This window comes from Canis lupus, chromosome 12 (assembly GCF_003254725.2).
Source record: "Canis lupus dingo isolate Sandy chromosome 12, ASM325472v2, whole genome shotgun sequence".
NCBI classification, from domain to species: Eukaryota; Metazoa; Chordata; class Mammalia; order Carnivora; family Canidae; genus Canis; species Canis lupus.
Window position 1 is genome coordinate 57,146,661 of NC_064254.1, and position 72,089 is coordinate 57,218,749.

The 72,089-nt window shown below is 38.8% G+C and overlaps 1 long non-coding RNA gene across 1 annotated transcript; it reads right to left on the reverse strand.

Moving 5' to 3' along the window:
* Positions 1-3,672: 3,672 nt before the first annotated feature.
* Positions 3,673-51,257, reverse strand: LOC112658668 (uncharacterized). Its single transcript, XR_004804460.2, has 5 exons — positions 51,121-51,257; positions 48,042-48,123; positions 22,247-22,398; positions 19,609-19,662; positions 3,673-3,948 (listed from the first exon to the last, which is right to left on the reverse strand). It is a non-coding gene; the product is annotated as an uncharacterized LOC112658668 (long non-coding RNA).
* Between the last annotated feature and the right edge of the window lie 20,832 nt (positions 51,258-72,089).

Here is a 72,089-nt window from a genome sequence, read left to right on the forward strand (position 1 = left end):
AGTTAAAAGATGGGTAGAGGGACGCCTGGGTGGCTCAGCAGTTGAGCGTCTGCCTTTGGCTAGGACATGATCCCGGAGTCCCTGGATGGAGTCCCACATTGGGCTTGCTTGTAGGGAGCCTACTTCTCCCCCTGCCTGTGATCTCTGCCTCTCTCTCTCTCTAGGTCTCTCATAAATAAATAAATAAATAAGATCTTAAAAAAGAAAAAAAAAGATGGGCAGAGTTACATCAATTATACTCAAAGAATAACTCCATAACGTGATAGAAACAATCACACCTAAAGGTCAATGGAATTGAGATTTCTTTACCTAGAAAAAAAGAGAACACTCAGGAAGAAGGCTAATGACTAATTATCTTCAGGAATATGCAGAGTATTAAGGAAGAATACAGATATATTCTTCTTTTCAAATAAAGAAAAGATAAAGAGCAAATAGACTGAAATTTCAAGAAGAGAAATTTAATTAGAAATAAGATATAATGTCTTGATGCTAAGATAATGAAATACTGTAATGGATTAAATAAAAATGTATTTTGAAAACTCTCTCTTAGTTAAGGCTTCGATCCATCTGGGAACTGAGAAGTAAACCAGACAAACTCAGTTCAACAAAATAATCATGTAAAATACAGATCATCCACAAATAAATTCTCCTTCTAATAGGATCTCTTTTATTTTATATTAATGATATTTACAGGCCTATTTTTCCCTCTCATATTACATGTATTACTGTTATTTATGTGTGACTGAGGACACAAAATTTCACCTTAAATGTTTACCTTCCTGCTTGTCATGTAAGTGGAGACTCCTCTGATATGGATCAGAATTTTTATTTAGATTACCATTAATTGTAGACTGCTCCCCAAAATTCCCACTGAAAGTTCTCTGTAAGTTAAAAGAGCTATGACCAATCAGATTTTTCCATTAAGTTTGTATCACAAGATTCAAATGGCCTAAGCTGGCAGTGATATTGCAAAGTAGCAGTTCTCAAATTTTTCCACCAATAAATTCTTGTATCAGTCAATGTCCAGTCAATAAAACAGAAACCAGTCTAGGTATTTCAAACATCAGGATTTTATTTATTTTTTTTTTAATTTTTTATTTATTTATGATAGTCACACACAGAGACAGAGAGAGAAGCAGAGACACAGGCAGAGGGAGAAGCAGGCTCCATGCACCGGGAACCCGATGTGGGATTCGATCCCGGGTCTCCGGGATCGCGCCCTGGGCCAAAGGCAGGCGCCAAACCGCTGCGCCACCCAGGGATCCCAAACATCAGGATTTTAATACAGGGTGTGGATCACAAACAAATTAGAAGAACTGGGAGAACAAGAAGAATATGAGAAGTAACTAAAGAAGAACAAGGCATGAGAAAGTTTTTACTTAAACATTAGGGAGCTGCTACCATCTCTGAGATGATGGCCATTGGCCCACATCACTGCTAAGTTGCAGGCATGGCTTCTGCAACTGGCACTGCTGTTGGCATCACATTGCTGCCACAGGACAAGAAATCAAGAATCTGAACTCCTGGGCACTTGGGTGGCTCAGTGGTTGAACCTCTGCCTTTGGCTCAGGTGGTGATCCAGGGGTCCCGGGATCAAGTCCAACAATGGGCTCCCCACAGGGAGCCTGCTTCTTCCTCTGCCTGTGTCTCTGCCTCACTCTCTGTGTCTCTCATGAATAAATAAAATGTTTAAAAAAAAAAAAAAAAGAATCTGAACTCCTACAGAGGCAGCTGAAATTAATGCTGTTGCTGTTGAAGCTCATAGCCATTCTTAATCACTCCCAGTAACCAACAACTGCTCCTGCTAGAAAGTCATGGAAAGGAAAAAGAGCCTTTCTCTTCCCTTCAACCATTCAGTGAGGAAGTGCAATCCCACTGGCAAGAATCTAATAGCAAGCTACCTCAGAGGAACTGGGAACAATCTGTTTGTAGACTTCCAACCCCAGCAGCACAAAGGACAGTATAAAATGGTGAGTGTGGATATAAGAGTGTGCTAATGCCTAACACAGTGTCTATCATCTACCTTGTGCCCTATGGATATTTATCAAATAAGCAATTGATAGGGGGAAGGGATGGTCAAACATTGATAGCTCACTTGGCAATTTCTTCGTCTCTTGGTCATATTCTTTTGATTTCCCGCCAAACATTTTGAGATTGCTTATTTTTTTTTAATATTTTTTTCTTATTTATTTATGATAGTCACACACAGAGAGAGAGAGAGAGAGAGGCAGAGACATAGGCAGAGGGAGAAGCAGGCTCCATGCACCAGGAGCCCGACGTGGGATTCGATCCCAGGTCTCCAGGATCGCGCCCTGGGCCAAAGGCAGGCGCCAAACCACTGCGCCACCCAGGGATCCCGAGATTGCTTATTATAAAAGAATCTGTACATCAGACAATTAAAATGAAGATAACATAGTAAGATTCACTTAATATGGGAATCAAGAGGACAGTTTTAGAAAAAAGCTGGGTTACAATTAATCAAGATTTTAAATTGTTTTTTGAAGCCAAGTAGGTTTGCCAGATAAAATACAAGACATCCAGTCAAATTTTAATATTACATAGGACATCTTTAAATTTAAAAAATATGCTTAGGGTTGGGGATCCCAGGGTGACTCAATGGTTAAATGCCTGCCTTTGGCCCAGGGTGTAATCCTGGAGTCCCGGGATCAAGTCCCACGTTGGGCTCCCTGTGTGGGGCCTGCTTCTCCCTCTGCCTGTGTCTCTGCCTTTCTCTCTCTCTCTCTCTCTGTGTCTCATGAATAAATAAATAAAATATAAAAAAATATATGCATTATCTGAAATTAAAATGCAATTCTCTGTTAAAATTAAAATTAACTATTTGTATTTTTATCTGCTATATTTAGCCACATCGTGCCAAAGAACACCGGATCCTTTCTTTATTCTATCTCTCGTTATTTAACATCACATCATGAGACAATATGCAGAACATATAGTAAAACCTATTTAACATCAAAGTCTTCTATATTACTAAATTAAATTTTCTTACTTGACTATAATGCCTTAATGTTTGGATTCTCTCCCAAGGAAGAAGAAAAAATAACATGATGATTCACTTTTAGAGGTATTTTATATTTTACAAATATTTCACAGATTTTCTCATTTTTAAAGCATTACAATCTCATGAGATCAGCCCAACTATTCTTATGTTTCAAATTAAAAAAAAAAAAAAATGGGGCTCAGGCACTTCAAGTAGTTTGTCCAAAGTCACAGGATTAGCATACATGCAGCCACTTGAACGCCCTCACCTTTACTCCCATGAACCTTCTAAAGCCCAATATCTCCAAAAACACTAAAACAAAAGTGTGGTTCATGTAAAGATGAAGGGTGAGCCTATTGGAAAAAGAAATCCAGAGGACAATATGCACATTAAAGGGAAGAAAGGGAATTTGACCTGCCTTGCATTAGTAAGCAACAGCAGTAGGCTTCAGTGCTTCATCACTGGCACACCTTCAAGCCTAGGCCTTTTTCAGAGCCAGCAAGCATTGCTCTGCATGTTGAGGACACAAAGATAGATAAGCTGTTGTCTGTGAGATTTCAAATTTACGGTCTTAGAGGAAGATAATGCTCATTGATGGAAAGTTGAATTACTCAACCCTTCTACCACATGTTGCTAAAGAGACGTGAACTGGACATTGTTTTCTTTCGTTTTTTAAGATTTTATTTATTTATTTGACAGAGACAGAGAGTGTGCACACAAGCAGGGGCTGTGGGGCAGACAGAAAAGCAGACCCCCCCCCAACCCCGCCGGCGCTGAGCAGGGAGTCAGATGTGGGACTCCATCCCAGGCCCCCAGGATTGCGACCTGAGCCAAAGCCAGATGCTTAACCAACTGAGCCACCCAGATGCCCTTGAACATTGTTGACTGGTGCTACATTCAGGCTTCCTGAGGGATCCTGCCTGTATGATTTCATCCATCATCGCAATATCCTGCGGATAGAAGTGAAAACATTGTTTATGATAAAATATATATGTACATTTATATGTATACACACACATACATATGGATGTATATGCAGGCATATAAAAGCTCCTTTATTACTCAAATATTTCAGAAACAAGATCAATACCCACTTTACAGACCAACTGTAATGAGGGATTTTGTGCATGTGACTATTGCAATTTGGACAGTGAAATTCCACTCGTGGTCCGTCCGATTAGTTTTGTGATGAATCTCTACTGTATTTCAGATACTGCTGTTCAGAATCAGAGCTCTCATGGGGACCTCCAGAGGTCATCTCCTCTATTCTACTAGCCTCAGGCAAAGTTACTTCCAATAATCCAAGACAGAGTTCTCTTCCCCGTTCCTAAGAATTACCACGCATAGCAATTTGGTCTACCTCCTCCACGGAAGTTCTCATTTTAATACAAATTATTTTGAAAAAAAAAATTGCTTTGGAAATCCAGATTTCTTTCAAAGGCGTAAAAGCGTTCACCACGTCCAATCATTCGAAAGAAACTACCGGTCTGCAAGTTTGAGCTACCGTTTCAGACTCCTGCTTAACTGAAATCTATTCTAGAACAAATGATCGTGGCCAAGTGTATCTGATAAAGTTGCCCTGTTGCAGTTCAATAAGGGTTACTCGTTTCAGGTTAGCTTTCTTCGGAAGGCTTATCCGTGATTAAACCCACTGTGTTTTCCCCTTTGATAAACTCCCCTCTGTATAATCATTTTGTGTTCACCCGAGTTTATTAGGATAAATGATTGATTTAAAATTTTATAAGGTACTTACATGTCGGTCACATCTTCTTGTTGATCTAAATCAGTATTTTTTTGCTCATTTCCTAGGTAGATTGCATCTGGTCTGTGGGTAAACACCGAGGAGTTGCCCCCTCTTCCCAGGCTTTATAATGAGAATATTCTATCCCATCAGGTGCATGCACCCTGCTGTCATTTGCAGCCTGACCTGCAGGTCAGGGGTGATGTGAGCTGGCTCAGGGATGCATACAAATCACATCCTCTTGTCTGTCTGTTTTGTTGACTGGTTCTCCTCAGGGTCGTGGCTATCTTAAGTAGCAGCCTGAAGGATAAAGTGTGCCCTGTCTGAGCCGTAAAACTTTGACTGTGGACCAATTGCATCTGACATACAGCAGCATGAGGTTTGGTTTAGCCTTTGGATTCGGAACAAATCACTGGCTATCAATGGCTGATAGTGACATGCAGTTTACCGAATCTCTCCTTCTTGCTGACAGCTCTACATTGGGGAAGGAATGGATTGTTTTTAAGTCAGGGAGTTTATGTTTCCAAATGTAAAGTGTGTTCCACGTGAATTTTTTTTTTACCATGAAAATAACATGACGAAACTATACATTTTTTTTAAAGGAACTGCTTCATTTCGATACTCTGATTTCAACACAACATGTCGAGGCTGCAAGAGGGCATGTTTATGATAGAATTCATAGGAACATAGGAGGCTGTTAAATGTTTTCAATGCGATTTTGACGTAGATGAAAGTTCTAACTTCTCTACTTTCAGTGAAATGACTCTTTAATCACCGAATGTATCCACTGAAAGACAAGTTGAATGCCTTTCCTATGTCACTCCCCCTAACACCAAAACTTATTCATATCAGATTATTAGATGTTTTCTCTAGTCTGTGCTAATATTTGTGGCATGTTTCAATTTTGAGAAACTTGAGTGCTTCTCCCTCCTATATAAAGACATCATACCAGTTGCACGGATGGACACAGAAAAATAAATAAGATAAGATTGAGGCCCTTGGGGATCCCTGGGTGGCTCAGCAGTTTGGTGCCTGCCTTCAGCCCAGGGTGTGATCCAGGAGTTCCAGGATCAAGTCCCACATCAAGTTCTCCGCAGGAGGCCCTCTGTCTCTCACTCTCTCTGTCTCTCAGGAGTAAATAAAAAAAATCTTAAAAAAAAAAAATTGAGGCCCTCAAAAAGCTTATAATCTAACAAGAGGAATAAAACATAAAACAAAGCAAACTGTAATAAGTACTATCAAACAATAGAAAAATTTATGGGAGTTTAGAAGAGAGTATTCACTTCCAGCTAGACTTTAAGGAATGGCAACATTTCAAAGATAGAAAGGGGGGCTAAGCAAGGAAGGGCATTCCAGGAGAGAACAAGGTAAACCCTTAGGAATGTAGCTTAGAACAAAGGGAAGGTAAGGATGTCAAGTATTAGAAGAGGTGTGGACTCTGTGCCCCAGGAAAAATAATGCACTGATAATTGGGAGGATGTTTTATAACCAGGAGAAATTAGAGGTTAAAAGCCTAAGTAAGAGACAACAACAATGGGCTGAAGAGAAGGTAATAAGTTCCCACCTAGGGTCATTGCAGCCATAATGAAAAAGAGAAAATGATTTCCAAGAGATATCTCAGAGATGAAATAAATGTGATTCTTATTTAGAAAAGGGAAGTAAAACTTCCCTGAAGTACACTCCTCCACACACATGTAGGCATAGAGAATCTTTTGGTGTCTTTCCAGGACTTCAACAGCTCACTGAGCAAAGATCTATTATTGGGCTTATGACACTGTTAACTTTACCATCATATCATCTAGACTAAGCTTTATCTCCAGGATGGTATATGCTTGATAAATGATTATTGATTAAATAGATGTATGACTACACCATTTTAGTGTTTTGTTTCTGGGTTACTGGAGAATTATGACATCATTGATAAAATAAAAAACACACAGGAAGGGGAACAGGTTTGTCAAGGGCTATGAGTTCACCTCTCTTCTCACGTCAGAATCCCAGAAACAGAGTCATCATGAGAACTCAAAGCAGCTTTTGAGTCTAGTTTTTGGATTATTTGCAAAATCAATTATGCATTAAAGTATGTATTGTATGTGTGTATGTAATGTAACTTACGTATGTATTCTAGTAGCATCTAGCTACTAGAGATATCTAGCTCAATTTCTATGTCCGTTGGCATTGTAACTTCACTATTGACATTTACAATGAAATTAAATTATAGTAGCAATTATAATTGAAGAGTGAGTTGAGATTAAAACATGCAACCAAGGTTCTAAAAATTTAGGTTTCAATAGCAAAAGTGAAGGAAAACCATTCAGCCTCAAAGGTTCTAGATTTAGTTTTTATAGACGCAGACCAGATTAAAACAAGTTGGTTCTCAACCTTCCATGTCATCTAATTTTCCAATATTATATATTTTACTTTTTTAAAGATTTTGATTTATTTATTCATGAGCGACACAGAGAAAGAGAGGCAGAGACACAGGCAGAGGGAGAAGCAGGCTCTATGTAGGAAGCCTGACGTGGGACTCAATCCCAGGACTCCGGGGTCCCACCCTGAGCCAAAGGCAGATACTCAACTGCTGAGCCACCCAGGCATCCCTAATATTATGTATTTTCAGTCAACTACTCCCAAATTGTTTTTTTGTGTGTGTGCTATATATCAGGATACATTTTTAAAAAATATATGAAGAATGCTTACGAGAGGAAACAATTGATACTTTGTATTCAGGACAGGTTCATTAAGTATGTTAAGTCCAATTTGTATCTTTACAGTTTTATCAGCTCTGGTATCAGAGTTCTACTAAATGGACTTATAAAGTCGCGTGAGTAATGCTAAGGATAAGCAATGCTATATTTTTCATGGTCTGGAAGTACTATAGCTGTGTTCACTCTGGAGCCATATGTCAATTCTGAGAAAGGAGAGAGAGAGTAGAGGGAGAGAGAGAGAGAGAGAGAGAGATCAGTGTTATGTTACAAGATGATCTGTAAGAATGAATTCATGGGGTACATTGTCTTCTGGCTTCCCATTGGAAATCACAGGCAAAAGATAGGGAGGGTTGATTGAAATAGCTTCCCTATGGGGTACTGTGGGCTTTCTGTCGGCACCTGTCCCTCTTTGCCCTGGGTTCTAGTAAATTATTTTCCCCCCTCAGGCTTAGGGGTGAGAATGAAGCCTAGTGTTTCTAGTCCTAGGACATTCTAGTCCTTGAATATTTAGTCCTAGCTGCTACCGATTATAAACAGTGTTTCTTTATAAACTCTCTCTTCATTGGCACAACTGGGTGGTTCAGTGGTTGAGTATCCGCCTTCAGCTCAGGATGTGATCCTGGTCTGGGGATCGAGTCCAGCAACAGGCTCCCTGTGAGGAGCTTGCTTCTTCCTCTGTGCATGTCTCTGTGTGTCTCATGGATAAATAAATAAAATCTTTAAAAAAAAAAAAAAAAAGCCTGTCTCTTCAGTAAACTCTTTTTGAATTATCTCCATTTAACTTACCCCATTCCTACCAAGACATTAATCTATAGAATAATCATTAGAGATTGAATGTATTGATTTTTAAGAGCTTCTACAATTTTATTCATATTTAAATTTCACACATATTGAAAGTTTTTTTTTTTTTGGTTTTAACCTATGAGTAAAACTGTTTTAAAAAAATGCCCCTTTTCAGTTCATCTTGAGGATAAAGGGAATCATTAGAAGAACCCCAAAGGAATTTGTGCCATCTGAGGTCCCATATTTGACTGTTAATCCCCTAATTGTTTAGGGAAAAAAATGCACCGATACTGAAAATATAGCAAAGTTGAGAATAGACAATCAAATTGTAAGATATGATATTCTTAAATATAATTCAATATCATATAGAAAGTGACTTAATTTCTTGTCTTTGTGGATATCTCTCAATTTGAGGATGATCCAGACTGTGGTACTCACTCCTTTTCTCTATTTCATTCATTCCTTTTGATATCTCAACCAGTCTCCTGACTTTAAATATTATCTGAACTCTTACTTCTGGATGGCATGGAATAAGTAGCAGAAGACTAGAATTCCACAAGAACAACTATGAAACCAAAGAAAAGAAATCGATAATCATCTGTTTAACACTCACAGATTACTGCTGAGACAATAAGAACTGAAGGTGCTAAAACTTGGAAGAGGTAAGAACTTCCTAGAAGTGAACTGACTTCCTTAGCCATTTACTTTGGCCCACTTGTCAATTCTGAACAAATAAGAGGCTTAGAATTAAGCCTTTGTATGCATAGGGGGCCATTTCTAGGGGAAAGGGAAATTAGTGAAGATTTGGCAGAGACTTGAGGAACTTCATGCACAGGCACTGCTCCAGTCACTTGGGTGTCTTTGATGTTCAAGATATTTTTCAAATTCTAGTGCTGAATGGGGCAAGAGACCCAATACTTAAGCAGAAAACTTTTAAAGAGCATAGCAGAGCTTTCAGCAGCCTCACAAGGCAAAGATTAGAGTTTGAGACCTGCCAGTGGGGAGTAAGGGGTGGGCTAGAGATAGATTGAGTCTTACTTGAGCTGTCAAACAGCCTGCCCAGTCACCATGCTATTAGCCTAAGGAAGGGTGAAGGTAATCCTCTCTGGAGGATATGACAATATCTGCAGCTACCCTAATGTATGTGTTTTCAAAAAATGTACAATATCTAGCATCCAACCAAATATTGCTAGAAATGTCAAAAGAAAGTAGCACATCATTTAAAAGAGAGAGAGAGAGAAATAAAAGGCAGCCATTAGAAACCAGCTCTTACAGGATCTAGATAATGAAGTTAGGTGGAAAACGATTTTTAAATAAATAAATACCATCTCTACCGATCATTGTTAAATTTATATCATCAGCCTGGATATCTCTCTTGGGCTCCAGACTTATATAGAGAACTATCTACTTCACATCTTCAGTTAAATGGCTAATACATATTTCAAACCTAACATGTACAAAATAAAACTTGTGATTCTATCACTCAAAACTTATTTCTTCCCTAGTCATTCCCATTTCAGTAAATAGCAGCTCCATCTTTCCAGTTGTCCAAACCCAAAACTGAAGTCATTCTTAAATCTCTTGCTTTCACACCCCATATCAAATACATCAGAACATTCTATTTGCTTTCTTCCAGAATATATCTATAATCCTATCATGTTTTGCTGCTTCCATTGCTATTGGTCTGAGCTGCAATCATCCCTTGCTTATATAATGCAATAGCCCCCTTCTCATCTTTTGAATCTGCTCTTGCCCTTAATGGACTCTTCATATTACAGAAGCTAGAATAACTCACTTGACACAGAAGTCAAATTATGTAATTCCTCTGCTCATAAACCTCCAATGATTTCCTATATAAATGAGAAGGAGCCCCATTGTGCTATAGTAACAAACAACCCCCAAATCTCAGTACCTTAGAACAACAAAGGCTTATCTCTTATTCATAGGACCTGCTTATTATAGGTGAGATGAACACTCAACTTCTTATCACTTCATCTTAGATATCCCAGGACTAGGTTATTATAGGAACCACCTATAACATCATCTGGCACAGCTCAGAGGAAAAGAAAAGGAAGATGAGACACATAAGTCAGACAGAGTAACAATGTCATTGCTGCTCACGTTTCATTGGCTAAAGCCAGTCACTTGTCAATCCAAAATCTAAATGGTCTGCAATCCTCTGCATTGTCCTCTTCCTACATCGCATTAGCTTCTCTTATGTTATCTTACTACTCTTGCCCTCAATCACACTGCTCCAGTCACAGTAGTCTATCTGATGTCCCTCAAACATACTGCATGAACTCCTGACTTATAATTTGCTGTGCCTTCTGCTTGGCACCATCTTATTCCAAAAATCCCTTCCCCAGCCCTTTCAAGTCTTTGTTCAAAGTTGCCTTCTCACAAGCCTTTCCTTACTATTCTAGTGTACATTTCAGTTTTTCATATCCACCCCCATTACTCTCTATCCCCTTTCTCTTCCTTATTTTTCTCTAAAGGATTTATCATTATGAAATGCTATAAAATTTACTTCCTTATAATGTGTCTCCCCTCAATAGAATATAAGCCTCATGAAGGCAGGGATTTTTTTTTTTCAACTAATTTATTTCCAGTACCTACAGGAATGCCTGGTACATAATGGATGCTAAATAAATATTTGTTGCATAAATATAATACACCATCTTATTTTTATAGGACTTTAAAATGTACAAATCCTTCTGATATACATCTTCTCATTTAATATTTACAACCACCTACAGAAGTACTAGCATGCAAATATATATATATATTTTAAAAACTTGCTTTAATACAATACCAAATGTGTAACTTGGGCAAGTGTAGTTTGAAGTACCCAGTGATAATCACCAAGTTTAATATAATGAAAAATGGGTAAGAGAGATGGCTCAAATCATCTACTGAAATGTAAACATTTTACTGCCTGCACATTTCTAATAAGAATTGATGTGGTGTGTCATCTGTAATTTAATCACCAGCATTACATCTTGATAGTAAACGAGGATCACTAGACTATTCCCTATAAAGTTAGATTACTACACATACAAAATATACACTGAATTTGGATAGTATTTCAGGTGTGACACGAGATGATAAATGGAAAGAATTCAAACTTAACATAGCACTCTTATAGCTGATGCTATCATGCCTCTAAATTTTAGTGCTTACAGTACCATATCACCTGTCCAGTCCAACCTCACCCTGAATATCTGGTCACAGGAGCAAATTAAGCCCTGAGTTTTATTTCTGGATTTAAAATTATTTCATTTACTTGATGTATCATTTTCATTGTATTGAGGAATTTTATCAGGATTTATGATATAATAACAGTAAAAATAATTGGTCTAAGCAACAGCACTATAAGAAATGCATCACTTATTTATAACTATAGATTGGAATACTTCAGTTTTAAAATATCTCAAATGAAATTTGTTTTGATTTTTTCAAAAAAGAAGTTTTTAAATACATTTTATAAGTATATTGTGGGTAAAGGCTCTTTGTTGATTCCTTTGACTCCCTGTACACAACAGAGTAACAGAATCCATATAAATGCAGAAACTGGACAAAAAAATGAACATTACACACACACCACATATTTACCAGGCTATTATGATCTTCTGAGGAGTTAATGATTTGTTTCATTGTTTTACTGTTACACAAAGCTTATTTTTGAGCTATAAAAACTAGACTGCAATATATATGACATTAAACAGTTGGTGTAAGAGGGGTCAGTGGTTTAGAGTCTATATAGGCCACAACTTTGCATGCAAATGAATAAATAAGAAATTAAGCAAAATATTCCTTCTCGAATCAAGTGGAAAATTAAATGATTATAAGAAAATACTGCACAATAAAGGCTTCCCCTAGGTTCTTTTACATCTGGAATTCTACTGCTGTAGTAAGGGTTATGTGAGCATCAGGACCACGGACAGCATCTTGGGTTCCATATGAATGGATGTTTCTATAATAGAAATTAATAATGGATTCTTAAAAATCCACTATAAGCAATGTTATTTGATGTTTGTCCTATTACCAATAAATTAAAAATCAATTATTATTAAAATCTTTCACAAATTCAGAGGACCTTGAAGTACTAACAGTTTCTTGAAGGGATGTCAAACCACATTTTCCATGTTTCCATATGTAAGAGTGATCAAATAACCACTTTTAGAGAAAGATTATTTGATTCTCAACAAAAGGAAAATCTGAGTCATCAAGTGTTTGTTAATTTGGTTTTGGAGGGAGGGGTGAAAACATCATTTCCTCTGCTTCCTTCACCATCATTTCTTTGTAGTCACACAAAGATATTCATATACATAAAATGATTTTAGATTACTTCTCAAATTGTGCATCTATTACACTTTTTCTTGCATTGATCTTATGATGCAGTCTTCTGATCTTGGTTCAAATAAAAAAAAAAAAAAGTGAACTTGTTCTGAACTTACAGAATCAGGCATTCTAATCACAGGTCCCGGATAGAGAAGCTGATGTTTGATAATCTTCACGGCAGAGCTGGTGGTGTTTGCTTGAGAGCAAGTTAGCATTAATGTATTTGTCCTCACACTTAATTCAAAGCATCTTACACAGACACCATTAATGGTATTTTGCTAGCACTTTCAAATGACTTCTAATGTAATTTAAATCAATTCAATTTAACAGCCATTTATTGTGCAAAGATCTGCACTTTGTGTGTTTTAGGTGATACAAAAGGTTGGTCCCTATCTTAAAGAATATTTTGGTCCATCGAGGAAAATGGACATAGGCATCACTCACATTACATAATGGAGATTATAAAAAGTGCTATAAGGGAGGCTCAGCATAGTTCTAGGGGAGCACAAAGGAAATGGATGGACTCTGATGGGGATTAAAAAAACAGGAAAAGTTTTAAGAAACTAAAGATTTGAAGGAAAAATAAGATTCGAATAGCCAAAGATATTGAGGTTAGGAAAATGAGTTAGAAGAAACAGATTCTACATTTGAAATATGGAATGAAGTTGCAGAAACAACAATATACAGAATGTGGCAGACACTGTAAGTCACCTTGTGTAGGGCACACTGGGTGGGAACATGACCAACCTGGAAGCTACACCTAGAGAGATAAATTGGGCCAGACCAGGGAAAACTTTGAACATTCAATTAAAGTTTGAGTCTTATTCTTTAAACAATGTAATTGGTGGTGGGTTTTGAAGGACATTTTGATAAAAATAAGCGTAGTATAGCATGATGGATGAATTGGGGAAGCAAGAGAGAATTTTGATGTGGAAGCTGAAAGAGAAGTTTTAAAAGTGCCTGTGATTTTGTAGAAGATTGTAGAGGGCAGCACTGCAATTTTCAGATGTAAGGAATGCCAGAAGAAAGGGTATAGACAGGAAGATGATGACTTCAATTTCAGACTTTGTCAGTTTCAAATTGCAGCCTAACATCTAACACCTCTGCAAAAACAACTAGTAGGCATTATAAAATAATTATTTCCAGGGGAAAAGAATTTGTCATGAATATTTTTAGATAAATGTTTGTTTCTAAAAAAAAAAAACAAAAAAACAAACAAGTCTACACCATTTTTGGAACTTATCTACAGAATTTACCAATTAAAAATAATTATCAGTAGTAGATACCTTGGTAGAAGCTTTTTTAAAAAACTGCTTTTTTTCTTTTCAGAAAAGTAATACAAGCTCTATTGTAAAATATTTGGAAATTCATATTAAAAAATAAACAAAAAATTACACTTCATGCCACATCTCAGAGACAATGACTGCTGACTGACCTTTTGGTTTGTGTGTTCAAATCTTCGTCCATGGGTAAATACATGTGTGTGAATGCACATGTACATGTATTTTAAATAAAAATAGGATCATAGAATTTTGTGATCTGCTTTATTCACTTAACACATTATGGGTACTTTTCCATGTCATTAAATAATGTTTTATAGCATATTTTAAAAAATTAACTGAATTTTTAAGGGAAGTTTTAGATCTAGAGAGAAGTTGGGCAGAAAGAACAGAGTTCTCATATACCCCCAGTTCCTCCATATATTTAGTTTCCCCTATCATTATCTTGCATTAATGTGGTACATTTTAATAATTGATGGGCCAATATTGATATATTATCAACTTAAGTCTGTAGTTTACCCTAAGGTTCATTCTTTGTGTTCTATGGATTTTGACAAATGCATAATGTTATGTATCCACTATTACAGTCTTATACAGAATAGTATCACTGTCCTTAAAGTCTCCTGTGTTCCACCTATTTAACCTTCTCTTCTCTCCCCTAAATGCTTTCTTCACTATACCTATAGTTTTGCCTTTTTTAAATTTTTTTTAATTTTTTATTTATTTATGATAGTCACAGAGACAGAGAGAGAGAGAGAGGCAGAGACATAGGCAGAGGGAGAAGCAGGCTCCATGCAGGGAGCCTGATGTGGGACTCGATCCTGGGTCTCCAGGATCACGCCCGGGGCCAAAGGCAAGCGCCAAACTGCTGCACCACCCAGGGATCCCTGGTTTTGCCTTTTCCAGAATGTCAGGTAGTTAAAAGTATTTAGGCTTTTCAGAGTGGTTTCTTCCACGTAACAATAGGTATTTAAACTTACTCCACATCTTCTCATGGGTTGATAGTTTGTTTCTTTTTATCACTGAATAATACTCCATTGCATGGATGTACCACTGTTTATTTATTCCCCTCTTTAAACACATCTTGGTTAATTCCAATTTTTGGCAATTATTAAATAAAGCTGCTACGAACATTTGTATATAACTTTTTGTGTGGATGCAAGTTTTCAATTCATTTGGGTAAATACCTAGAAGTACGATTGCAATACCCTATGATAAGACCATGTTTAGCTTTGTAGGAAACTGCCAAACTGTCTTCCATAGTTGCTGTATCATTCTGTAGTCCTACCAGCAATAAATGAGAGTTCCTGTAGCTTTACATCCTCATCAGCACTTGGAATTGTCAGTGTTTTGGATTTTAAGCATTCTAAAAGGAATGTGGTTGGATTTCATTGTTGTTTTAATTTGTATTTTCCTGATAACATATGATGTGGAGCATCTTTTCATATGCTTATTTGCCAGCTGTATATCTTATTTGATGAGAGTGCATGTTCAAATTCTTTGTGTAGTTTTTAATTGGGTTGTTTGTTCTCATATTGTTAAGTTTTAATAGTTCTTTGTATAATTCGGATACAAGTCCTTTATCAGATATGTGTTTTACAAATATTGCCTCCCAGTCTATGTCTTGCCTTCTCATTCTCTTAACATTGCCTTTCACACGACAGAGGTTTTTAGTGTTAATGAAATCCAACTCATCGATTTTTTTCTTCCATGGAATGTGCCTTTGGTATTCTATCTGAAAACTTATTGCCAAACTCAAGGTCACCTAGATTTCCTCCTAGAGGCTTATTTTTAATGGTTCCACGATATTCCAGAACTAACATCAATCCTCTATTTTTGGTCATATAAATGATTTCCAATCTTCCACTGTTACAGATAACACTGTGATAAATATCTCTTTAGTTATGTTTTTGGGTGCATTCATAATTATTTCTGTAAAATTAATTCCTAAAAGTAGAACTGCCAAGTGTGGCAGAAACCAAAGTTGGCTCATCCACATCTAATCCAACCTCTTTCCTGACTGCTTTTGTATACTTCAAAAGCTGAAAAGCTGTAACTTACTTTCCTGGAACCCAAGTCAGCTAGAATTCTAGATGTCATCCAGATTTTGCTATGGGTTCTTGAATTCAGAACTAGTAGAGAAAACAGGCTTGAGGCATTCACTAGTAAATCACTAGTAACAGAGTAGAAGTGACAAGGTTCTAGAACTAACTCTAAGTGCAGCATCTTCCCACTTTGACATATCAGGTCAGTGGCTTGCCTTTGGTGACCAGTTCTACAGCGTGTCTTGAGAATTATTTCTGGAAACCCAACCTCGAGTCTCTTTTATTGTCACCAATTTAATTGTCTAATAATCTGCTGATTAGAATAAAAGTTTAGCAAGGGGGCAAGTAATCAAGGAAATACTAATCAAAATAAATGATACCAATTTCCACCTGGTAGAGATCTAATTAATACTAACACCTTATATTAGCTGGGGTATAAAAGGATGGATAAACTCAAGAACACATGCTACAATATTCTCTTGTTACATACATTACATTAAAGCATACATTAAAAGACTTAAAGAATCTTTTACCCAAGAATTCCATTTATGGACATTTGAATCCTTTAAAAATTAAAGATATGCACAAATACATTTGTTCAGGGTTGTTGATTATGGTAATATTTATAGTTAAAAAGTACAACTAACAAAAATGATCAAAAATGTGCTAACAATGCATTGGATATTCTTGGTTGTTTATTGAGCAGTCATCCTATCCTTCTAATGTACAAAGTAGAACCCCAGTTTGATTCAGTAGCAGCCAGGAGCTTCTGTGAGGATGAGCTCTCTCTAGTCAAGATTTGTGAAGCCTGTCAGAATGATGCTATTTCTATTGAGTGATTTTTAAATGAGCATGTGACAAGTTTCTGGCCAATGAAACATGAGAGCAAGTATTCCTCTGGCAGTTTCCCTGGCTCTTATATAAACCATTAGTCAGAGATTTTCTGTTTTCTTCTAGTTGGCATTGATGTATCTACATGCAATGCTTGGAACCATGCCAATGTCTTGGAACCATGAAAGCATCCAGCTTAGCCCAATAAGCCCATATGCTGGGAAAGAATCTAAGAGCAGGGAAATGGAAAGAACTTTGATGCTGTTGTTGAGTTGTTGGATTAATCCATTTTGAAAGAAGTCCACAAGTCCCCTTGGTATGTGAAATAAGAAGTATCTTTATTATTAAGGCTACTTTTAATTGGCTTTTCTGCTTTACCTAGAGTCAAAAGTAAACCAACTGAAACAAATGTTTACATAAGTTGTAGTATAACCATTAAAAAAGATAAAAAATTATTTAACAATATTGTTAACAAATCTTTTAAAAGCTCCTTTGAAGCATATTAAGGAATCTCTACAATTTCATCCCTGTATTTATAGATGAGAAAAATGAGATTGAGGTAAGATAGGGATTTGCTTGGGTTCAGACCACTAGTAAATGGTAGATAGAGGATTTGACCTCTGGTAGAATGTCCTCAACCATCCATTCATAACCTCTGGGCATCACTGTCTTGCACTCTACCATATATCACTAAAAATCGGTGTGGTATGATCCTGTCTTCATTTTACAGATATTACACTTATATAGATGCACCTATAGGCACAGAGTAAAGGACTGGAAGTAAACACACTGAAATTTGAAAAATAGTCATCTATGAATGTTTCTCATGTGATTCTTTGAGATTTGCTTTATTTTTCCAGGAGTTCTATAATATACAGATATAAGTTTTCTATTAAATAACAAGTCATATGAAATGTTACCTAAAAAATGTGAATGTCAGATGGAAGTTTCATATTTAAGAGAAAAAGACATTTTGAATAACATTTCATAACTTTGAAATGATAGGTTTTAAAAAGTATTACATAAAAAAATAAAAATTATTACATAAAACCTAAAATGAGACTCAAGACTTGCTAAAAAGGTATTTACAAACTGAGAATAATTACATATTATCTGGAAATTGGAGAGTTTGGGAAAATACATTATAACTTTCTATATATTGAAATACTTATTTTTATTGAGATATATTTGACATACAACATGGTGTAAGTTTATGGTATGTGATGTATTGTTCTGATACATTTATATATTGTAGTATGATTATTAGAGGTTAACACCTCTTTCATTTCCCATAATTATCATTTCTTGTTTGTGGTAAGAACATTTAAGATCTAGTTTCCTAGCAACTTTGAAGTAGATAATATAGTATTCTTGACTATAATCAAAATGCTGTCCATTAGATCTCCAGAATGTATCTTTCAACATCAGTTTTGTCCCCTTTGACCAAGATATCCCCAATTTCCCCCCAAAATACCCTCTCAGCCCCTGGTGACTACCATTCTACCTCTGTTTCTATGAGTTTAGGTTTTTTAGATTCTACATACAAGTGATATCATGGGGTATCATGGGGTATTTGTCTTTCTCTGTCTGACTTACCTCACTCAGCATAATGTCTTCAACATCTGCCCATTTTGTCACAAAGGACAAGATTTCCTTCTTTCTCATAGCTTAATAATATCCCATTGTACATATATACCACATCTTCTCTGTCCATTCATCAATCGATGGACACTTACGTTGTTTCCATATCTTGGCTATTGTTAATAATACTGTAGTAAACATGAGATGGCAGATATCTTTTCAGGATGGTGATTTTGTTTCCCTTCAATATGTAGCCAGAAGTGGAATTGCTAGATCACATGGTAATTCTATTTTCAATTTTTTGAGGAACTTCTATACTGTTCCTCACACTAGCTACACCAATTTACAATACTCTCCACAGCACATAAGGGTTCTCTTTTCTCCACATGCTCATCAACACTTCTTTCTTTTTTCTTAATAGTCATTCTAACAGGTTTCTGTGATGTAATAGTCCGTGAGTTTTGTGTATAATACCAAAAGTACGTGCAATAAAAGCAAAAATCAACAAGTGGGACTACATCAAAAATACATATTTATACCATAATTTTTATAGGCTTGTTTCTCCTTGCTGAAGAATCTTCAGAAAAACTCTGATGTGCTTATCTCGATGACTGCAAACTTAATTTGGGCAAGTTTGGGAATAATAGTCACCCCCTGATTTACAGTGATGCCTAGTTTTCATAACAAAATGTCTACTTTAAAAATTATACTTCCATAACCATTATAATAGCCAACACTTGGATGGTGTTTACTTTGTGATAAATACTATTCTAACGTTTTCACTGTATTAATTCATTAACACTCTCAACAATTGTCAGATAGGTACTATTATTATCCCCACTTTACAGGAAACTGAGGCACAGGGAGGTTCAGTAACTTGACTAATATCCCTAACCTAGCAAACCAAAGACCAGGTTTGGCATCCAGGCAGTCTGGATCCATACTTCCTGATTATCACGACTGCATATTGCTCTCTCTTTAATTAAATGGACTTCTTTGATTTCAGAACTCAAATGGCTAGTCTCCATCATCATCTAGGTTCATTTAGCAACCTCTAACTAAGTAGCCTTTTTTTTTTTGTTTTAAATAGCACTGTCAACCAAAGACTGAAAATACGAAGTGTGGAGGAAACCTGTTAGTTAACTTCAGATTTACCAGAAGTGCTATCAAGAGGTCAAATTAGATACTAAAAATTCATTGTCCCTAGCATATTAAAGTGCTTTCTTAAAACAAGTGTGGATTTTTATTTACAAGGCATGTGCAAAGCGTCTATTTTAAAAAGCAGTACTGTATTACTTACGTATATCACTTCTTTCAGAAATCAGTGTATCTCAGAGACCAGCCACGATTGGGTCTGAGGAATGAAATACATACATATATTAGAAGTACTCATAATATAGATTTAATATGCACATTATATATGCATATTTATATATTTTTTCTTAGTCTCCCTCAATTAAAAATATGTGCATAATATTTTTTTTTTGCACAGTGGGATTAGCACACATTGAAAAACACAAAGAGCTGCAATTTGAATGTCGCTTTTTCTGTGCTGGATTAGCCTCTCAGCTCTTTAACCCAAGCTGTAAATTTAGATGTCTTTGTTCAGTCTGCTTTTTGGTTCAGCACACACGGACTGGCCGAGCCAAGGCTGCGGAAGGCGCTTTCTCCGCCCCTCTGAGAGCTGCAGGAGTGATTCCGTATGCTCCAAGCCAGAGGTAATGTAATGTCCAGAGCTTTATTCACTGAGTCAGTCAACCATCCTTTCAGCCTTTGACTTTCTGGCCGCTGCTAATCTGTAGACCTCACAGAAGTCTCTAGACAAGGGAGATGTCGAACATGTGCTCCAGCAGCAGCAAAGAGACCCGCCGTGCGGGCAGCCAGGCAAGGACCCGGGCTTCTCATTTACACCGGCCGTGCTCCTGGGGTGCAGGACCAGCTCAACTGCACAATGGACTATAAAAGTCAGAAGGAACCCCGATTCCATTAAAAACTGCAAATAAAAACACCTGTTATAACTTTTCCTTAATGCTGCAAACAAGCAATTGTCCCACAGTACAAATATTTTCCAATCCCTAATAAACGTAACCTTCTTTCTTCTCTTTTGCTCAAGGGGAGGAGAAGCTTATGCACATACAACCACTTCAAAGAATTGCCTCTATTCTTTTTTTCTTTTTTTAGCCGGCTTCAGAGTGTTAAATCGTTCAATTTAAGGCACGAGTACAATGTAGGTGATGATCTTACTGCACTCTTTTCCCCAGATTTATTTACTGTCCAAAAGGTGTATAACAATGTGTGCATTCATTATCCTTCAGAAACATAGAGAATTCCAAAAGCAATTCTTTGACCCTTTTTATTCCCTTTGATACTAATGAGGCTTTTTAACAATATGCCCTAAAACATTATCTTCAAAAAATATATTTAATATATTGCAATAATTTTATATGGTGACAGATAGTAACTACACTTATGTGGTGAACATTTTATAATGTATATAATCGTTAAATCTCTATGCTATAAACAGAAACATACAATATTATATGTCACCGGTGTTTCAATTAAAAGTAAAAATTTTATATATATAAAATTTAAGCCACTATATTCAGTATATAATTATTTATCCCCAAAATATAATTATTTGAGGGAAAAAAATTACTATTGCTTGAGTATCCCAGTCTAGAACATAGAATCTTGAGTCAGAAAAGCAGTCTGATTCAACAAATGTCTGTTTGGCACTAATGATGAAAAAGGGGAAAAAAGAATGACACAGCCTCTGCCTTCATTAACTCACAGTCTCACTGGTAAGATAAGACACAGATAACAATGTGAGACAAAAGGGCAATCAAAGCCAGGCTTAAAATAGGAAGGCTATTGTGGCAATTTCTGTAAGTAAATATGATAATCTGTAAAATGAATGGAGAAAAGTAAGCCTGCAAACTGAATATACTAGGAAAATCTGCTTTCCAGCTATATATCATGTGGATGTTCACACTATGTGAAGGGAGCAGTGTGGGGATTAACTCATGACGATCTTTTGCCAACAAGGGAGCCTCTAGAACAGGTCTCATGATAGAATTTTCTACGATGATGGAAATGTTCAATATCTGTTGTGCTGCACTGTCTCATACGGGTAGCCATAGCCACCTGTGGCTACTGAGCACCTGAAATGTGGCAGTTATAACTGAGGAACTGGATTTTAATTTTTTTTTATTTTAATTAATTTTCTGATTTAAATGACCACATTCAGCTAGTGGTTGTCACATCAGACAGTGCAGTTCCACAAGATGTGTTCGGTATCTTTTGAGCAAGAAGTTGCACCGCTGCCCTAGTGCTAGAAAGTCGACAGCACTGGAAATGGCCCTGCTAGGGCACAACTCTAGTATTTCTCAGAAAATAGTCTAAAACTTGCTCGCTATCAAGTGCCTACGGAGCATATTCTCTGACCCTTGTCTCTGGGCCTCTAATGTAGGATGGTAAATGTTCATTTTCTATTTTTCAGTTGGGGGGGATGGTAAAGCACACTAATAATTAAAATTTTCCAAGGGTACTAATGATTTCATCATGAAAGAAAATAAGGCTTTTTGTGTGTAAACCACATCAAGAGGATGAGAATAGGAAATGTGGTGACAATCAGCTACACATGAGGGATCCCTGGGTGGCTCAGTGGTTTAGCGCCTGCCTTCGGCCCAGGGTGTGATCCTGGAGTCCCGGGATTGAGTCCCACTTTGGGTTCCCTGCATGGAGCCTGCTTCTTCCTTTGCCTGTGTCTCTGTCTTTCTCTGTGTCTCTCATGAATAAATAAATAAAAATCTTTAAAAAAAAAATCTGCTACACATGAGAAAATGTTTTCATGCAAACCTATGCTGAACGTTTCTGCCACAACAATATAGACATCTTCAAATAAAAGGATTGATTATAACATTGCAGATAATCCTTACTAGGGCCTGGGCATTAATGGCAAATCACCAGCAAAGATATTGCTTCCTACTCAGGGCCCCTGAAGTAATCAGAGCAGGGTTCGCCACAGGTCTTCACGTTCATTGTTGCAGGTGTTGTAGGTAAAGTAGAGGAACACGACGACTCTTGAAGGCTGGGAGAAAGACAAAGTGATGTGAATCCGTGGCCTCCCTTTGAAATGCTTCCCTAGAAGCCTGTCCTAATGAGCCAAGCACCGAGAGTGGCCGCCTGGCCGGCTCCTGCACGCACAGCAGATATTGTTAATGAATGGTGTCGTGTTTTCCTGGTGACCGGCTCAACACGACGCCCCACAAGCAGTCTACTGGGATCGGCGCTAGAGCTGAAACCTATTTTCTGACTCCTGTGCTGCTGTGCATACCTTGGTCTTTCTGAAGTGTGTCATAAAAGTACGAAACAAGTAGCAAGGTCTCATTATGTGTTAAATTGTGGGTGAAAAGCTCCCTGGAGAATCTCTACACTTTATCAAAAACCTTCAAAAGCAAAGTTTTGTTGTTGTTTTCTACAAATTGTTTCTAAGAAGGTACCCCATCTAAGCTCCCGGAACAGCAAGAATTATGACTTGGATCAAGGAATCTGTAACCAGTGGGGGGGAAAAAACCTATCAAGTGAGGTTTTTAGAAAATACAGGTTCTTAGCAAAACAGAAATGTTCTTTCTCTTAAGTCTCTGGTGCCTGTAAGCTTGGGGGAACTTCAAGGTACCGTTACTATAACAATTTTTTTACAGTAGAAATTATAATTGAAATTTGCTACTACAAGGATAACTAAAACTCAATCATTTTACACTCTCCCATACATGCCTGAGGATACTTGGGTGTAAATAGATTTCTTGGAAGCAGTCACTGACTATGGTTAAATTACATCTTACCAAGTAAATTCATTGGTTTTTTAATTACTCTGCTGATGTCCACATGCTGTCTCCCCTATCTCATACTGAAATGATATCGATTCGATTCCTAACTCTGCTATGCCAAGGAGAAAAAAGTAGAGACTAGATTTTATTTTGGTTTCTACTTTAGAAGCAAGAGCCAGTTATTAGAAGCACACGTATATGGGGCACCTGGGTGGCCCTGTGGCTGAGCATCTCCCTTTGGCTCAGGTTGTAATCCCAGGGTTCAACTGGAATCGAGTCCCACATCAGGCTCCCCTCCCCGCAGGGAGCTTGCTTCTCCCTCTGCCTATGTCTCTGCCTCTCTCTGTATCTCTCTGAATAAATAAACAAAATCTTTTAAAATAATTCAGGTATATGGTTATTTTTTTAAATCTGTGCCATAAATTGTCACCATTTGATATTTGCTTTAAGTGGCTCCCTTTGTGTACAAGCATCGGAGTAAGAGTCTCATCATCACTGCCCTCTACAGAATCTTCACAAGAACAAGAAGTGCATCTCCAGAGGTGACAGTGGAAATGAAATGGCCATAAGTAGAAGTTCCCATGTGCAAAACGATATTAGGGAATAGAACTGAGGGGAAAGGGAGCTGTCCTCATGTGATATGGAATAATTTAAAATTTTGCAGCAATTTAAGCACAATTAAGAGAGTCGATTTTCCTTAAAATAAAAAGTAATTTTATCTCAGGTTGACAGCAATGAGAATAAAGTGCTATTTTCTTTTGGAGTTCACCCCATAACTACTATTCCCTTGCTTGTCAGGAGCCCATTGAAATTGTTTCTGATCATCTCTGCTGAGGACTTCATTTCCGTTTGGTGGCCTAGTTAGTCACAATGTTGTAGCATGCTGGCAAAGCAAAATGGGGAATTGGAGGCAACTAATCACATAATTAAAGCCAAAAACCTCAGGTAATTCAGGTCAACGAGGGTTCTGGGTGTCAATTATCCAGACAGTCATTTCAATCCTTCATTTCAATAGAGTGACCCTAATTCTTTAATTACCCTTAATTAATAATAGTGCCAGATCTATTAGTTACAACCTTTTAATTTGCTTCTATATGTTATATATCATTCTAACTATTCAAGTTCCAGTTTTTTGAAAGCCAAATTCTTGAATACTTACCACCATGATTTCACATAATTGAACAATAAATAATTTTATGTCAACTAATTGCCTGTTTATTGCCTGAGCCTGATGCATAATGAAGCAGAGTCTCCTAGAAAGAACTACAGCCAGCTCAATACTCAGGGGTCAAGTTGTCGTTGCACAGCCATTAACAAGTTGGGTTCAAAACCAAGTTTTTTCTTTCTCATTATAGCATGAAAGTTCCTTCACAGGCTGGCCCTGATCTACCCACACACCCTGTCTCCTACCAGTCACTGTCCCCGAGAATCTGAAGCCTCACAAGTCCCTCCCACGAAGCTTCTCACTATTTTCTAAACAACTCATGCTCCTGGCTAACTCTGTGCTTGAGCATGTGTCTTCCCAGCAACTTGGACAGTTCTCCTCACCATTGACTTGTACTGGTGTTTTGACATTTCTGTGCTTCTCCTTTTTTCTTTTTCTTTTTTTTCCCAAAGATTTTATTTATTTGAGAGAGAGAGAGAAAGAGCAGGAGCAGGAGGAGAGGCAGAAGGAGAGGGTAGAGGCTAACTCCCTGCTGAGCAGAGAGCTTGATGTGGGGCTCCATCCCAGGACCCCAAGACCAAGACCTGAGGCAAAGGCAGACACTTAACCAACTGAGCCACCCAGGAGCCTCTGAATCTCCCTTTTCCTGTACCCTTAGCACTTTATCTGTGTCTCTCTTATTTCCCTTACCACACTTACTGTTGTAGTGCTTAGGTCTCTCCCCTCTGCTCACCAGGAGTCCTTTCAAGGACATCAAGCTGTGGCAAACTTTGGGGAAACATTTAGTGAGGAAGAGTAGGATGAAAAGATTCTCTAAGGACCATGGAATACAGTTCCTTAAGGACTAGTGAGGCATTTGGGGGTTCTCAGATTTGCCTAATGCAGAACATAGGCTATCCATAGAGTCGCTGGCCTTTGTGGTGCAGAGATTTCCTTCAACTTCCCAGTTGGAGCTTGACTGCAAAACTTTCTGGCAGCCTGTAACTTCCATGCATAGGCACAGTAAATGGAAAAATGACACTAAGGAATTTATACATGTTTACAATGAGTATTATTTAAGCAGAAGGGGGAGGAGGCAAGATGTGAGCTCTAAAAAATAAAATTTGAGGTTGACCCCAAATTCCTTTGTCTGATGTAGACCAAATGCTTTGTGCCAAAGGTGACAAAACAATTTCTGACCTTCTTCAGTGCCTAGTAAAAATCTAGAGCCCTGGGTACTAGGATCCTTCTCCACTTCAATTCTGCTGTAAGGCATATATAAGCTTCTGCTTTTCTACATTTTTTATAGAATTTACTTAAAAGGGTGATAACGGGAAATATATAACACACTAATGATGTTTTTGTGATTTTGTTGTGATATGAGTTCTGTGTATGCATGACACAGATGGCTCTATTTTCTATGGCACCAAGATATGTGGACTGTATCAGAAGGTACTTTGAATGAAGGTAAATTTCATTGTAATGTAAATTAAAGAAATTAAAGAAATGTAGTATGAACTAATTCAAGATAATAATATAAGGAGTGCTATTCCTTATTTCCTGCTACATGGAACTAAGGAATGCATGTAATTATGTGGGACACTTCCAGAGCTGAATAATGATTCATTTAACTAGGATTTCACTGATGACAATTGAAAAGGAACTGCAAAAGTATAAAGATTGCATGAGAAGTTTGGGTACTATTGTAATTAATATATTACTTCCTCTCTATATTTGTGATTCAGTTTTCATTTATTATTTTCTCTTTTCTTCGTGCTTCCTTTCAGTAAGACAAGTTCTAAAATCCTAAGTGGTGTATGAGCTATTACATAATTGTCCTTTTATGGCCTGCATAGACACTGCACTCTAGTACATTCTTTTGTGAAGTAATTTGGGTTACCTTGGATGTGAAAGACCATTCCATTGTAGCACATTCCACTGTGCAGCCAAAGGCCCAAAAAAAAAAAAATACAGAGTCCTGGAATGGTCTCTGCAGCAAATTAAACTTCAACCATCCTTCATGAAATGTTGAAAGTTTCCAGCCAACTAGAGGATTTTGGCAAAGATCAGCATGACTTGATTGGAAAAAATAGTGTAAAATGTTATTTAGGCTGTTACAGAGTTAGGGTTTTTCTGATGTGACAAATGTAGTATTTCATTGATGTTTCAGGCATCTCTCTAACTCCAACACCTAGTAGCTTAACACCACAACAGTATATCATTTCTCATCATTCTGTGGGTGGATTGGATGGTTCTTCTGTTTTGGCTGGGCTCATGAGTGTAGTTAAAGCTGATCTGAGTTGGGTATCCCAAAGTGGCCTCACCCCCATGTCTAAGGGTTATGCTAACCAGAACTCTGTCACCTTCTGATCTTTCATTCCAGGGGTTCTACACAGCCTGACGGTCTCAGGGTCCTGAGGAGGTGAGGCTGAATTTTCAAAATATCTCTAGAACCCTTGCAATTGTAACTTCTGCTACATTGTATCCATCAAATCCAGTCAAGGGCAGCCCAGATTCAACAGTGTGGAGAAATAGACTCTACATCTCAACAGTAGGAGAAGCAGCATTACATTGCAGAGCAACAGGGACACAGGGTGGCATGATTCATTATAGGCCATTATTATAACAATCTACTATGACAGGAATTTCAAAAAGGAAATGGATCTTTATTGTATTAGGTAAGAATAGTGCTTCCTCTGCCTATCTAAAAAGAAATGTCAGTTTGGATTTCAAAAAGAACTAATATGAAATAGGAGACTAAATGTTACATACATGATTTTGCCTGCCATTTTCTGAAATTCATATTTAAACCACGTTACTTAAAGATTGCTCCTGATGTGCTGGGGTTGGTCCTACCTACACTGAGGAGAACACAAGATGGTATGAAGTGATGCTTTATCCCATGAGTTACAGAAAGCTGTCTCACCAAAGAAAAATACTCAGAAGGCACCTTAGGTCATGACAGAAGATGTGACATCTGGAGATGTTTTATCATAAAGTAACAACTCAAAATTCAATGTTTTAATGATTTTTCCTGTATAGCATTTATATATAATGTTTAAGGGGATGGAATTTTAACGAATTGCAATAGAATGTCTAGTGAGGAGCCTTAAAATGATAAATGAGAGTTGCCATTTTCGTGCCTACCTCCTATGTCAACAATGACATGTAGCATGAGTTGACAATAATCCTTAAGAGAGCCAATTGACTAAATTTCTGCGATAAGTGTCTTCCAGAAATGACCAGGCTTTATCTAAGTTAAAAGTAACTGACCAATCTTCTGTACGTAGTACAGAAACACATAGTAACATGTATCGGAAAAGATCAATTAAAATGAAACCATATCTCCAAAATCTTCTAAATTATATGCTTTTCTAATATAGCATGCGATACTTCAGCAATATTGTATTTCACATGGACTCATGTAGTTTCACATGGACTATCTAAAATAGGCTAATACATTAGTCTATTAATTTTAAAGCATTAAATATAGTTTTATATAGACTTTCCAACTTTGAAAAATAGAAAACAACCTAATTCTAGTTAATCATAGGAAATATCCTTTAACTCTGGTGACATCAAAGGAAAGAGGTCGCTAATGACTAGCATTTAGATTTGTATTTGATTTGCCTTGTTTTCCAATTTTCTTTATGTCAAATGTTAAATACTTGTAAATGCCAAATCATCAACTAGAATAAAAATTTCACTTTTCAGTCATTCATATATTCAATAAACCAGTCTTCACTGGGTACCAGTCTTGCAGGACACTGTGTTCAGAAAGCACACGAGGAGACGATGATGAACGTGGTACCACCATGCCAGAGTTTGGCACTGGGCAACTCACAGCTGCATGATGTTTAGACTGTGCGCTAACATTTTTTCATCATTACTACCAAAGTTCAACTGAGAAATCTAACTATGTGGAGTTGTAAAACTGAATTCAGTTGCTATTTTCCTCTTATAACCTCACACTCTCAAAACCCAATTTCTTATGCTTGTTTCTCTCATTTTCTTTCCCAAAAGTTACATCTTAGAGGAAAGTTCAGGTCTGAAATCTGGTCGTCACCATTCAGACTACTGACCTGCTGTGCCACTTTTTTAAACAACCGATGCAGAACTCATGGAGCAAGTTTGGGGATTGTGGATCATGTTCTGTGATGAAAAGCTTAAAGTCTAGTTCCAAAAAGAAAAGCAGTTTTATGCATACACATTTGATGTTACTGGCCACCACTCCATTCTGTCATCCCCGAAATGTCACCATGATGCTCACGCCGAGGAGTGGTGGGGGCTGGCGCAGTAGACCACCCAGAATCCCTTTACACCACCCAGAATCCCTTTACAAGGCTCTTGTTTTGTTTGTTTGTTTTTCTAAGGCCAAGGATAAAATCTAGGTCCATAGAACAACAATTTTATCTCTGCTAGGTTAAATAGCCTATACAGGGAAAATATGCCTCAAAACCATGATTTAAATAACTGAATGAGACAGCCAACATCAAAAAAAATTTTTATATCATTTAATAAGGGCTTGGCAATTGTTTTGAACTAGGTGAAACCGAGTTTAGGAAGCATGAGTGCTATACAAAGACTAAGTAGGGAGCAACACGAATTGATGTTAGAGACACCGAAAGACTTATTTAACCAAAGAATATTAAAATGTTTACCAAAAAAGGGAAGAGATATTGTTACCAAGGTCACTAGGCATAGGATGCTATCCCTCTTTTGTGTACTCTAAAGAGTTGGAAGCACCACAGAGATTCTTTCAGGATGTGAGGCTAAGGAAAGTGAAACTCCTGCTGGTCTGAAATAAGGCAAAGCCAAAGAGAAGCCGGAGCAGGACACCAGACTGTAGGAGAAGCACAGAGAGTGATAAAGGAGAGATCCCAACGATAAACATCCATATTTCACTATTTCGTCTAGAGCCAGCCCTCTGTGCCCAAAGGATGTGTCTTTCCCTCTGCAAACCTGACGTTCTCTTCAACTCTTGAAGTCTGGAGTCCCGGCTCCACTTCTATGACTCCAGTGGCTCTCCATCTGCTTTGTCATAGAAGCTCATTTTTAGCCTTCTTCCGATTGGCAGTAGCAGGAATCATAGTTTGTCATTCAATCCACAACTCTTCTAGCTAGTTCCATGTCAGGGCACTGAATCAGGTTTCTCTGTGTTCATTTGCTTTGATTCTTTAGCTCCAGCCCAGTTGGTCTCCCCTATGCCTGTGAACACATCATATTCATTCCTTTGACCAGGCCTCTGCTCAGTTTTGTCTCCCTTGATCCCAATGCAGCCTTCTCTTTAAAGTCTAGATCAAGAACCATCTGTCCCATAAAGCCTCCTCCAACTATCCCAGTCTATTATGCTTTCCCTCCCTACTCTGAGCTCAGCGCTTTCGAAGTCAAACCATTAACTCTTAAATTGCTTCACAACTACTAGTCTTATCTTCTATTATTGTAATTTCTGAGGCATGGGGCCATGACTTGGACTCTTTTCAATATTTCTACCATACCTTAATATAGGCTTACACATAATAAAGCTATTTATTAAGCATGTATTGTTTGATAGAGTGACTTTTATCCTCTATTCCTGTTTCCAACTCAGTTCCAAATTTCTCTTTAAAGAACCTTTTGTGATCAGAGCAATGGAGTTTAGAATTAGATGTCTTGCTTTCCAGCTACATAAACAGCTAATCATAAACTCTAATAATAACAGAATGTAGCCCTGAAAGCTTTCATATTATTACCTAAATAAATGTTTACAATGTACATACATACCTATGCGCTCCAAAGGGTTAATGCTCAATGAGGGTTTTTTTATAGTTCATTAATTGTTATATTGCATGCTTTTATCCAAATTGTTAGTGCCCTGCTTAGTCAACTGAAACATATTGCTTTGATATCAAAGCTGCAATCCAGACCTTTATTTCTGGTGTATGTTCTATTCAGAAATGCAAGTCCTTCTGCACAGGACAGCAAGAATTGTCTTAGAGACCTTTGCAATTCACTATGCCACATGCTCAAGATCGAAACGACAAATTTAGTCCAAAGACTAACATATATAACAAACTTCGCAATAAAACACACGAGCCAGAGGGCCTACAGTTAGGAATCAGGGTTCTATTATTTCCTTGGTTGTGGATCTGATTTCGATTTTGGATAAGCATCACATCCCCATTCACAAATACTAATACTTTGAAGAAAGAAGAAGCTACTGAGGAAAATAGGAAGGGAGGGGGAATTAATTAGAACAACCAGGTTATTGTCGATCTAGGATAAATCATGTTTCAGTAAACTGAGTTTTTAGTCTGAAAAAACTCAGACATCTTATGTGGCATGTTATGGTAAGACTTAATCATAAACTGATGAGCATTATGGTAAGAATATGGTTCAGAGGGTAAAGTTTTTTCTTCAAGTTATATAATAAAAGAAAACGTGGATTCATTTAACTTAACTTCTAGTATGTACCTCCTTACCTTTAGAAATACTACCCATCCAAATGCCCTTTTTTTTCTACTCACAGTTTGGGTCTATAAAGAAAACTCAGGCCATACAAGGATGGCTCAGCTAATCTGACCAGTTTCTAGTTAACTTATTATTATTATTTTATTTGGTAAGATTCCCAACTGTATCTCTAATTAGGTATCACACAACTATTCTAGAATGGTCATTAAGCAAGTCAGAAAATAAGTATGTTGTAGAATCACTGATGTTGTCCTATTATATATAGAAAACCTCAAAGTTTTCCTTACAAACCCAAATTCTTTAATAACCATCTACAAGAGGTCAAAGCTTATTCAAACATTCAATTATTCATTAGGCACGCTGCCTAATTTTTTGAAAATCTGCCCTAATTTCTTTAAGTCCTGGGAAGCAGTGCAGGTGGACTTAGCAAGTAAGTAAGTAAACAGACCCACAAACACTGAGAACAAGTTCCACAGAACGCTTGGGAAACAGAAGGTGAGACTTGAGTGGAATTTGAAAAATAACCAAAGCCAGAGAAGAAGTCAAAGGACATAAAAGAGTGAGATCTTCCAAAAACTGAGAATGACCTGTCTGGGGGGACTTTGATCCCCCCACCCCCAAAGAGAAGAGACCAATGGCTTAGGAAAAGATTAGGGGTAGAGGAATTGCAACAACAGGAATTAATGATAAAGAACCATTATAGATTTCACTAGTAGAAGAGTCCAGGTAAGGTTGCATTGTAGCATCCTCCCTAAGCAAATGCTTCTTTCTTCCTTTATGCATTCTCCTTTGTCAGCATAACACCAGATATCGTGCCAAGATTTCTGACCTTGGATATGGTGTTATCCAGACCCATCCTCAGGGAGTACTAACCACCTAATCCTTCCCTCACAAACGTACACAGACCTCAGGATGACAAACATACTATGCATATATCCGGGCCCCTTAAGTTCAGGAAAAAAGGTTTGTTTCTCTCACTGACATGATTTCTTTCCTGATTTGAGGTCTCTCCTAAAGTCTACCAATGCTTTAGAAACCAGGCTATCACATTTCTTTGCCCATGTTTTACATTTTTTTCAGGGGCATTGCTAATAAAAGTCATAGGGGAAAAAATATGGTTTGTAAAGAAATATTTTAAAATAGTGTGGATGGCTCAGTGTACGTAGTTAGTGGATATGGGTTAAAAAAAAATAAACAAAACACCATTTCATAAGAACACATCAGAAGCCCAGTCCTGATATAACCTATGGCATTCTGAAAGAAGTCAATAAATAAAAAGGCAATGGCACTTTTAACCACATATGCTAACTAGGTCATCTAATAATGATGACATGATTCTAGTCATGCAAGGGTATCATCTACTCATTATGATTCAAGTTATGGTCGATGACATTGATATAACTTAGAAGAGTATAAGATAGAGGAAATATTTCATAGTAAATAGACCAAGAATGATTCCCCTTGGAATAGTAAAGGTACAAATTGCTTTAGTTTTCATTTCCATGGCGCTAAATTTGTATTTCATGTGAGGGCCTATAATTGATGACTGCTTACTTGTCTGAGGCGAAAAAGGATCAAAAAATAGATTATGATTGTCAAGGTTGTTTGTGTTAGTAGCTAAAATGGCAAGCAGTACCCCGAAGTCTTTGTAAGCAGCACACAGATATTTTTCTTTTTAAAGAAAACAAAGTGTTAGGCAAAAAGGTACAAGCCAAAATACCCTATATCATCCAGCTGACATGGTTCACAGTTTTTCTCGGAACAATGATTGTATCACAGCAAAACATACTGCTATGCATCCATCCAGATCAGTCCTAGATTTTCTCAAAAGCATTACAGGATTGACGTGTTTTTTTTTTTGTTTTTTGTTTTTTGGGTTTTTTTTTAGGATACAAAATATCTGCAGTTGTTCCACATTTTGGTATTCTCTTTTAAAAAAAAAAAAGTCTAAGTTGGTTAACAAAAGCATCTCGATGTTGCTATACTTAGTAAATAATTTAAAATTCATAATAATTACTTCCATATGTCAAATTCCCCTCTTCCCCAGATTCCCAATTGCCTCTCATTATCTTAGATAGCCCTATTTCTAAATTTCTCTTGATGTGTTGTAGATACTATTATGTCCTACTTCTGAGAATAATTCATTACCATTCTGCGTATTGAAGTATTAATTTATATAAGCAAAGGGGCAATCACATTTAGTTAAGAAAAATAAGAAGCTATTGTTCTAGTGAGTATTCATTTTGGTTCCTACCCACAGAAGGAGTGCACGTGTGCATGTGTGCACGCATGCAAGTGTGTGAACTAAATAACTGACAAATCCTCACTTTCCAAACCCTCAGTCAGTTTGTTTCTCATACAATGAGAACTCTAACTTTTTAAAAAGGTTAATTTTGAAAATAATTATAAATTCTATAGTGACTTTTTATGCTACCTGATATTTGCCCATTACGTCAGTGTTTCTCAAATTGTCTGTGGTTTTAAAAGAAAGAAGGGAAGAAGGAAAGAAGAAATCTTTTCTCAGGTTCCAATTTATCATGGACCATGACTTCTGTTAAGATACAAATATATATATATGTATATATATGAATTTTCAGTCATATTTAATCCTTACAAGCATTTCTCAGTGCTTGCTATCAATGTTGGTTTTGTCCCATTGCAGACCAGGGAGCAACAGTAGTACTGCTTTAGACTTGGTATCTCCTCAAAAGGAAAGCATAGAATTTTGTTTTTAGAAAGTTACTTCAAATGCTATAGAAATACCTAAGTTTGTTTTTGTGAAAGCAGAAAACTATCAATCTTTTTTTCCATCTGGCATGCAATATTAGAGATTAATGGTTGAGAGATCATTGCATCTGGGTGATTTGAATAAAAATTAAGGTGGGTGGGATTTGGAAGAGGCAAAAGGTAAGGAGGGGAACTCACTGGATTTTGGCAAGGATTTCAAGTTGCAGGGCATGGGGAGAAGTGGGGAGGGGCGGGGATGTTTTGGATCTTATGGCATAATTTACTGACATCAGTAATAGATATTTACAGTGAAGCTTTACCTGGGTAGTCAATAATATGCCTAACAACTTTTGAAAAATCCTATTTAATATTGTTAAGATTAACTCTCACATTAACTGGTTTGCAGTCGACTTTCACTAGGAGAAAATCTAAAGAGTAGATTAGACAAAATAGAAGCTTATATTTACTCAAGTAGAAGTTGTTCTGATAAAATAGTTTCTAGTATTGGTTCAGTGGTGCACAGATCAGTGCTACTGAGACCTCTGGATTTCTTGTCCATTTGCTCATGGTCACAAAATGATTGCCAAAGCTTTAGCCATCATATCTGCATTATCAGGTAGAGAAAAGAAGGAAGTGACAAAGTGGCATCTATATCAGCCAAAGAAGACGGCTTCCACTTATGTCTCATTGGACAAAGCATGTTAAATGGCCTTCATAACCACTAGGGAGGCTGGGAAATGGGTGTCTTTAACTGGATTTGGCATGAACCAAGAAAGAAAGGAAGAAGGGAAATTCTGACCAGAGTTTAGGACCACATGGGTTGTTGGGATTCCCGCCCCCCTCCCCCCCGACTTAACTTAGTTATAGCCCATTCGTTCTGAGTCTCTTAAGCTGAAGGTACAAAAATATAATGAGGATTCTGTGAAATTTAATGCACATTTTAGACAACATTACAAGCAAAGCTTACTGAAAATCTGAACTACAAATAGGCAACTAAAGTAACTAAAAGGGACGCCTGGGTGGCTCAGTCGGTTAAGCATCTGCCTTCAGCTCAGGTCATGATCCCGGGGTCCTGGATCAAGCCCTACTTTACAGAGCAGGGAGCCTGCTTTTCCCTCTCCCCCTGCCTGCTGCTCCATCTGCTTGTGCTTTCTCTCCTCTGTCAAATGAATGAATAAACTCTTTTAAAAAGAAAGAAAGTACCTCTAAAAGTGTGATATATCACAATATCATTAACCAGCTAAATACAAATGTAAGTTTTATTTGGGACTGCTTAGGTCTACACTGGCCCATACTTCAGCTGTCTTGGGTCTTGGGCTGGTTTACTTGCTTGCAGAGTTGCAGAACATCTCTAGTTCCCTCTCCTGGAGAGGTGAAAATATCTTTTCCCACGTGTGTTTCAGGAGGCTCACAAATGCATACTATGTGCAGTCAAAAAAAAAAAAACAAACCCTTTTGAGCCGTATATAGATGCACTCTGTGATGGTTAATTTTGTGTGTCTGCTTGGCTAGACCAAAGTGACCATTATTTGGTCAAACATTATTCTAGATCTTTCTGTGAAGTTTTTTAAAGATGAGATTAACATTTAAATCAGTAGACTTTAAAGAAAGCTTACCCTCCATAATGTAGATGGACTTCATCCAAACAGTTGAGGGTCTAAATAGACTAGTCCTCAGGGACTGACTGACCTCCCATGAGGAAGGGAATTCTGCCAACTGATTGTCTTCAGATTCAAATTAAGATATCAACTTTTCTGTGGGTCTGCAGCCCACTGACCCACCTTGCAGAATTTGGACTTGCTAGACTCCATAATCGGGTGAGCCAATTCCTCAGAATAAAACTTAACATAAGTTTCTAGACAGATAGACAGACGGACATCCCATTGTTTGTTTCCCTGGAGTATCCTGACTAACACACTTCAATGAGTCTCACTCTTATCTCTTTCTTCTTTCCTCATTTTACCTCTAATTTTCTTCAGTTAGATGCTTCATGTAGTACTACTCTGTTTTGGTTTCTCTCAAACTAGGAGGGTATTTATATCTTCTATCAAACTCCTTTGTTTATGTGGGAAAGGATTAACCTACCACCAGAAAGATCACCCCCCACACACCCTTGTTTGCATTGCTCTCTAACTCACACGTTGGCGATAGAACAAGCTTTTTCACCCATAAAGAACGGACCACAGCAAGGATCAGACCTCTCCCCTGCACATCAACTTAAATGCTGTGAAATTGTTCTGAATCCCTTACTACCTACTATATAGTTATCACCTGAAGACCTTGATTTACACAGTAGCTTCTTTTCTGTATTAGGAAAATAAGAGAAATGACCTTTTGGCCTCCCTCTGACATAGAGGAGCTAGAAACCCCAGTCGGAATACATGCCTTTCAGGCCTCCCCACCGAAGACGTGCTGTTTCACCTAGCTGTCACATGCCCCCTTGAACACCTGCTCCCCAACACTGCTGTGCCTGTTGAAAGACTTCTTGCTCATAGTTCCCAGCACTCCAGACCTCTTCTGCCCCCAAAGGAGCTCACAAGAGCTCACCTCTATCACAGAAGCCAGCTAAACTAAAGCATGTCTAACCAAAGAAACATAATTTTAAAAATATGCATTACTAGTTTCTGAAAGCCCACTATTGAGCACTTAGAATAATAACACCGTCTTTGTGCTTATCAAGCTTGAAGTTTCAGAGGTTATGTTAAACATCCTAGCTAAGGAGAGACATATACATGCGCGTGCGTGTGCACACACACACACACTTATAGGTAAACACATGTATGTGTTCACTCAAAGCCTATTTATTAAGCCCCTGCTAGGAGTAAGAAAGCTGCCCAGGCACTGGGATGCTCTACATTGTCACGTCTCTGTAGTTCCTCCCCCACTAGCATCCCCTAAAATGAAATCACAATCTGCTTTTCAGAGGTGCCAAACTTGATAAGCATGTGTGATAGGGATAGTGATTCGGTCAAATTTTTTCACAAGGCAGTTAAACAAAGGGTTCTTAATCCATGCTATCACCACTAGCGAAGTTTTTTTCCTCTGTTTATTTCACAAAGATTGAGCACCCACCGGATGCCAGGGCAGCGGGCTGGCAGGTACCAGGAAATGGAGAAAATGGACACATTCTCTGTCTGCCGGTTGCTCCCAGTCTAGGTGAAGAAAGCAAGGGTCTGATTTTATTTCTCCAACAGAAGTTGAGTGAGCTTTCACACATTCACGGGACTGGAAAACTGCTGTATGCTCAACAGTCGTTGATGGCTGCAGAAGAAATTATACAGGCGGCGAGAACAGTGCGAGGCCTCCTCCTTTTGTTTTTCAGTATGACCTCTTCTGGCCCATCTTTGAGATTTTTCTTTCATGAGTTATACCAATGAAAAAAATCTCAGTGGAGTCATGAAATGTGTTAGGAAACCCCCCTGATTAAAAAGGTCTGCCTTGGGTCACCTTGGGTGGCTCAGTCGGTTAAGCATCTGTCTTTAGCTCAGGTCATGATTCCGTGGTCCTTGGGATCGAGCCCCACATGGGGGTCCCTGCTCAGCAAGGGGCCTGCTTCTCCCTCTTCCCCTGCTTGTGCTCTCTCTCACTCTTTCTCTCTCTCTCAAATAAATAAAATTTTTTTTTAAAAAAATGTTTTCTGCCTTATTGAGCCTTTCGTTGGTGAACCCGATAACAGCCTACCATATTAAAATCATACTAAAATTTCTTTTTGCAGTTCAGAAGAAATCAAACCTGAACCCTTCCTTCAAGCAGCTTCTTTTCCAATGGAGGAGCCTACACCAGTAGCTTTTCTGCACAGTATATCTTTGACTCTTTCATTTGTTTACCTTTGTATTATAACAAAGTGGCAGACAGACAGACAGACAATCATGCAAAGCTCATTAAGAAATGTCTCGTTGTGAAATGTCTGCTGAGACACCATGTCCATAGTGAGCAGCTTGTGGCCAATGTGTGAATGGGGCAGGACAGGAACATTCTGATTATTCAGCTACTCTCCACCCCAGTGTATTTATGAAGTAATTATTTCCAAACTTGACATCTTTTGAGGTCATTTTTCTTCATTCTCTTTTTCTGGAAGAGATGATAGTTTTTAAATTTAATCATTGCAGGCTTGAGGCATAAATAAGAATGTGAAATTGTGTCATGAGCTCACACAAAAATTTGACCCCTCCCCCCAGATTCTTCCAGTTTAAAGGCAAGAGTTTGCTCTGTGGAGATGACAACAGGGTGAATGTGCTTTCAGGGGTCACAGAATCGGATAGGTCCATCTTTACGCATCAGATCCACTGCTCAACTGGGAGCTGAGCGCTGCTGGTTTTGGGCTTTGGGTCTGCCCTGTGGCCAGCCATCTCTTCTTTCAAATCTCCATGGAAGAAAGTCGCAAGTTCTCTGGGTATTTGCAACACCGTCTAACAACTCTTGTGGAGGAAGCCAGTTCTAGACGACATAAGAATGTTTCTCTTGCCTCCTACCACTGCTCTTTCCAACAGGTTTCCTGTTCCTGCACACCTCTACTTTCAAACCTGAACCCCCCCCAAATCGATAACTTGACAAAGTGTTGACGATCTTACATACAAGATGGAATATCTAACAGCCTCCACGGGACACAGAAATAAATCTCTAATAGTGGAATGTGCGGTGCTGGAAAAGATATTTTGAAGAAGGGCATGGCATTTTCTCCATGCCCCTCAAGTCATAGCATGTCGATGGCTGTGTATTACACCTAAGCCATCTGTAAGAGATTTTTCTGGGACAGTCATAAGCCAAAATATTCCATCCATCTGTCCGATCGTGTGTCAGACCATGTGTCTCGATTTCTAGTTTAGAAAATATGGCCCCTGTACTTATTACCTCAGTCCCATTTACAGTCACTTCTAATCCAAATGTCGTTGGGTTGCTGTTGGGGCTTTTGCCTTATCCTTAGCTGAAATGAAGAAAGCCACTCACCACCACCTCCTCTACCTCACCTGATGTTTGAAAGCTGGTGCCACCTCCCTCCTTCAGCTTTCCTTCTCTAGCTAGACACCTCAGTTCTCCTGGGTTCCCACATTGGGCCAGCACGGTCTCTGGCACTGAGAAGCACTTAATAAATGTCTCTTACATAAACAAATGTCAATCTTTTCTTCCTCCCCTTCCCCTCATCGCTCAACCCCCATCCCCACCCCCCAGGAGCTGAAGCTCCAACAGACCTCTAGAACTTCATAGAACCTGCAAAGATAAATAATCAGGAAGACATCACCGAGAAAAGAAATGAAGAGCCCTCACTTCCCCATGGACCTGAGCCTTCTGAACCAGCGAGGGTGTTGTGTGTGGGACAAGAGTTCCTGTAATTGCTACTATGTGACATTTAGATCCGTCAAAGTAGATCCCAACTTGAGTAATGATCAGATTAGCATAAACAGTGTGTTTATAACTTCAATGAATCACCTACAAATATTTCTCCTATATCTGTCCCATGAATTGTACTTCCCTGGAAGTAGTGTTTCAAGTAGTGCCTCTTAAGTCTTGGGCCCCCAGAATATTCTATGCATGTGACCAGATGCTGTGTGGGTATGAATGGGCATATCAATACTCCCTGTCCTTGATGATTTCTAGGATTTTTAAAGACTTTAGCTAAGTGAACATATTTAATGCTTTCAAAAATAATTCAACATGAATTTGTCCACTTATTAATTAAAATGTGCCTTTATGGAATACCTACTATGTGCCAAATATTACTTTTCTTGTTGGGGAAAAATAGTGAACAACATAGATGAGGCTCTTGCTCCCACATAACTCACAACCTAGTAGAAGGAGACACATTTAAACATATAAGCAGAGAAATAAATCATTGTTTCAGGCAGTGATAAGAGGAACAAAGGGGGAAAAGAGAGTCTGGGAACTCCATCTTGCTCTGATGGTTCTCTGAGTTCTCTTTTTTTCTCTCTCCGCCCATGGCGCTGTGAGGTAAGACAAGGATCAGAATGAGGCCAGAGCATTCATCTGCCTTTGGAGCCAGCTTCCCTCTGAGTCTTCTACTCTCCCTGCAGAGCAGACAAGCTAGGGAAAGGACAAGGGGCAGTGGAGTCCTCAGAGTTCACAGGAAGCCAGCAACTACCCGCGGTAGTTCTCATTTATTAGTCCCTGAGTGCTCTAAGAAGTGGTAAAAGAAAAAATAAAAAAATAAGAAGTGGTAAAAGTGATGGGTCATCCACAATACACACACACACACACACACACACACACACACGAACACACACACTTCCTATGCTTAGAAGGAGGCAATGAATTAGTGACTCCTGCCTGTCATGTGGTTTAGAGTCATGACGTCTATTCATGACCTGACAGGCCCCTCCTCAGAGCATCCTCCTGAGCCCACCCCCTCAAGTGTGGAGGACACTGACCACTTCCCGAAAGGGTCCTATCCAGGCTTCCTCAACCATAGTGAGCATGTCTGAAAACTCAAACCATAACTTTACCAAACATAAAACAAAGGAAAAATCGCCTTTTGTAATCAATGTGTCACATCACCCTCATTATCAGCAGATGCAATATTGTTCCCTCAATATTGGCTCTGTGCAAAGCCAGTCTCAGAGCAACAAGGACATTTTTCCTGACCTACAACTGCTTAGAAAGGAACTCAGGGAAATAGAACACATGTGTAAAAATGATCAGCTTTGGAAATCTAAGGTAAATAATGCAATTACAGAAATATCAGAAAGAAAACACAGATGAGTTTTTTTTTTTTTTTCGATCTCAGGATGAGGAAGATGTTTCCAAGCATGGCACCAAAGACAGAAACCCTTACTAATAATATTTATGGCGACGATGAATATACTAGTGATGACAATAATGAAAATCCTTGACTATCCCCACTCTAGAATTGAACTGGCACAGCACTTCGAGTGATGCAAAAGAAAGGAGCACAACTGAACAATGAGGAGAGTCATTCGCCTTCACCCTCTTCCTGCTCAGAGTTTTTGGCCAACTGAGCAAGAAATAAGCAGGGAGCATCACAAGTATACAGGACCCCAGAAATGCTCAACTATGCCTGCTTGATTTACATATTTATTCCAAATCAAGCCCACCTCCTCCGTTCTTCCTTTGACACCATGCCACTCCTACTTCGGAGTACCGCCCTTGAGGCAATCCTGACCATCCTGGGCAGACCCCAAGTGTGACCAGTTATCTTGCACCAAGTTGGATCATACAGACACCTCCACGTATGACTTTGCATCCTAATATGGGGCATGTTTTGGTGTCCCAGATTTTCTTATAGGAAGCCTAGACACTTCTTCTTGGAAGACAATACTGAGATTTTTTTTTCTTCCAAGTGAGTACAAACCATATTTTGTTTTTGTGCTTAGAATGTTCAAAGTAGAGGCACCTGGGTGGCTCAGTGGTTGAGCATCTGCCTTTGGCTCAGGGCGTGATCTGGGGTCCTAGGATCTAGTCCCGCATAGGGCTCCCCATGAGGAGCCTGCTTCTCCCTCTGCCTGTGTCTCTGCCTCTCTCTGTGTGTCTCTCATGAATAAATAAATGAAATATTTTAGAAAAAAAAAGAATGTTCAAAGTACCAGAGGTTTCTTTTCTGTTACAGCTTACAGATAGTATTAAGCAAACTTGTTTTTCCATTACTTTGGGGCTTGGTAATTTGCACAACTTGTTTCCCCCAAAATGGTTGATTTTACTGATTTCTAAAATGCTATTTGAACTTGAAGTTACAAATGTATCTTATTTGCAATTTTCTTTGCCATAATTACTCTCAAATAATAGCAAAACTAATTGCTAATACTTACTGATTCACATACCTGCTGTATCGAGCATCTTTCTTTACATGTATCATCTTATTTGATATCCATCATGAGGTAGGTACCACTGTCATCTCCACATTACAGGTAAGAGAATTGACACACAAATAAAGTAAATAATGTGCCCAAGACCATGCAGGTAATAAGCAGCAGAGGCAAGATTCAAACTCAAGCTGTGTAATTTGAAAACCTGAGAAAAAATATTTAAAAATATGTATCCAAATGTAATATTACTCAGCCACTAGAAATGACAAACACCCACCATTTGCTTTGACTTGGATGGAACTGGAGGGTATTATGCTGAGTGAAGTAAGTCAATCGGAGAAGGACAAACATTAATGGTCTCATTCATTTGGGGAATATAAAAGATAGTGACAGGGAATAAAGGGGAAAGGAGAAAAATGAGTGGGAAATATCAGAAAGGGAGACAGAACATGAGAGACTCCTAACTCTGAGAAACGAACTATGGGTGGGGGAAGGGGACGTAGGCAGGGGTGGGGGTGACTGGGTGACGGGCACTGACGGGGGCACTTGATGGGATGAGCACTGGGTGTTATTCTATATGTTGGCAAATTGAACACCAATAAAAAATAAATTTACAAAAAATATAAAAATATATATATAAAAAATAAAAATATGTATCCATATTTCAAATAATGTGCAACATATAAAGAGTTCCTATCTACAAAAATGGCGATGGGAAACTTCCAAAGAATGTATATAGATGTTCACTGCAGCCGTGTTTATATAAGACCAAAGATTTTTTTTAAAAAAATCAGAAACAATCCAAATTGTCCCCAGCAATAAATAGCTTGAGTCAGTTATGCTTCATTTACATTATGGAATACTATGAGGACATAAGAAAGTAACTAAGATCTATATTTGTTGATACAGAAAAAAATAAAGGAGTTTGCTAAACAGCAGAGTACTGTTGAGTTTTTTAAAAATGAATATGTGTGTAGCAACACAGAGCTAACTCTTAAAAAATAAATACAAAAATATCAGCAATGGCTACATCTGGGTAATAAAATGACTAGTGGTTTTCAATTTATTCCTTTTTTTTTTCCGTAGGATCTAAGATTTTTCGGAAAGCCTGGATTCTTTTCATAATCATAAAAAAATAAAACTGTCCCCAGACAAGTAACAGTACAAATTACGGGTTCAGTGTCAAATGAATGACATAATTCAAGAAACCGAAGCATGGTCCCCTGTGCTCTCTGGATTCCAGTGTTCAAAATGCTAAAATGTTGACGCAGTTCTCCTCATTCAGGACTGCTATCCCTATTCAATTGGAAAGCGCTCAGAAGCCAAGAACTGGGCCCAGTGCCTTCCCAGGGGATTTATAGCAACTCCTCAGGCAAACTGCAGAAAGAACCAGAAGAAAGATGGCCAATCAGCAGCTCACACACCACGTGGCTCCCAAGGGAGAAAAAACTGGGATGCATGCTTTTCCAACCCCATCCTTAGCCCAGGCTAAGGATGGAAACAGGCCAGGGAGAGACAAAAGGGGGGGGGGCGAGAAAAAGCTCATTTCTCAAAAGTTTTATTGTTAATATTATTGCCAATTTGTCATTATGTACATTTCAGGCCCCCAGTTGGTCCTCTTGCTCATAACAAAAGGTCAGAGACTGTTCTTATTGCTTCGCTAATGCAGAATTCAACAAATGGACACTGGTGAACTGTCAAAACCCTGCAAACCCCAGTGGCTTCTTATTTACATGTGTATCTTTGTTATCCTGGGCACGTTCTCCCAGCCCTCAAAGGAACTGTAGTGTCACTGCAGCTGACAACGGCCAGAGCTCCTGGTTGCGGAGGCTGGCCCTTGCCAGGATTTAGCCTTGGACAGCAGGAGGATCTGGCTCTCCTCATAACATGTCTGCTGCTTTTCTATTCCCTCCATCTCCTCCCAGGGATGTTTCTGCAATAAAGGGAAATCATTTCCCCCTCATATTCCCTGAGATTGAAATGACTCGCCCGTGTACTAACCGCTGTCAAAGGGGCATCTCGGCTGTGCCTCAATTAACACGAGGCCAGAGGAACAGCTCCATTTGTGAACACCTCTCAAGTCAGGCCTCCTTCAAGACGACAGCCTCTGGCATAGAACAACTTGGAATGAGTTGTCCAGACCTTGGATGTTCCCTTCCAGAGGCCTGGGAGGGTCTGCCCTAGACTGGGCCCTGCTTTTCGTCTCTCCCTGCCTGCCAACGTGCCCAGGGACAGGAGCCGTGTCTGGCAGCAAAACATCTGGAGCATTGAATAAAAAGCCCATTTGTGGAATTTCTTTCTTTGACGTGAAGCCCACCTCGTACATGAGACACAGCCAAAAGAAAAACTGAGGTGATGATCCCCAAAGAGACGTTTGGCCTATGATGGAAGGGTAAGAACCAGTGCGAATCTCCGCCTGGTTCCCCGGGCTGGGCCAGCCAGGCTGTCACACATGTGGCCGCTCGTGTCTTCCCCACACGACTCTCTGCTCTGTCCTCAAGAGCAGTCAGGTTCATCCTGGCCACCGAAGACAGAAACACTTTGATCTCCCAGGCCTCTCTACCAATCCGGTTATCCTCAACCCCGATTTTCAATTTCACCGGAACGCATCGAGCCGTAGTGGACTGTCGTGTGCGTGTGCACATCAGGCCCAGCAAAGAGGCCACGGACTGGGCTGTGCCCCTTGAAGCCCACCTGCAACGCTCTGATGGCTTTTCTTATTTTTCATATCAGATTTCCCGAGTAAGCTATTTAAGATTCATCTCCCTATTTATGCCATAAACGCTCTCATTCCTGAAATCTTTCCAGACGATGGTTCTCTGCAGGGCCGTGTTAGCAGGAAGCACTGCAGCCTGGGCAGTTTTGGTCACGATAGCAAACGCCACTGATTAAATTAAAAGGACACCTGTGAGGTTCTTCCCCCCCCCCCACCCCCTTTGTTTCCTATGAAATGCTCCAATAAATAGGTTAAATTATCTGTATCTGAAGGAGAAGCAAACACCGTCTGGCTCTCATCCCACCATTCCACTTTTTGCTGCTGCAAAAGAAACCAACCTGCACTCCAAACATACAGTGTCCTCATCCAACTAGCCACCGCATGACATCAAAATTCTTCTCGCAATGAACCAATAACTATTACTTACCCCAAAAGTCCCCCCTGGTTCATTTGCCAGCCCTGTGTACCTCCCTGGACGCTTTTCTTAGACGGCCTCTAAACCCATACCAGAGAGCATAAAAGTGGTTTTCCAAGGCACTGGGTTATTTATTGGTAGTTCTTTCTGGCAACTTCCTGTAGCTTGTCAGAGTGGTGGCCTGAACTCGGCCAATTACCACAGGTGAAACAGACCGATGCTCCTAAGGAAAATTTGATAAGCTTGGTTTCTCTTTTCTATTACCTTTTGGTTAGAATTTCACAGGGCTTAAATCAAGCAGCATCTCTTAGGGACTTCAGAGCTGTTCCTTTCTCTCTGAGCACAGGGGAAAGGGCAGGAAATTGGCACTCTAATCGAATTCAGACTTTGTGCGATTGACAATCAGTGGGTTTTCACATTTGGGTCTGGACTGTTTGCTGAGCTTCGCTGTTAGGCCCACGGATAACAAGAGGCCAATAAAGCGGAAAAGTGTATGTCCTATAACATCGCTTCTCCTTGTTATCCGGAGGACCCTGGAGAATCACAGAGGATAATGTAATTAGTAGGAAGGTGCCATTGTACCGGAAGGATAAGAGGAAAGAAGACAAGTTTATTTCTGCATATAAGTAACTTAAATACAGCTTAATCCAGCGGCCCAGTGGACCATCGGAAAACACTTTGACTCCGAAAGCAGGAGCAGCGGAGTCAAGAATTAGAACTAATTGAGAGGCAGCAAAATGGAAGAGTTTTGTGTGGCTTAACAAGTCTATCTGAGGAAATACCGCACCTCTGCCAACACGTTTTCATTTGTGGCCTCTCCATTTTTCACTAACATCAGTGTACCGTGCAAAGAAATATGCTTTGATTTTACAGTCAAGAGAGTACATCCTTGGGGAGAGGCTTCAGACAGTCCCAAAGAGAGACCCCTGAAATGCTTTGTTGTCACCAAGAGCAAGAGAGTCATAATGACGCCAGCCAGGGTGCTCAGCCTTTGCACACACATCCCACCTAATGCTGCCCACAACCCTACGAGGCGTGTTCTGCAGCTCGCCCCCATCTTACAGATGAGGAACCCGAAGCTGAAAGAGGATCAGTAACTCCTCAGGTCACAGAACTGCTGAGGGGCAGAGCCAGGAGCGACTCAAAACCATGCAATGAATCACTACCCCCTTATGTCCTTGGTTACATCTTCATTCGGAGGGAGTTTCCAGAAACGAATCTCTTTTACTGATAAATTCCTCTTCGGGCAGGAGCATTTACTGCAAACCTATTAGCAAGACTATTGGTTGGAAAAGTGGGGAGATGAGGCCGATCCGTAAGATTTTTGCTTTTAAGCTACCATGGGACAATAAGTTGCCCTTGACCTTCTCCCTATATCACTGTGACTATGCATATTTATCCCACAATCCTCTCTTTTGACATCTTCTTCTCCTTCTGTCTCTCAGAAAAATTACTATTGTGAACTTTACGTATCGTTTTATGTTCAACATTTAAATGGAGAGGAACATGTTTGGTAGCGATTGTATTTTCTTCCCCAAGAGCGGCCTCTTTCTTCCTAGATTTCTCTCTTCTTTTTTCTGATGCTCCCTCCTCCTCTACTCCCTTTATTATCTTCTCTGCCACACTCTCTTCCTTGCTCTTTGCCTTATTTCACTCTCCTGAAATCATGACCCTCAGAGAGTGTATACACAATGCATTCATTAAATTGATCTTTATTCTACCCACTTTCCTGTGACCATCCCAGATTGTCTGCTTCTTTGATTTTGAAATTACATTCCTGGCATGAAATCCGCCAGGGTTAAGGTATCCAGAAACTGAACAGGTATAGGGCTATCCTTTCTTTAAGTACATTTCCTATAACCTGGAATTCTTGCTGAGTGGCTGCGTTCCCTCTATCTCTATTGTTCCTATGTCTGCTTTTCTTCTTATAATAATTTATTATTATAATTGAATTTGAGACAGGGAGGGGATGGGGCACCTGGGTGGCTCAGTCAGTTGAGTGTCTGCCTTCGGCTCAGGTCCTTGGATGGAGCCCTGCATCAGGTTCCTTGCTCAGTGGGGATCCTGCTTCTCCCTTTCCCTCTGCCTGCCCCTTCCTCTGCTCATGCTCTCTCTCTCTCTCTCTCTCTCTCTCTGTCAAATAAATAAATAAAATCTTAAAAAGGAAGAAAGGAAGAAAAGAAAGAGCGGGGGGAAGAGGAGGAGGCTTGTGAAAAGATGAGATTTAGTGAATATTGGGGGGTTGAGAAGACAGTCTCTCAGGCAGCACTGCATGGCCCTGGCCTTCCTCACTCCTCGCTGCCCCACACATGACCCAGCTGTCTGACACCCCACAAACTCAGAGCACTAAGGGTGATCCAAGGTGCCAACAAGCTGATTTCATAAATAAACTCCTCTATGTCGAGATAGAAGTGAATGTCACAAAGGGCCTCTGGGGAGAAATGGCCCTCAGTCCTCTGTGTTCTGCTTTGCTTTATTATCTAAGGCCAAGTAATAGTGTTTGTGAGGACAGGAATTTATCCAGGTGTAGGACCTTGGAAACACAATCCCCTTGTTGATAAGCCCAGGCTTCTAAATGTCTGGGATCATGCCCCTAGATGATTGCTTTGGCCAGTTTTAAAATAATAAATCTGACAAAGAACAATCTTTCTCTTCACAGAACCAGACTTCTTTGCCTGCCTTTTTACAGGTACTTCAGGGACAGTTAGTGGTCTGTGCATCCTGCCATGTATACTCTGTAAATCCCGTCACCTTGAATCTGGAATGGCCACTGTGGCTCATTTTGGCCAGTAGAATGCAGCAGAAGTTATGCCACATGGCTTCAGGGACCAGGTCATAAAATGATATGCTGCTTCATCTGGGTCCTTTGGAATTCTTACTCTGAGAAAGGCCAGCCACTTGGTAAGAAAGTGGACTCCTCAGATCACCACAAGCTACCCAAATAGAGAAGCTCCACGGTGAGAGAGACATGCCCAGCCAGTCCTAGCTGTTCCAGCCCTCCCAGCAGAGGTGCCAGGCATGTAAGTGAAGATGCCACCTTGGACATCCAAAGCCTTCAGGTGACTCAGGCCCAGCCTCTGTCCAACTCTTCTTATATGAAACACTGACTGCAGTTGGTCCAAAGAACCATGAGAGGTAATAATAAATCATTGTTTCAAGCTACTAAGTTTGGGGATGGCTTATCACACAGAAAAGGCTAAGTAAAGCATTTGTCTTTCATCAAAACCAGTCCCCAGACCCAACTTGGACTCAGAAGAAACCTGTTTTCCCCAAGGTCTCCTTTCAACCCCCCAGAGAATTCACAGTATATCAAGTTCCACACTGAATACTAAGAAAGAGCCCTATGGAACTCCTCTATGACAAGGGACACAAAAAGTCCAAAGGGGACAGTTACTATAAAATAGTAAGTTGCCTTACTGGTGTGACCCTTATTTTCTTTAGCCAATGTCTAAACCAGTAGCCTGAGAAAGAGCATATATCAAAATATCAAAAAGTAAGTCAAAGAATCTGAGAAAACAGAGCAATAGGGAGAGTTCATGATACCCCAGGTTTTCTCAATCCAGAGTTTATAAACTCTCATTTGCACCCTCACTTGAGATTGCTTGTTGAAGGCATTATCATCAGGGATGGAATGAAAGATGTTCATTTGAGGCAGCTGATAACTGGAAGTCACTCACCATGTTACGCCTTCTGCCCTCATAGAAAGTCAAGTTGTAAATCCTCCAGGTGTCTTTTACAAAGCAGGTTGAAAAAGGAGATCTGCAAGGAGGAAAGAAATTTAGGAGGATCTGATTAAATATTCTATTTCTAAACAGCACCTTTGTAGTGTGCTCTACACACAGGACTCCATAAATTCTTGCTTAAATCTAATTGTAAAAAAGAAGATATTTTTCACATACTAATTATCTCTGTGAATAAATGTGCATATTGGGAGTTGTCAGAAAGCGAGATTTCTATAAACCAATGTCTTTGTTTGCCTTTGCTTCTAGAAACCAGAGTCTAGGGGGATCCCTGGGTGGCTCAGCGGTTTAGCACCTGCCTCCAGCCAAGGGCATGATTCTGGAGTCCCAGGATCGAATCCCTCATCAGGTTCCCTGCATGGAGCCTGCTTCTCCCTTTGCCTGTGTCTCTGCCTCTCGCTCTGTGTTTCTCATGAATAAATAAATAAAAATCTTAAAAAAAAAAAAAAAAAAGACAGAAAGAAACCAGAGTCTATGCAATGCCTGAAACCCCTAAAGTCTTCTCCTTCCTTCAGAGAGTAGATTTTAGCCCTTTGAAACATCATACCAAGTTTAACCTGTAAATTATTTCAAGAATTTTTTAAAGTAGGAAAATGTCCAATGTTTAATAAATTCAGTAGGCTCTAGCTACCAAATCGTCAGCCAAACTGAACTATCTAAAAATGTTGAGAGTGTGTGTACCAGGGCCAGTGCTAGATGTGCGTTACGGGGCCTCTGACTGTTTGTGATGTTCTCGGGGTGCTCACTGAATCTAGACCCATGCACCCACAGTGAAGGAGTCCATTTCCATCCTCCCGTGGCCCTAATGGTCAAAGAAACCTTTTTCAAAAAAAACCTTCTTTTAAAGGATAAAGGTATCCCCCCAGCTCCCACATTTATTGCTAACAGAGTTCCTTTTTTAAAGTGTGACTACTTCTATGGAGAATTAGGTCTATGAGGCTTTCATACATTAGAGAGAGTGTCTGTGATCAGACCCCCTGCATCACTGTACTCCCCGTGATCTCCTTTTACCCTCTGCTTTCTGGTGGAGTATGGGAGGAGAGGACAGCAGTGGTGCCGCCGGGACAGCTTGCCCAGTATATATGGTTATCCCATCGTTTGTGCTCAGCGAAGAGATTAGGCTTGGGTGTAAGACGGACCTGGATTTAAATCTTCACTGGGCTGCCAAGCACAACAACCAGTCTCTCGGGCTCTGCTCCTCTGGAACAATAAAGGTAATGATACTCATCAAGCACAGACAGAGTGGGCATTCAATGGGGGTCTGCAGAAGGAAGGGCTATCGTATGGATTAAATTAATTTTGCAAATTAGTCACTGAGATCTGGAAAAAGCAAAGCTGCCTATATTAGAAATGGTGCAAATATTGGGGCTTCCAGGAGTTTCTTAAAATGTAAACAGTAATTGAATGTAGGCAAAAAGAAAGTAACACAAATTAGGTATTCAATAAAATGTTGTGTTTTTTTTGTTTTGTTTTGTTTTGTTTTGTTTTTTATCTTTCCTGCCCAAAAAGGCTTATACAAGTGTGTGTGCTCTGCACAAGCACAGAACTCCCTGAGGACTGAGTGGTGGGAGAGAAAGGGAGCCAGCCAGGTTAGGGGGAGATGCTCTCTATAAAGCCAAAGGTAATATGACCAACATTTTGTAGTTTCAGTGGTTAGAAAAGTCTACTTACAAACGCTCTTGTCTTTTTTATATATGGAGTGCATTCTAATGTAACCGACACTCACATATTACTACACATCTATGTGATTTTGCTATTCTTACTTAGCTAGAAGGAAATCAGGGCACACTCCAGGGTATAACATCTGCAGCAGAAGCCCATATGTGCTGTTTATTTTTATGAATCGAGCACTCTGTTTATAGTTACTTGCTCTTAATTTGAGCCCTGAACTAGAATTCGTTCTTTTGAAGATATCTAGTTAATTATAAGAGCACATAAACTAGAGACTGAAACACATTCCAGGAATATTATGTATGTTTGTAATCTGCGTCAAAAACAACTCATTTATATTTTTGTAAATCTGGAGGAAAAAATGGCAAAGATATCTATACCAGAAAAGCAGTAAAGTTGGATTCGAATTTGGTATTCTCATTAAACTATTAGCAAATTGTGACTACACTTGGAATACCAAAAAAGAAGAAAACAAACAAACAGGAAATAATACATCTGTTTAACATAGATTCATTGCAGTTGGGTAGAGGTTAAAATTATCACAGTGACAAGCTAATGATCTGATGATTTTTTAAGAAAGATAGATGATATTTTGATGATAGAAAAAAGCATCATCCACCAATGCATCTTACCTTTTGGTTCAGCTGCTTTTCTCCTTCTTAAGGGTCATAATGCATTGATTCTAATATTTTTTAAGGATTTTATTTATTTATTCATAAGAGACATAGAGAGAAAGAGGCAGGGACACAAACAGAGGGAGAAGCAGGCTCCATGTGGAGAGCCTGACGCAGAACTCAATCCCAGGACCCCAGGATCACAACCTGAGCCAAAGGCAGACGTTCAACCACTGAGCCACCCAGGTGTCCCTTGATCTAATTTTTCTAATTTAGCACCATCCTTTAAGCCATTCTACCCCGTTAGTAGAATGCCCTTTCACTAAGAGCACCAGCAAGACCCCAGTTCCCATTATGCTTATTTTGTCCAAGAAGAAAAACTGGGTTCCCCAACCATACACTCCACTTAAATCGTGTTCCAAATGTGCTTTCCAATAGCTGCTCCACAACTCCTGTAGATGTCTGAACTTGCCAGACATATATCCCAATTTATTTTAGGTATGAAAATTTAGTCCCGATTATAAGAAGGACTGAGAAAGAGTGAATATCTAAACTTGTCACCACCACTAAAAAATTAAATTCTAAACCAAAAACCAGAGTGAGAAAAATTAAGTTTTGAAATATTTGCTTTTTTTCCCCTGTCCTTGTCTAAATTCTTAAATATTTTTACAGTATAAAAAATGCCTTCAGGAAAAAAAAAATGCCTTCAGAGCAGTCAACGGTGTGTTTACCTTTTGCCACGAAGCCTTGACTTTTCCAGAATAATTTCTCATGAGTTTGCAGGGTAAAAATTTGTGCTGTATCTTTTCTCATCTCCAGCCCCAGCATCAGATGATGCATCTTGGTCAGATATTTCTTACTGAATTGTCTTGATAAAAAAAAAAAAAAAAAACAATAGCTTTAAAAAAACGTATTTTCCACTTGTTATGCAACACGGAGTGATTTCTTGACAGGTTATCTTTTATTTGAAGACCAAATGAGATCAAGTAACATCAGAGACTACTTTAAATTACAAAATGGTCCATGTACATAATTTTGTTATCATCGATATCATCAGTGAATTCATATCACTGCAAATCTCAGAATATAAGATTGGAAGAAAGAAAGAAGAGTGAAAAAAAAAAAAAACAATTTTCTACATGACAGTAGATGTCAGAGCAGAAACTTCTTGGACCTAAAGGTGGACAGAGAGAGTTTTTCCTCAGGTGTTCGGGCTGGCACAGTCTGGATGGCTGGCAGGTCCCCCCAGCTACAAACCGGGGGCACAGCCTTGACACCACATGGCCACCCACCCCACCTGCCTCTCTCCAGTCTGGGACTCTGCCATCTGCTGCTTCACACAGAAGGAACAGGCTTTCCAACAAGTCAGGAAATAAACTAAAGTGATAAAGAGCACAGAAGGGTTTTTTTTTTTTTTTCTTCAGTTTAGGAAAGTCTCTGTTGGAAAGGCGACGAGAAGCTAAAATGTAGTATTAAAAAAAAACCAGGAGCAGTGGACCACCAATAGTTCAGAAAATAAGGCTGCTGATGCAAAGTCCGAGTTAAACTTATATTCAGTTCCCCAAAGAAGTTTATTCTTACTTGTTGTGATTATTTCCCATAAAAACGTTTCGGCATATGTGCTTAATACTGCAGAAGACACCTACTTCGGGAAACACCATTATGCTCATCTTCTACTGGAGTCCTCATAATTGGTTCTATTTCAGATTTTGCCTATTTCTCACAGACTATCGGAACTAAATTTAAAATGTGAGATTCTGCTATAATTCAGATGACGAGGTAGGCTGGAGGCCTAGCATCTCCAGGAACTGGTGTCATCTACACTTACCAAATCCACTTCCTCAAAATCTCCTCAGTTCCACTTGGAGTTAATTTGACGTATTCCCTCACCATTCTACTGAAACAGCTTTGCCTGAGGTCACCCGGGACCTCCTAACATCCAGAAAGGGCTCCTACATCCCCTGACGGCTCTCCTGACCACGCTTTCTCTCCTGAGACTCTCACTGAGCTTCTGACGTTACACCATCCTCACCCCCTCTCTCCCCTTTCCTCTGCTAATTCCCCCTCCTCTTTCTGTCCCCATAACCGGTGATATTCATCTAGCTTCCTTCTTCTATCTTCAGACCTTTCTTCATTCCTTCTTCCTCAGAAAACCCATCAAGTCATAGGAATCCCGGGATTTGGGGGTATCTGAGGTTTCAACCTAGACTCTTCTTTTTTCTTCACTACACTCTGTGGTGCAGTGCTTCCTCTCAAATGCCTCAAATATCTCTTGCAGGCTGATAAACCCCATATTCAAAACTCTTCTCCCCAATCTGTTATGAAAACCTGCCTATTATACCTCTTCGATCTTTTTTGAGTATCCCTTTGTCCCCGTTTCCCACTGACACTGTCTTAAAATGGGCCCTCTTCATGTCCCCTTCAAAACTAAAATAGTAATATCACCAAAGGCCTTTATTTCAGCCTTTTCTCCTTCCACTCGATTCATCACACTGCTGCCGGAGCAGTCTTTCTAGTCCTTTCATTTTTAAAATAAGAATTGTATATATTTAAGACACACAACCTGATTATTTGATACACAAATATAGTGAAATGGTTATTACAGTCAAACTGATTAACAGCTCTTCTCCTCACATGAGAGCACCTGAAATCTACCGTCCTAGCATATTTCCACTATTCAATAGAGTATCATTAACTATAGTCATCATTTTGTACATTAAATCTCTAGATTTATTTATCCTACACAACTGCAACTTTGTACCCAGTATCTCCCCATCTTCCCCACCTCTCCACCCTGTAGTCATTGGTCTACTCTACTTCTGTGTATTTGACTTTTTGTCAGAGTCCACAGATAAGTAAAGTCATGCAGGTTTTTTCCTTTCTGTATCTGGCTTGTTTCACCTCACATAATGTCCTCCAGCTGCAGAAATTGTTAATTTTATCACGTTGCATCCAAGCTTAAATTAGTCAGAGAAACCCATAACCCATAGGATGGAGTCCGGTGCTTTTGGGCAGCCCATTTGGATGTTCTACGGAGCAGCTCAAAGTCACCAAGAGCCTTGCAAGGCCCTCCTTTGCTTAACCTCTGCCCACCTCTCCCAGTTTACCTTTTCTTCTCCCTCACATGTATCCATTATGCCAACCAGATCTCCCTCACATGTATCCATTATCTCCAACCGGACTCTCAAAAGGGAGTCCATGCTCCCTTTTGCCCCCCATATAATATTTTCACATGCTGTTTCCTTGATCTTTCATACCCTTTACCTCTTTCTCTTCCTGATTAACCTCTACTTGTTCTAAGACACAGTTCAGGTGACACCACCTCCAGGAGGCTCTCCCAGCACCCCTACTCTGAGTTGACTGTCATCCTACTTGCTGACATCCTACCACAGACATGAGTCTTTTAGCCCTTAGCAAACTGCATTGCATGATCTCCCTACCTGCTCTTCAAGGACAGAGACCACACTTCTGTGTCTTTGCATCCCAATTCCAGGCTCAGCATCTGGCAAACTGCTGATGCCAATCACTTGGTAAACAAATAAACAGGTGAAGGAACTGAACTATAATCTTATCAGGTGACCCCTCCCCAAAATCTATATCCAGAGCCCTGACCTCCCCTTATGGTCCTATATTTTCAACCAAAAGCTGTACATATCTACTTTGGTATCCCACTGTCACCTCAAAATTCAAACACCTAAAAATAAATTTGTCATTTTCACTCTGAAACAAGTTCCTCTTCTGTCATCCCTACTTCTATTCCTGGTACCAGCCTTCTATCAATCAAGCCTCCTCAAAGCCTTCAAGTCATCCTGGGCTGCCTCCTGCCCCTACCTCGCATAACAAGCTGGTTTCTGAACGCCAACAATTTTTTTTCCATATCGTCCCTTCCTTGCTCAATCCCTCTGCCTCCATCTAAGCCTTTCGCATCCAATTGTGAAAACTTCTTGTGGGTTTTCCCAGGATCTTTCACGCCTTGTACACATAACACACAACCACCAGATTCTCGCTAAACATGGCTTTCATTTGATCAGGCCTTTTGCAAAGTCGGTCATTAGATCCTTAGACTCTAAGAAATAGAGGAAAAACTCCTGAATCTGGGTTTTGCTCCACCTATGGCACCCATACTCCTTAGGAGAGATGAGCTCCTTGGGACAGAAACACAGGTTTCAGTGTCTAGCCACTATCTAGCACTCTTCAGCACACTTAGGCCCTTGAGATATAGTAGTTAAAGTGTTAAACTTGACCTCCACCTTCATGGCTTTAGACTAAATGTCCTTAAAAGAGGCATTGGCCCACCTTTCCAAAAGGACTGTATTCTTTCACACAAGAAATTTCAGTTTAAACTGAATGAGTCTTCTCACTACCTCCTCAAGAATTTCATTTAGGTGGTTCAATTAGGCCTCTACATTCCTGTCTTCTGAGAATTCTCCTGCCTGGATGTTCTGTAGTACCCTCTCAACCCTCAGAGAGCATACCTATCCTTCAAGTCCCACTTTCCTGTGTAATTACAACCTCTGAATCAAAGCAGAGTGAGAGCTTCTGAGATGGGCAGGGGGCTCCCCTTGAATATTCAGCTGAGTTCTTGTCCATGAATGTATATGAGCAAACTACATGCTGTCTAGGAAAGAGTGACATGAAACAACTAGAGTTAATAGTGCCCAAAGCTCATACAGGGCTAGGAATAATGCCTGTTCCCACAGCCAGCCTGGAAAACCTTACAGCTCACAGTGTGTTTGGGAGAGTATATATTTGGTAGAGGTCTTACCTCAGTAGTAGAGAATGATTAGACCTGCAGTGAACACTACTCCAGACCCATCTAATAAAATGAAAAAGAAAAAAAGCAAAATTCAAAAGGATCAAACTACTTCCACATAATATAACTGCATCCCAGATATACATAAGACTATTTTCGGGAATGGAAAAATATCTAGCACTGAATAAGTTTAAATTTGCAAGATTGTACACTGAATCAAAAATCAGCAGTTATGCCAAGAAACAGAAAAATATGGCCTATAAATCAATAAATCTGATAGATATTAGGATTAATATACAAAGACATTAGAAATGAAAATATTTAAGTTGAACTCAGAGAAAATAAAAACTACTATGTGTTCAATAAAAAATGCACTGGGAGTAGTATTAGCTGGATTAGACCTTACAGAAGAAAAGATATATGAATTTGAAAAAATAATAATTAAAACTATCCAAAATGAAATGAAGAGGGCAAAAATAATGAGCAGAGCACTATATACATAGTATAATTGAAAGAGAGCACAAAAAAATTTTAAAGAAATAATGGCCAAATTTTTTCTGAAACTGATGAAAATTATAAGCCCACAGATCAAGGCAACTCACAGAACCCCCAAGCACAAGAAACATAAAAACAATTTCACCAAAACGTATGATAAGCAAATTACTCAAAAATAGTGACATTGACCAAGATCTGGAAACCTTGGAAGTGTTCATAAATGGATGCATGGATAAAGAAGATATGGTGTATATATATATACAAGGGAATATTATTCAGCCATGAAAAGAAAGAAATTCTGCCATTTGCCACAACGTGCATGGCCGCTGAGGATATCATGCTAAGTGAGATAAGCCATACAAAGGAAGAAAAATAATACATGATATCACTTGAATGTGGGAATCTAAAAAAGCTGAACTCACAGAAACAGAGCATAGAATAGTGACTAGGTGTGTGTCAGGGGAGAAGGGTGTTCGGGAAATATTGGTCAAAGAATATAAACTTGCACTTAGAAGGAGAATAAGTTCCGGAGACCTCAAACACAACACTGTGATAATAGTCAACAATCCCATCTTATATACTTCAAAGTTGTCAAGAGACTGTATTCTAAATGTCACCATGATGTGATAGAGGTATTGGTTAATGTAATGGTGGGAATCAAATGACAATATATAAATATTTCAAATCAATACGTTGGACACTTTAAACTTACACCACGCTATGTGCCAATTATATCTCAATTTTTAAAACTAATAGGCAAAATAAAGAGAAATTATACCAAATCTACACAAATTCTTCCAGAATATTAACAAGGAGCAGTGCAGCAAATACTTCCTCATTCTATAAAGCCAGCATTAATACCCTGACAACAAAACCAAAAATATCACAATAAAAAAACAAACTACAGAATAATATCCCTTATGAACATCGATTCGAAAATTCTAAACAAAATTTTAACAAATCCAACAATATACAAAAAACGTATACCTCATGACCAAGAAGGAATTCTCCTTAGGATGCAGGTTGCTTTAACTATCAACAATTGTTAAATTATTGGGTGACTCAGTGGTTGAGCATCTGCCCTCAGCTCAGTGTGTGGTCCCAGGATCCTGGGATTGAGTTCCTGCAGGGAGCCTGCTTCTCCCTCTGCCTATGTCTCTGCCTATCTCTCTCTGTCTCTCATGAATAAATAAGTAAAATATTTTTTAAAAAATCAACAATTAATGCAATTAAAAAACAAAACATAACACTAATATTATTTAAAATAGTCTTATTTTTAGTGGCTTTCATTTTAATATTATAAAACAATAAAGATTTTTAAGGGCTTATTTATTTTAGAGAGTGGGGAAGGGCAGAGGGAGACAAGCAGACTCCCCACTGAGGGGGAGCCAGACTAGGGGCTCAATCCCAGGACCCCGAGGTCATGACCTGAGGTGAAATCAAAGGTTGGATGCTCAACCAACTGAGCCACCAAGGCGCCCCACAGAAAAGGTTTTTTAATATTAGAAAACAACAGAAGAGGTATTTGAAAACTCTCACTATATAGTTTTTTATAGAAACTCAGAACAAACTAGAAATCTATTGAAAGACTCTCTTAATCTGATAAAAAGCATATATTTAAAAAGCCTGCAGCAATATCATACTCCATGATGAAAGACTTAATGATCTAACCCCTAAGGCCAGAAACAAGGAAAAACTTTGATCTTAACCATTTGTGTTCAAAATTTTAGTGGAGTCCACCCAGTGCAATAAAGTAAGAAAAAAGAAATAAATACATGATATTGAAAAGGAAGTCATAAAACCATCTTTATTCATATACAGCATGACTGCCTACATAAGAGATGTCTAAATAAGCTATGGAATTTCCAAAAAAACACACACATAAATACTAATAAGTGGGTTTAGCAAGGTTGTAGATACAAGATCAATATAGAAAAATCAATTGTTTCTATACACTAGTATTAAACAATCAGAAATCAAAATTAAAAATCAGTAACACAATAGTAAAAATTGCTTGAAAATAAAGATAAACTTCACAAAAGATGTGTGACACTTTACATACTAAAATTATGAAACATGAAACATTGCTGAGAAAAAGTAAGGAAGGAATGGCTAAATAAATGCAGAGACAGACCATGTTCATGAGTTGGAATACTGTTAAGTCAATTTTTTCCAAATTGATCTAAGAATTCAATACATTCCCAATCAAAATCTCAGCATGCATTTTTATAGAAATTGATGAAATGGTTATAAAATTCATATGGAAATTCCATGGACTTAAAAAATAGCCAAAACAACTTGAATAAGAAAAAGTTGGGAAATATTTGCTCCTCTACAATATTCTGGAAGAGTTTATGTAGATTGGTATAATTTCTCCTTATTTATTTATTATTATTATTTTTAACAATTGAGACAACACTACTTCATCTCAAAATTTGTTTTATAGCTCCTATATTTAAGACAATGTGTTTAAAAATACAAAAATAGATTAGTGAAATAAGAGACTCCAGAAATAGACCATTACATATTTATATACCACTGATTTTTTTGACAGTGTGTATAAAGGTATTTCAGTAAAGAAATTATAGACTCTTCGACAAATATTGTTGGAAAGATTTGATATCCATATGCAAAAAGAACTAAATCTGATCCATACCTTACATCGTACACAAAAACTGACTCAAAATGGATCATTGACCTAAATGTAAAAACTAAAATGATAAAACTCCTAGAAGAAAACTTTTGTAGTTGGGTTAACTAGAGAGTTCTTAGATATAACTATAACATGACCCATAAAAGAATAAATTGATAAATAGATTTCATCAAAGTTTAAAACATTGCTCTACAAAAGAATCTAAGACCCAGACTGGGATAAAATATTTTCAAATCATAGAGCTAATAGAGGACTTATATCCAGAAATGTAAAGATCTTTCAAAATTAAAGAAACAATTCAATTAAAAAATTAGGCAAAAGATTCAAACAGACATTTCACCAAGGAAAATACACAATGGCAAATAAGCACAAAAAATATGCTGAGCATCACTACTCACTGGGGAAATGAATACTAAATCACAAGAGACTTGTATTTATTTTTTAAAAATTCTAGAAAATGGAAACTAATCTATAGTGACAGAAGACGGATTAGTGATTGCCTGTGGAGGAAGTGCAGGGAAGTTTGGGAAAGAGAGATTACCAAGGGTAACTTTAGGGAGTAGTGAATATGTTCCTTATCTTGATTGTGATGAAAATTTCACAGATGGATATGTAGGTTAAAACTCAACAAAAGATACAGCTTTAATATAAGCAGTTTATTGTTTGCCAGTTATACCTTTAATAAAGCTGTTTATAAAAATTTTTTTTAAGGATTAGAGGGGCACCTAGGTGGCTCGATTGGTTAAGTAGCCAATTCTTGATTTCAGCTCAGGTCTGGATCTCAGGGTCATAGGATCCAGCCTTGCATCAGGCTCCATGCTCAGTGAGGAGTCTGCTTGTCCCTCAGCCCCTCCCCCACCCGTGCTGGTGCGCTCGCTCCTGAGCTCAAGCTCCCTCTCTCTCAAATGAATAAATAAATAAATAAATAAATAAATAAATAATTTTTTTTTAAAAAAAGGACTAGAATATATACTAGTCAATATGGTTCCCAGTGGCCTCTTTTAGAACTGCACAACATCTGAACTGGTTTACTCCCAGTGCCTCATTTTACACAGTAAGCTGTGTGCAAAGCAGAGAGTACAAAAGTCAGTAGGCTTGGACTCTTCCAATGGACTTTTTGGTTCAAATCTAGGCTCTGCCCTTTCCACCTTTCCAAACCTCTGTTTTCTCAACTCTCAACTGAGGCTAACAAAAGTTGTCTCTTATGGTCCTTGTGAGTATGAAACATAATACACGTAAACCATTTAGCCAACACAAACCATGTACTCCATAATTGGTAACTATTGTTAGGAAACTAAAGCCCAGAAAAATGAGGTAACTTGCCCAGAGTCACACAGTTATAGCATACCAAGAACCCTAAAGCCATCTCACCTGCCTCCTGTCACATGGCTGTTCCTCCATGAGCCACGATCCTTCAACCGTTATTTTGCAACATCAAAAACATCACTCAAAAGCAAAAGCCACATCAAGAGGACCACAAGTAGAATATAGCACCAAGTAACTCCAGCTGCAACACCAGAGACCAACAACACTGATAACCAAAATCCTACACAACCACTAAACCATGCAACTGACACAGACATAATGTTAGGACCATTTATATATGATACTAAATACAACCCAGCCTCCCGTTGGGATTCATGGTGAGTAGAGGTCAGAAAGTTGGGCAGTAAAACTCAGGAAATGTCAGATCATGAATTCTTGATCTAAGGCCGAAGAACCTTAAAGGTTTTGTGCATAATCTTTCAGGGCCCTAACGACCTGTTGAAATAATATTATAGGGCAGCCAAGGTGGCTCAGCAGTTTAGCGCCTGCCTTCAGCTCAGGGCGTGATCCTGGAGACCTGGGATCGAGTTCCACGTCGGGCTCCCTGCATGGAGCCTGCTTCCCTCTCTGCCTGTGTCTCTGCCTCTCTCTGTGTGTCTCTCATGAATAAATAAATAAATATATATTTTTAAAAATCTTAAAAAAAGAAAAAATATTATAGAAAACTATATGTGTATATACACACACACATATATTTTACTGACATATACATACTTCACCTTTATAGCTTTTATAAAACTCTAAGAGGTAAACAATCCTCCCAAAATATTAAGAATAGCAATTATAGCCTAGTAAGCCGATCTTAGAGTCAAAGGTTACCAAAAAAATCATAACTATCAAGAAGTCATATTGAAAGATAACTTGAAATGGAAGTTTGGTCTGCTTCCTTAGATTAAATGTGAAATGAAAGTAATAAGCAACACGAAGACAACATCTAGGGTTACAAGCAGAGGTCGAGGACCCCATCAAAGGGCCACATAGTTGGTCTGACGGTTTGTGGTAGCTTGAACAGTAAGCAGCTGGTTAAAACAAAATCAGTTAATTTTTTACTACCTTCACCCTAATTAGACCTTAGTAAAATCCTCATGTGCAAAATAACCTGGAAATGTTCAAAAGAGCTTTCAAAGATTCTGGAAAACAATGGTTATACTCAATCTCAAGCATTTTTAGGCTGCTTTAAAAAAAAAAATCCACAAGGAGAGTGCCTGGGTGGCTCAGTCTTTGAGCTTCCGACTCTTGGGCTCAGCTTGATGGCAGGGTCCTGAGTTCTGGCCCCGCGATGGGCTCCACTCCCAGCCTTTAAAAAAATTAATTAAAAAAAATCAATTAAAGAAATCCATGAGGTTTTTCTAAGTACCTACTACTTATCTAGCAAGACAGTAAATTCTTCATAGGATAAGAAAACGAAAATACCCGGTAGAAAGGGGTCGTGATTAAAGCTCATTCTCCTCAGAATGGATAGCAAAATCAAAATTTAAAACACTTCTACAGAAGGGGCTGGGGGAAGATTAATAATTAATGTTTGGCAGCAATACAGAAATTTTGAAATGTAAATCTGATGAACAAAAAGTGGCATATTATGACAAGCAGGAGCAACAAGGGAGAAGGAGCAGAGGGTCTTTTGCTGGGAGAACAGAAGAGGAAGCAGGCCTGCCTGACTGGGTTTGCAAGGGTTTCCCTTTCTTTCCCCCGTGCAAACTTCCATCTGGACACAGACAACACTGCAAACTCAGGAGAGAGTGAGGGGAGGGAAGACTCTTTAACCAAAACAAATCAGGTTCACTTGTAGCTTTCCCAAGAGTCTTTCTCTTAAAAATAAAAGAAGAAGAAAAAGAAGAAAGTTTAACACATCACTTTGATATGTGCTTTGCCTGCCATTTCCCTGTACTTTCCATCTTCTTCCCATCCCCTTTGCTCTCCTTCTTACTGTTAGATTCTTTTTTTTTTAATCCATTCCAATTTTCCTCTAATATTTGTGTATAATTTTTCCTCCTTTTAACTAAGCTCCTTTTGAAATGCCTCCCTTTGTGTGTCTCCAGGCGGGGGGCAGGGTCTTTGCTCTCCTCTTTGGCCCAGTTTACAGGGGCTTGGGGCTTCACCGGGAGCTCTCAGGAGAATTGTGCAAATTGCACCCGGGCTTCCGTTGGAAGAGCCACTCATCCCGGCGACCCCGTGCTGTGCCCGAGTGCATCAAGGCCATGTCAACCCCTTGATGCTGCCTCACGCTGTGATCTTCCTTTGCACTGTGTCATATGTCACGATGGGTTTTCCCACAATGCATTCTTTAGTTCAGTGTCAGGGAAAAAGAACAAATAATGTGCTCCTGTGGCAGCCAAACATGCTACCTGCAAGGTTGGGGAGCAGAACACATTTTCCTCCTCTGGAGTGAATTCCCTCAGCTGAAGCTGTCTCTTCCTTGCCATTATTCTCACTCTGCCCACCCCTCCCCTTCCCTGACTTCAGCGGCTTTGCAAAGTGCCTTCTGCAGGTTAAAGCATTCATCTGGCAGGAAAATTTGGAGCTGCAGACAGTCTTTGTGAGTTCATTGATCAGTCTGTTTATGCTAAATATATTTACCCAAGAAATCCGGGATGAGGTGTTCCGTATTGTCTGTATAGAGCTTAGTCATGAAACCGTGTGAAAATTTGCAGAGGGCAGAAGTTTCCCTGGGAAAAGGCCACTGAGAAATCATCTCTAAACTCAGGGAAATGTCTATTTTTAATTGCCAAGTCATCGTCACTTTACCTTTAAAAAAAAAAAAAAAAAACCTGATTATAAAGAATACTTCTTTTGCTGTGTAAAATAGCCAAACACCAGTTTGGCTGCCCTTAATCTGCCTTTTGGAGAAAGGAAAGAAGCCTTTTCCCTGATGATTGCATTTATTATCTGACTCCATACAATTTCTTTTACAACCGCCACATGCTATACCATCCATGTATGGTATTTGGAGGTGTTCATGCAAACTTCTTATACCCACCTGCCTTGTAGACAGAAGGAAAGAGACAAAAAACATATTAATCCTTAGGGCATCTAAAAGAATCAGTGAAAAAAATATCAGACTTCCTTCCTCTCTGGAGTGTCCACAGCTTACGATAAAGTGTAGAAGAAAAAAGAAAAGAAGAACAGATCATATGACTAAGAGGCAGCTCCTCTGCACCCCAGCTACACAGGAGATTTGCTAGCAGTGCAGACTCTCAGACTCCTCCCCACACCTACCAATTCAGAATCTGCATTTTGACAAGATCTCCAGATGGTTCGCTTACACATTAAAGATTGAGAAGCACTGCACTGCACTGCACTATGCTGTGGTACATGTTTCCGAAAAGATTTTGCTGGAGCCAACTGCATCTAGAACTTTTCTCTGAGAGCAAACCACCTTGTCTGCTAAAGGTACAAAACACCCTCATAAACTACAAATGGTATTTTTCACATCAACCGAGGAAGAGAAGGCCAAATAAAAACACTTACTAGGTGCGAACACCTCTTTTGTCTTTATGCATAAATGCATATGAAGTATATGTAATTTTTTATATATTAATGTACATGAAAATGGCTTAGCAACAAAATAGAGACAGGTCCTCGGTTGTTATAACACTAAACGAAGGATGGAGAACCCTGATAAAGGGTAAAACAATTCAAATTTGCAGGTTGTGCTGACTATATTGTTCTGAAGGAGTTTGCAATATGATATTCTTACATTGACTCATTTAGATACTTACACCGTATGTAAATTGAAAATTGTTATTTTTTTCTTCTGAAATGAACTGCTCAATACGTGTAAGCCCAGCTCTATAAAGCTTACTCGCTTTCTCCCTCTCTCTCTCTCTCTTTCTCTCTCTGTCCCTTATCACTCTTGATATCAAACCATAAATGGCTGATGCTATAGTATTCTTCTTATCCACTGCAAGTATTCTTTAAACTCCTTGATAGAATGCATCCTCCCTACAACTCTGTTCCATCTCTGCCCTTATAAAACACCTACTTTACCAATTCTACTCTAATTTGTAACAAGGAGAATTTTTAGGCAGGGTTTATTATCAAGTTCATGCTTGTTTATTGACACTTTTGTTTTATCAAATGTTTCTCAATGTGAAAATATTACTTCACTAACAAAAAAGCTGAGTTCAAAGAATTCTTTAGAAATTCTTTAGAAATGTTATGTCTAAAAAAAAAAAAAAGAAAGAAAGAAAGCTTATGTATAAAGAACCATGAAGGAGTGTCCCCAACCCATAGCAAGCCAGGCCTTGTTTTCCTACTCTAAAAATGCCACAAACATTGGGTGAATTCTACTGATTAATTTCTTATCACTTCACCTTACTCAGTGTCTTTTTTTTTTCCTCTCATTACCAAATACCAATTTTAAAAATTTTTTAAATTGCCAGACTTTATCTGGGGAATAGTTTCAGGTTTACAGAAAAACTGACCAGAAAATACAGACTTATATGTCACCTCAAACTCCTCCTGCTTAGTTTTCCCTATTGTTAACATTTTACATCGGTGTGGTATACTTGTTGCAAAGGTGATATATAACTATTAACTAAATTCCATAGTTTACATTAGAGTTCACTCTGTGTTGTACATTCTATGGGTCCAAAGATCCATTTTTTTCATTGCATCGCTGCTAATGATTTTTGGATTTTCTTTCCACGTAATTAAGAGAAATAACCATACAAAAAAAGGGGACGTATTCTAATTGATCATCATATTACGAGAGCTAAGGAGCAGTTGCTGTTTCTTCTGTTTCTATGTTCTTCTCAACTCTATGTATCAGCCTTTTCTCATCGAGTCACCCAGTCATCCAATATTTATTGAGCATCTACTGCTTTCAAAGGACCATGGTGGAGACTCAGGGGTGTATCTGACATGGACTCCTTCTCTGGAACCTAGTCTCAGGAGGAATAAAGTATATATAAAAATAGTAAGACACGGAGTGAAGAGAGCTCAGGAGATAAGTCATGGCAAGTTGAGTGGGTGGAGAAGGATGGTGGACTCTTTGTAGGGAAGCAGCATTTGAGAGCCAGGAGAAATCAACAAAATTTGAAGATGTACCAATCAGGCATATGGACTGGCCAAGAGAATCCCTCTAGTGAACCTACTAAAGATAAGATATGTGGGTCTTGGGATCCCTGGGTGGCGCGGCGGTTTAGCAACTGCCTTTGGCCCAGGGCGCGATCCTGGAGACCCAGGATTGGATCCCACATCGGGCTCCCGGTGCATGGAGCCTGCTTCTCCCTCTGCCTATGTCTCTGCCTCTCTCTCTCTGTGTGTGACTATCATAAATAAATAAAATTTAAAAAAAAAAGATATGTGGGTCTTGTAAGAAAGCTAGAAGGAGCTCAGATGAATTGACCACAGGATTAGTGAAGTACAGGGATGGGCAACAAAGCTGAGACTGGATTATCCATTTCTATGGTGCATACTCCTAGAACATTTAGAAATGTGCTTCTCAAAGTGAGGTAACAAGTCACCTCAAGGCTATTTCTAGAGCCAAATTTCTCTTAGTGTGCTACCTGGGTCACCAAAACAGAATCAGTCTCCTGAGGCCCTTATTTCCAGGCCTACCTTACACTCACTTAATCAAGATTGGGGGGGGGGGCAGGAGATGAATGTAGACTCCAGGAATTCACATTTTTAATATTCTAGGTGATTCTTATTTACACAACAGCGTGAGAACCACTGATCGCCTTCCTAAGACAGTTAGGAAATGCAGAAGGGCAAAATAGTATCTTATAATCCTTTTAAATTGAACTTGAAATCCGCACACATTTTTAAAAATACATACAAGACCTCAGAAAATGTATCTGTGAGTAGATACACATTCACTCTCTTCTCTCATTAAAAATATTTGGATGGAGGGGCACCTGGATGGCTCAGTCAGTGAAGCATCTGACTCTTGATTTCAGCTCAGGTCATGATCTCAGTCAGGGTCATGAGACTGAGCCCCGAGTCAGGCTCCACACTGGGCATGGAGCCTGCTTAAGATTCTTTCTCTCTCTCTCTCTCTCTCTCTTCCCCTGTCCCTCTCCTCCACCCCAACACTATCACTCTTTCTCTCAAAAAAAAAAAAAATTGGATGGAAACATATGAGGAGCACTGTACCAAAAGCAGACAGAAAACTCAAGTATACTTGCTAATATGTGGAAATAAATACAGATTCTTTGGCATAAAGTCTGCTTTGTGCATCCGTATAAATATTGTCTTTTTCCTTGCAATGATCAGCTTTGACCTCGTCCATACCTCCCCTGGTTTGATGGCAGACCATAATAACGTCACTTGGCTATTCTTGAAAAACAGCTACTAAATGTTGATGATACTTACTGCAGCATTATTTATGCGAGGATCCTAAAATACTTGGGAAAATGTTTTGATGGTGCAAAGACTGGCATAACCATAAATTCTGAATAATGTCGCAGTTGGGCAGGGACATAAAGTTCAATCACCTCTGATTTTCTGGACCGTTTCATTCATTGTTTTGTACAGTCATGTGTACTAACTGGACATGGAGATCTTCCTAGCTGATAAGCCATCAAACTGAGAAATTGAAAGGTACCAAGATTTCCTAAGTTTCCTTTGCTTCTTGGGTAATTCTTATCTACAATGAAAAAGTCAATTCAATGGCCAGTCTCAGATTCTTTTTATCTCAGATTCTTGAAGATTAAACTTCAGACTTTTCTGTCCAAACAGAAGTGAGAACAGAAGGAAAATCAGAGTCTTCAAAACCACGTCCATCGTAGGATGTGCTTGAACAAAATGGCTGTTGATAACAAAAATAGAAAACCCTCCGTTTGAAAGAAATGTACTAAACAACACAGACACAAAGATGTATGCAACTTATTACCAGAAAGATAGAGGAGTTGTACAGGCAAAAGCAACCAGTGCTTGATTTAACAAACACCAAATTGCCAGCTATCCACAAGGGCGATTGGCTGTCTCCCAAACCCACTTCTCACCTCCCACCCTTTCTGCTTTGGAACTTATTCCTCTGAATGGAGATGCAAAGTGGAAGATGCAAAGAGAATTTTGCCTTTGTTCATTCTTCCTCCAAAAGTTTATAAAAAGATAAACAATTATTCTTGAAGCGTGTTGTGCGGCTGCTTTGTGTTTCCCACAAATCACCACTCCAGTGTGTAAGACCATGTCACTACTACGTAAGTCATGTGGCCCCTCTCCAACTTTAGTACATATTTGGAGCTCACCTGAGGGGTCCTGGACAACTACTGCCACATCATTAGCTATTTTGCCTCCACCCTTTATTCAACTGAAATAATTTTTTAATATCACATCAGACTCTCCTTAGCAGAATCTCTCATCTTACCTAAATTGCTACCCTTTCGTAGTCTTTGGTCAGAGAGTCATACCAAGATCTTCTCTGAGCTTTAAGAAATTTACCTTCCCGGGCAGCCCGGGTGGCTCAGTGGTTTAGCGCTGCCTTCAGCCCAGGGTGTGGTCCTGAAGAGCCAGGATCGAGTCCCACATCAGGCTCCCTGCGTGGAATGGAGCCTGCTTCTTCCTCTGCCTGTGTCTCTGTCTCTCTCTCTCTCTCCCTCTCTCTCTCATGAATAAATAAATTAAATCTTAAAAAAAAAAAGAAATTTACCTTCCCAAAGTCTAAATTATATCTGATGGTGGCCAGTTTTCCAACCCTTTATCATATTAAATTGCTAGGATGAACAGTAATTTTTCCTCCAGTTCCATTGGTTTTCACATCCTTGACCATTCTTCCTTATTATTCCAAATAACAGACCAAGGTGGCTCCTTCTAAACCCACTCACTTCAAGCTCCCCCCGTCCCTTTTCTCCATACACACACACACACACACACTTCTCGGAATACCCCTAGACTATCCCAAAACAAATTTTCTTGAGTGGGGCCAAACATTTGTGGTCCGAGTCAAGGAAAGAAAAGATCACTTAGGTTCTCAGTAGTTATAACCTCACAAATAGAATCCAATTTTTGCAAGCCCACTAAAGAATGCATCAGGTTAGATGCTATGTTTTTGCTGGTGTCAGTTTTTTTCCAGCGGAGTGCCAACTATCTGAAGTCCCTCGTGGCTGTCTTACCTAATCTCTACCACTGTTGTTACCGGAATCCTAACAGTTAATCCACAATGTCTGTCTGTTCAGGAAGCCTTCAGTTTAACAAGAATAATATTTATTTTTTCCTTTGCAAAATAATATATATACACTCATTATATATCTATGTGTATATATGTATGTATTACATATATTATATGTAATGTATATATATATAACATATATGTGCCCACAGACATATATGTATGATTACATGGTATACATATATATATGAGATACATATATGATATACATGATTTCTGAAAATGTAACTTTAGATTTTCAGAAATATTCCTGCTTAGCCCAAGCAGTTATTAATGACATAGTCGATTCAGGAGCTCTTTTTAGCTTCTTTGCCTCTTTCCCTGGTCAATCCAAATTTAACACTTATATTTAATAGTAATTCCATGTGAGAGCAAGAAAACGCCTCTCTACCCATCCTTGAGCGTAGAGCAGTCAAAGATAAAAAGTTATGATGGTATTCTGGTCTTGAGAGAATCAGAATGCCTATTTACTTCTCTTTTGTGGAAGTGCACTTGAAAAGTAAAACGTGAAACCCTACCCCAGTGTGAGATTAAAAGCAGAGGGAGGTTTTCCTCATAACTACAAATGATCTACATGGAGAGAACAAGTAATGATGAGTTTTTGAAAATGATAAGATTGTAGCAATCCGAAGCACTGCAAGAAATTGGCAAATTGTAAAACGACCAGAAGGAGCCACAGCGAAACTCTAATTTTGCGGGCTCTCCAGCCTCAGCAAAAAAAGAGGAGATGCAGGCAAGCAGGGATGCTTTTCCTCTTTCCGGGGTGGCCAGACCTTTTAAACCATGAGATACGAGAGGTTAGCTGTATGGTCTCGGTCGGAGGGAGTTAAAGGATGATGGTTGCAGAGCACAAGGCAGTGGAGATATCTGTAAACTCATTTCTGTCATTGCTTTAGGGACACAAAATCCTGTTGGCTTTATTGAATGTGGTAACTGTCAGCATGTTATGAACATTAACGGGGTCTGCAGAAGTGACCCCCACCGTTGACTAGATGGCTCCCTTTGGAACAAGGTTATGACTTGTATCAGGCAAAGTGATGCCTGTTTAAATGGAACTGCATACTCCGGTAAGACTCAGGAGGTGCCTGGAAGCTGATAATCATCTGTTGGTAAAACTCTTTCACACCTATAGACCAAAATTCTGTCCCAGTTTAAAAATGCCTTGTTTAAAAAAAAAAAAAAATGAAACTCAGTGCGGATAAAGCCCTAGTGATGAAACTAGGAAGTACTGAAATGTCACATGTACTTTGTACCTCTATTGAGACCCACCCCTCTCCCAGATTTGGAAAAGTATTTGGGATTTCTTGGTTGCTGTCATGATAGAAATGGACCATTAAAGATTCTAAAAAACCATGACCTTGTTCAAATCAGATCATCCTTCCACCCATGAGTTGATTAGGGGCTCATCCTTCTCTACTCTGCCGCTCATGTGGAGTCCCAGCCCCAAAGACACACCCCACCATGCCATATTGTGCCTTCCTGACTCCCAATTAGTCTCTTTATTGCACTCCCATGGTTGGCACTTCTATTTCTCCCTCACCCGCTAGCCCTGTACCTAACTGGTCCCCAAGTTCTGTAGGGCTGCCCCAGCCTCTTGCAATTAAGTCTGCCACGCCTGATAATGACAGCAATCACCACTTCTAGAAAACTACCTTTTCCCCTTACTCACTGCAATCTAACAGCTATTTTTGCAAAGCCTTCATTGCTAATTTTTTCCCCAAGTGTCAATATTGCTTCCTATTGCCTCTATTTGGGGTTCTTAAAGAAAAGATGTAAGCAATTAGCTCAACACCCTCGATATGGTAAAATGTAAAATGAGTTTTATACTACACTTCATGTCTTAATTTGGTCATTTTCTCTTGATACCACAGTACTTTATCAGAGGTCTCTAACCTCTTCAATTCACTGATTCATTCATTCATTGATTCATTTATTCAATAAACATTTATCCCTTCCATTTTCTCAATTTTTGCATTATAAAATATCTCCTCTGAGAGAGTTTTGCTGTGATCAGGGAATCATAACTGATGCTTTTTATTCTCCCAATTATTTCAATGCAAACATTTCCAACCTGCTTTTATTTCCATTGATTTTCACACAGATTTACCCTTTCTCATCCTAAATAATGGATTTTTCTTCTTCTCTATGCCTATGTTTAAATATTTCCTTTATTTGTTATATGTACCTTTTCTTTGCAAAATAATTATAGCTACAGTGCATAATTATGGTTTAATCATTGCATCCATTCTGTTCAATGATCCCTTTACTAAGTGGAATTACATGTCGAGTTAACACCCTTATCAAGTGCTAGTTTTCAAAGAATAAGCTACGCAGTCTTGCTGAGTTTTTCCCAGCGCTTGCCTTTTCCAGAACAAAGCATTCTTCCAGAGTGAATGGTTTACAAAAATCTGATAGCAATTCAGTCGGATAGAAAAAATGAAAACTCTATATTTTAGCTGTGTTGCAGGCAAGAAAGAACTCTGAAACTGAATCTATCTTCAAATTATAGAAATTGACTGACTTTAAAGATGCATTAAATGGTTCACCTTTTAAGATTCAACTTTTTAAGATGTATTTGAAATGAGTTTTTGAAATGCGGACAACTCTTGCCCTTCCAATGACCCCTGTTTTCTTTTTAGATATTTTGTTCTGAAGAAACTTCATTAGAAAAAAATAAAATTAGTATAATCCCTACTTTTCCTTTGCTTTTTCTTTACCCTCAAATCATTTTTAACAAATAGGATGTAAACCAATCAATATCTAAAATAATATCTATATTATAATATTTATTTTTAACTTCTGATATGCTGGATACTCTGCTAAATACATGGATCAGCGTGTTTGATCCATAATCAAAATAATTTTGTTCCTATTATCATCTTCATTTTACAGATAAGCTAACAGGTCTTTAAAAAGGTTAAGTGACTTCCCAAAGTCACACCAGTATTGTGACTATAATATCAATAAGTGACCTCATTTGAACCAGGTGCAAGGAGATCTGTGAACTTTTGGGTTATATGAGTTAAATAGAACTTCCCAAGGTCATCATGGGAAAATCAGAATCTATTATCTTAAAATCACTGAGAAAGGGGAACCTCACACTGTGTGCATACTTCAGTATCCACCTCAGTGGGTGCAGTGTGCCCTGGAAGACTTTTGTGGAATCACAACATGTATATCAAACTTTAAATCACCCTTGATCTTTATCAACAGTTCATTGACACCATCTAGCTGCTGTATTATCTTTTTATTTTATAACCAAAGGATTTCTTAACAATCAGACTACAGGTAAGAAAGACCAACCACAATTTGCAAGCTTCAACCCTTTTGATTTGCTGTGTAATAAATGAAGCACAAAACTGTCATATGTAGTTGACCCTTGAACAATGGGGATTAGGGGCCCTGCCTCCCACCCCACAAAGTAGAAAATTTGACTATAACTTGGATTCTCCCAAAAACTCACTACTAAGCCTGTAATTGACCAGAAGACTTACCAATAACATAGTTAACTAACACATATCTTATATAAGTATTATATACTATATTTTTATAATAAGGTAAGCTAGAAAAAAATCAAAGGAAGAGAAAATACATTATAGTATGTACTATATTTATAGAAAAATCTGCATATAAATGGAACTGTGCAGTTCAAATTCCTGTTGTTCAGTGGTCAGCTGTGTGTGTGGGGAGGGTGTGTGTGATATAGATCACATTATATTATATATATAAATACAAGAATAATTCATTAGTTTGCATGTTTTTAAAGAACATGGGATAGTTAAATTCTTTTATCATAAGATACATGTTTGTGTGACTTTTAGTATAACCTCTTTTATTCAACATGTTCCAAATGTGAAATATTTTTGAATAGTTCTGTATTTTGTTTAGGAAGTCACTGTACATGTCACAGACATTATCTCTCCTCGAAGAATTTAAAAGCAATAAACATCAAGTCTCAATGAGACCCAATTTAAGGGTTCTGCAGTGTCTCAGGCTTATAATATAGATTAATAGCATCGCTTCTTCAATGAACCACAATTATGTCAATTAATGGAAATTTCCAGGTAACAAGATGCTGAGAATAGACATTTTATTATTCCTCCCTCTCTCTCTCTCTCTCTCTCTCTATACACAAACACACACACACACCACTCACAAATAAAGTGAAGGGTATAGTCTAAGCTCCATTTCTCCAGCAAACTCTCAGTAAAATAACTCACATTATTTGTAGTCTGGTCACCCATAAAACTTTCAACAGCTGAATAAATATCTGAGTTTTGCCCTGACTTGTTTCCATTTACTTGCATACCTGTGAGCCCCTTTCCACTGCCACCAAGCAGACAACGGGAGCCTGGTG